General features: G+C 34.5%; 2 protein-coding genes, 1 long non-coding RNA gene and 1 pseudogene across 4 annotated transcripts; 3 read left to right on the top strand and 1 right to left on the bottom strand.

The window, feature by feature from the left end:
- Positions 1 to 6,139: 6,139 nt before the first annotated feature.
- Positions 6,140 to 15,575, bottom strand: LOC109819237 (putative receptor protein kinase ZmPK1). Its single transcript, XM_083072654.1, has 4 exons — positions 14,179 to 15,575; positions 13,366 to 13,389; positions 12,639 to 12,644; positions 6,140 to 9,095 (listed from the first exon to the last, which is right to left on the bottom strand). The coding sequence occupies exons 1-4, from the start codon at positions 15,468 to 15,470 to the stop codon at positions 8,030 to 8,032; spliced, it is 2,388 nt and encodes a 795-aa protein (XP_082928780.1). The 5' UTR covers positions 15,471 to 15,575; the 3' UTR covers positions 6,140 to 8,029.
- Positions 15,576 to 42,949: 27,374 nt separating this feature from the next.
- LOC145956866 (uncharacterized) lies at positions 42,950 to 45,574 on the top strand. The gene is made up of 3 exons (XR_014433172.1): positions 42,950 to 42,996; positions 43,098 to 43,238; positions 44,585 to 45,574. It is a non-coding gene; the product is annotated as an uncharacterized LOC145956866 (long non-coding RNA).
- A 145-nt stretch (positions 45,575 to 45,719) lies between these two features.
- LOC114917123 (uncharacterized) lies at positions 45,720 to 52,011 on the top strand (annotated as a pseudogene). The gene is made up of 3 exons (XR_014433557.1): positions 45,720 to 48,874; positions 48,966 to 50,411; positions 50,494 to 52,011. The product of XR_014433557.1 is annotated as an uncharacterized LOC114917123 (transcript).
- A 16,511-nt stretch (positions 52,012 to 68,522) lies between these two features.
- LOC109812874 (putative receptor protein kinase ZmPK1) lies at positions 68,523 to 71,786 on the top strand. Its single transcript, XM_029274289.2, has one exon. It carries the CDS (start codon positions 69,176 to 69,178, stop codon positions 71,555 to 71,557), a length of 2,382 nt encoding a protein of 793 aa, XP_029130122.1. The 5' UTR covers positions 68,523 to 69,175; the 3' UTR covers positions 71,558 to 71,786.
- Positions 71,787 to 72,089: the final 303 nt, after the last annotated feature.

Raw genomic sequence — 72,089 nt, 5'->3', positions numbered from 1 at the left:
TTGTTCAAAGTGTTTAAAGAATATGATAATATCCACATTCAGATTGATGCAAGACTTGAAAGTAGAATTCAAACTTTTACTAAGTTGAGTATTTCGCATCCCAAGTGTACGAATATTTCTTTCATGTAACATGATGCCCATTTTTCTTTTATGGCATAAACTGATTTAATACAGTTATTATCATGAAAATTATAGTTTGTAATCAATCGATCCCAAGCCATCTCAAACTCTTCTTTAGTGTCAAGGTCATACATGCAATTTTTGAAATTTCTTAAAAAATAACTTCCTCCTTTCATCAAACTACCAAGGTGCTTAATTCCATTTTGCAACAAGTTTCAAGTACATAAACCATGATGAGTCTCAAGCATCACTTCAAAAGGTTCCTTGGCCATTGCTTGATCCTAGTTAGTAAAGATGGTATGAGTTTTTTTTATTGTGTTCTTCTAAGAATGTCTCAAACAACCATTTGAATGATTTACTTGTTTCATCATACAATGATGTTGCACCAAAAATAACAGTAACTCTATAATGGTTGAAACCGAAAAAATAAAGCAAGTGGGCTATTTGCATGATTGGTAGAATATGTAGTATCCAATGACACAACATCACCAAAATACCCATAATCCAATATCATATTTGCATCAATCCAAAATACATTTGTGATTTTTTGATCTATATCCATTTGGTATGCATGGAAAAAAGATGGGTTCTCTAATAATTGTCATCGAAAATATTGTAAAAGGCATCTTATTTCACCATACACCATACTCCTTTGTTTTTTTGCTTTGAGATAATTTTTTAACATCTATGCGTGTGTATCTAATATTAGCTATATGGCCTGCAAGTGTACTCATTACTTGAAATGTTGACTTTTGCCTTAATCCACAGTCATTAGCCAAATCAATCTCATAAGCTTGAACTTTAGTTATCTTTCTCTGTGATGCAAGCATGTGCATTGTTTCTACACTACACGGAAAATGATGAGTTGCGACGGTTATCCTAAAACTGTTGTCGCTTTGATATTGCGACCCTTCATACGACGGTTTCTCCCAACTGTCATAAAATTTTTCAACATTGCGATAATTTATAGTAAATCGTCACAAAATTTTTCAACATCACGACAGTTTGTAGTAAACCGTCGTAATCTATATTTAGAAATTTATCTATATTGAGACAGTTTGTAGTAAACCGTCGCAATTTACAAGACAAAAATTGTAATAAAAATTCACACAAAGTCATGCACACTCCAAAATTCTATAATTTTACTTTCAATAAAAATAGAAAAAAAAATTATAATGACATGTAATTACATTTATAAATGTTAAAAAGGAAAAAATACTTTAATATACTATATTAATTTTATTTTCCTATCTTTTAAATTATTTTAGAATAAAAAAGTTTTATGTTAATCCTAGGAAGCTAAAAATTATATATATATATATATATATATATATATATATATATGTTACATTTTTTTTATGTGTTAGTAAAATTAATAATACATCTTAATTGTGAATTAAATCGATAATATTGAACAACTAATAAATGATTTATGAAATTTATTATTTTAATGGTTAATAAAATATGAGATATTTGATAAATTAAATTATCTTTCCACACATATTAACTTAAAAATCACTTCTATAGGTTTGAATATAATACACACACACATATATATAACCCCTATTTAATTAGAATTTAAAAGTTATTTTTAGTACAAACTAAATATTATTTTGTTCAAAAGTTACGGTAAAATTTGATAAAGTTTAGGATTAAAAACACATTTAATAGTAGACTAGACCAAAAGTAATATTTTTCTTTTGGAATATTATATTATCTTAATAAACTTATATTTTATTAATAATTTTATATATATATTGTTTAATATGAGATACACAATTATCATCAATTTTTTTAAAATATATATATATATATATATATATATATATATATATAGAGAGAGAGAGAGAGAGAGAGAGAGAGAGGAGAAATCAAATGACTCGCAAAGTAACTCTTTAGAAAATAAACCAAGGATAAATACATTTTTTGAATTTTATATCTTATATTTAAGATGAATAAATAAATTAAGTTAATTAATAATTTATTTAAAATGTTAAAATTTAATTTATAAAAATAATATTTTAAAAGAGAAAGGTTATAATAACACCAGTGTAATATTTTAAAATTGTCTGAACAGGATGTGGTTTCTTTGGTATTGCCTTTCTCTGAGGAAGAAGTGAAAGAAGTTGTATGGTATTGCCTTTCTTTGGTTTCTTTGTGGCCTTTCAGGCCCAGACGGTTTTAATTTTAATTTTATTAAAGACTTTTGGGAGGTTGTCAAGGTAGATTTTTTGGCTTTTATCAATGAGTTTCATGCAAATGGAAAATTAGTGAAGGGTTCCAATAGCTCTTTTATCGTTCTAATCCCAAAGATTGAGAGCCCTCAAAGAGTTGAAGACTACAGACCAATTTCCCTAATTGGTTGTATGTATAAGGTGGTGGCAAAATTGTTGGCTAACAGATTGAGGGCAGTAATAGGTAACGTTATTTCAGATTGTCAGTCAGCCTTTATACAAGGAAGATCTATTTTTGATGGAGTTGTGGTTGCCAATGAGATTATTGAGGAGATTAGAAGGAAAAAAGTAAATGTTTGCTTTTTAAAGTTGATTTTGAAAAGGAATATGATTCAATTAATTGGGAGTTCCTTCAGTACATGATGGAAAGGATGGGTTTTCTGTTAAAATGGAGGAAGTCGATTGCTGAATGTGTGAGCACTACAAGAATTTTTGTCCTATTAAATGGCAGTCCCACTGTTGAGTTTGGGGTTGGCAAGGGACTAAGACAAGGAGATCCGCTTGCTCCATTTCTATTTCTTATAGTTGCTGAGGGCCTTAATGCATTGATGAGAAAAGCTGTGGAATGTCATGTGTTTAGTGGCTATTCAGTTGGACACCAGTCAGTTAGTGTGTCTCACCTTCAATATGAAGATGACACTTTGATTATTGGTGGAGCATCTTCACATAATGTTTGGGCGATAAAATCCATCTTACATATTTTTGAGTTGGTGGCGGGTCTCAAAGTTAATTTTCATAAAAGCAAGCTCTTTGGGTTCAATATTAATATTGAAGTGTTAAACTTGATGGCTCAGTTTCTAAACTGTAAGGTTGGTTCTTTACCTTTTTGCTATTTGGGGTTACCTCTTGGGGCAAATCCACGTTGTATCAAAACTCGGGAGCCCGTGATTTCTAAAGTGAAGTAGAGGTTATCAAAATGCAAGTCTTCAACTTTGTCCTTTGGTGGGCGTAGTGTCCTCTTGAAATCAGTCCTTAATTCCATTCCGATCTACTATCTTTCTTTCTTCAAGGCTCCTCAAGGTATAATTTCTAAACTTGAATCTCTTTTTAAACTCTTTCTTTGGGGATGGGATGAAAATCATAGGAAAATTACTTTGGTGGCTTGGCAGGAGGTGTGTAAGGGAAAGGAACATGGTGGGTTGGGAATTCTAGACCTTAGAGCATTTAACCTTGCTCTCCTTGGAAAGTGGAGATGGCGGCTGTTAGTTGAAAATGGTAGGTTTTGGCATAGGGTTGTCACTTCTATTTATGGGGAGGGTTGTTTTTAGGGAGATGGTGATAAAGTAAAAAGTTCAAAGTGGTGGGTTGATCTGTGGACCATTGATTCTGCTCCATACACATCATTTGATTAGTTCTCTTCTAGGTGTACCAAGGTGGTGGGGGATGGTCGAAATACCTTTTTTTGGAAGGATGGTTGGAGTGGTCAGGGACCTCTTTGTAATCGATATAGTAGATTGTTCTCTATAGCTTCTGACAAGGATGTATCGGTCACAAACATGGTGCTTTAGAGGGATGGAGGTTTTGAGTGGATTTCGTCTTGGCGTAGGAGTCTATTTCAATGGGAATTAGATTTATTATCACAATTAGCTGCTAATTTAGGATCAACTGTCTTAAAGAATGATTTTTGTGATAGGTGGTGTTGGAAGGATTCTAATGATGGGATATATAATGTGAAATCAGCATACAAGGCGGTGATTATGATGGTATCTACGCATATTTTCTGCTTCATAAATTTCTCTGGTCTAGTTGTGTACCTTCTAAAGTATCAAGTTTTGCTTGGAAAGCCTTGCTGAATAGGATACCAAGTAAATGTAACTTAATTAAGCGGAAGGTTCTTAATATTTCTGCTAGTGGATGCGCTTGGTGTGGTGAAGTTTTGGAGAATACCTCTCACCTATTATTCGGATGTTATTATGCCTATTCTGTATGGTTATCTATTTTTGCTTGGTTTGGTGTTTCAACAATTTAACACAACTCCTGTCATGAAAATTTTGCTCATTTTATTGGATTTCCTAGATGCAGTGGTAGAGATAGGATGAGGTGGTCTGTGGTTTGGTTAGCCACAATTTGGTCTCTGTGGCTTGCTAGAAATGATGTCATTTTTAAAGACAAGGTGGTGGCAATTACAGGTTTAGTGGAATTAATCAAACTAAGTAGTTGGAACTGGATTAAGACCAACGATAAGTCATTTTTTTACCCATTCTCAGCGTGGTTTTCTTCCCCTGGTATTTGCCTTAACTTCTAGAATAATGATTCTTTTTGATTCTGTACACACAATGGTGTTAGTTTTGTATCTGGTTTTCTAATTACTGAACTTGTTTGATTATTAGACATTTTATGGTCCTAGTTTTGAAATAGTGGTAGACATTACAATCTGGTGATTACCTTTTGTATGGATTACGTTGAATTTTGTTTAGGTGACTTTGTATTTTGTAATGGGTTGGGGTACCCCTTGTACTCCCATTAATTTATTTTTCTTATAAAAAAAAACCAGTGTAACTTTTACTAAGTATTACACTGCTCAATAACTTTATATTAAATGTGAATTTTATAAATTCAACTGTTAGATTGAAAATTTTTACTCTTAGATCATATATACAAAATTTTATATTAATTCAAGATGATTTGATACTTCATTCTTGTAAAACAAAATTGACGTAATATACATTTCAAAATATACTAAAATATGAACGTTTTGATTACCTTCAAGTTGTTCAATTTTAACAAAATTTGATATAAACATATAAAGTGATATAAACTTTTAATCCAACGGTTGGATTTACAAAATTCACATTTAATATAAAATTATTCAGCAGTGTAATACTTAGTAAAAGTTATACCGGTGTTATTATAATATTTCTCATTTTAAAATATATAAATTATTATTTAAACTTTTAAATTTATAATAAATAATTTAAATTGTATCATAATATTAATTTTAAATAGAAATAAGTAAATTGTTAATTATAAAAGTAAGTATATATATAAATCAAGATTAATTAAATATAATATAATTATTATTAGTAATATAATTATTATATATTTATAACGGTTCAGACACACCGGAATGAGAAAGATCCAAAGATAGTATAAGTATGAGATTGTATAGTTGAGAATGACTTAAATGAATTAATTTGTACTACTTATACCGACAACATGTATCTGCTTTTCTGTAACTTATCTCATCAGATCTCCATAGTTAATTCTGCTTCACTTGAAGTAATATAGGGATGAGTGACCTTCTAGGAAGTTTCCTAGAAACTGTGTAAGTAAGGACAAAATATGCTAAAAAGTGAAGTATTATGAAATAGAATCCTTGAGAAGAATAGCAATCGAATTTGAGACGAATATAAAATTTAATAAAATAAAAAATAAACATTTAGTGAATGATTTAGAGGTAGTCAGTGCGTCGCTGAATTTGAGACATCTATAAAATTTAATAAAATAAAAAATAAACATTTAGCGACTGATTTAGAGGCAGTTAGTGCGTCGGGTGCTATAAAGGTTGCAATTCTAATTTGGGATGGTTTGTGCTACGGTTCCACTAACCGTCGCAAAATTCACTCGTGACTGACATTTCTGTGACAGTTGGTGAACCGTCGTAATGGTGTCTTTGCGGAAGTTCTAACCATCGCAATGTAGGCCATATAACTGTCGCAAAATCGTCATTTTCTTGTAGTGCTGGAAGTTACAAAAGGTTTTTATGTTTCTCTATAAATTCATGGATGATAAACTTCCCATCTTTCACCACAAGAGAAATTCTTACTTTACAATTAGTTCTAGTCTCAACTCTATACTTTCTAACCAAAACATCCTTTTGTCTATTAGTCGTAGCCCTTCCTTACAACAAACAAATATGCATGAAGTAACAATACTATCTTCTTTTTTAAAATTCACATATCATTTCCTAACTCCAAAACTAACATGTGCACCATAAGCAAGCCAAAATTGCCAAGCTGCCTCTAAATTATCAAATTCCATATCTACTCTTGGTTTCCAATCAACATTTAAAGATTCCATAATATACTTCCCTTTAGAAGAATGAAAAATAAGAATAAGAAGTAAAAAGAATGATAACTTTAATTAATTTTATATTTGTACATTTTGAAGTATCTCAATTTCATTATCATATAACCATAAATTAAAGAAACGTAAACAAAACACATTTAGTTTAAGGGTTTCAAATATAAGTTATCGAGATGCTACACATGGTCTTTTGAAAAATGAAATATTTTTTCAGAGAATGTCCTTACCAGGATACTACGTAGTGTCTTTTGGTGCTCTACACCAACTACCTATGCAAGGTTTTTTACGGAAGGTGCTTTGCAGTAGCTACGGAAGGTGTTTCATAGCAACTATACTCAATTATGGAGGATGTGCTGCAACAATGATGAGCAATTAATCTCTTTGGATTCACGAAAGTAGTTGAAGGCAAAGATGAAAGGTCAAAGAAGATGGAGCTTTGCAACTATATATTTTGTTTTTGAGAAGCTTTCTCTTTATGTAAAGTTAATATATGTTAAAAACAATTATTGTTCATATGTATCAAAATCTTATTTAATTTTATGATCTAACGGTTAAAATCGTCAAAAGTTATAATAAATTTCACGCTCCTACGTTAGAGAATCCAGATTCAGCTTCTAATACTACAATTGATAAGATTGATGGTTAAAATTTAATATAAAATATAAATTATTGAGTGAAAGTAAATTTGGATAGACTTGTTTTTGGAGTAAGTTTATTTTTTTGAAGGTAACTTGATATCTCCTATATATATATATATAGATAAAAAGAGAAGAAAAATTTACTTATTCCAAGAGTAAATCTACTAGACTCCACTTAATAACTCATTCTTATCAAATTTCAAAGATTCAATTGTTAGATTAAAAATCTTTAATGCATAGATCTAGTCTGCAATTTTAAAAAAAGTGAAAACTATTTAATCCTCCATTTTATATATTCAAATCAACGTATAAAATATTTTAATGATTATTCAACAATTTGAATTAATGAAACATAGTCTCAAATAATTTTTAAATTTTTTTAAAAATTTGCAAATTTGATCTATCTATTAACAACTTTTAACTTAACGATTGAATCGTTAAAATTTGTTATAGAACATAAATTATTAAGTGAAGTAAATGCAAGTAAACTTATACTTGAAGTAAGTGAATCTCTCCTCATATATATATATATATGTGTGTGTAGGGAGCGTATCTAATGAAAATCTTATTATAAGAGATGAGAGAAGTAAATCACGAACTTTTAAATTATAGATAAAAATAATTAATAATTAATATTAAAATTCAATTATAAAGACTCATTTAAAAGATTATTACTATTATCACTTATCCAACTATAAATATTGGTTTTAATATGTAACGAATAGCTAGCTCAGGTTAATTAACTATAAAATTTGAGACAAACGAAATTTATTTATTAAACTAAACAACCTTATAAACATGAGTTTACAGACAGTCAAACACTAAAACAGGAATGAGAAAAATATAAAACTATTACAAAGATTAAAAATAAAAAGAGTATAAGCAACAAAAATCTAAAATCTACTTGGTTTGTGAGAAGACTATTCTCTTATTGTGCCGTGAGTACTTGGTATGTGTAAAGCAACCATCAATAATTGATTATTTTACGTGGTGCACGGTGGACCATTAGTATTACTGAGGATCACTTTCATGGCTTTGAAGCATTTCCAGCACTTGGCTCATGGTGGGTCTTATATCTTTGTCTTCCTCAACGCAATGCAAAGCCACTTTAACCAAAATCTCCATCTTACATTCATCATAATTTGTTTTAATTGCAGGATCAATTATGTGCTCTAGCCAAGACGTGCCACTTCTTTTCTCTCTCACCCAAGTTACCAACCTTCCATTATACGAGTCTTCTCCATCAATGTTTTGGATTGGACTCTTCCCAGTTATCATCTCCAAAAGAACAATTCCATAGCTGTAAACATCAACCTTTGAGGTGATTGCTAAGTTCAGAACCCATTCAGGTGCCATATACCCTCTTGTTCCTCTGATCATTGAAAAACTTGAATTGTTGAGGTTGTTTCTGTTTAGTAGCTTGGACAGCCCAAAATCTGCTACCTTGGGTTCATAACTAGAATCAAGAAGTATGTTTTGGGGTTTTATATCACAATGCAAAATCCACTCCAAACATTCTTCATGCAAATATGCTAGAACTCTTGCCACTCCAAGAGCAATGTTATATCTCTTATCCCAATCAAGTGTGTTGGATGAGAGTTTTTGTGCCAAAGAACCATTCTCCATGTACTCATACACCAACAACCTATGCTTTCCCTCAGCACAATAACCCCACATTTCAATCAAGTTCATGTGGTTAAGCCTTCCAATGATGCTGACTTCAGCAAGGAATTCCCCTTCTCCTTGTTTAGCTTCATAGAGTCTCTTGATTGCAGCATGTCTTTGATCTGATAAAATGCCTTTGTACACAACCCCTCCTCCACCCTTTCCAATCTCTTCACTGAACCCCTTTGTGGCCTTCTTCAATTCAGAATAACTATATTTTCTGAACCTATTAGTCACAACATGGTACCCATTCTGATCTGTAGAAGACTTTTGGCGTGTCCTAACTACGAAAACCCACACAACAAAAATGCAAACGGTTTCAAAACCACCAACCGCAACAGCAACCCAAAGAAAAAATCTCAAAATCCGGCTTACATGATCTCCAGCATACACTCTTGGAATCTGCACAAAACTGTAAAGTTATGGCACAAATTTCTTCCATATTTCCTGTTTTAAGGAAAACACGTTTCCTTGATTTTAGGCCATGATTCTATGCATGGTTTCCTCTTTTTTGCTCCTTGTTTTGTTCCAGGTTTCCTTATTCTGGGTGCATACGCTTCTTCTCAATGCCTATATAAGGCATCAAGCATTTGGAGCAAATTGCAATTGATTCAGCAATCTACACACTTGAGAAAAATCATACATAGAGAGGAAAGATTCAAGAGAGTATTTTTAGTCTATATTTGAGAGATTATCTTTGTTCTCATGATATTAGAGAACTTCTTGTACTCTCCTATTTCTACATAGTGGAATTATCTTGCTCTTGATCGCCCGTGGTTTTTTCTCCGTCTTTGGAGTTTCCACGTAAACTTGGTGTGTATTTATTTTTCTTGTCTCTCTACTTACTTCTCTCTATCTCTAATTAACTTGATCCGGTGCTTCCGCATTTCGCTCATTCTTTCTGATACCCAACAAGTGGTATCAGAGCTACTTGTTTAATTAGAGATTCAATATGTCTACCGTCACTAAATTTGACATTGAGAAGTTTGATGGCAAGATTTGTTTTTCTATTTGGAAAGTCCAAATGAAAGCCGTTCTTACACAGAATGGATTGAAGAAAGCTTTAGATGGAAAAGCCAAAAAGCCGGTCAACATGACTGATGAGCAATGGGACGAGTTGGATGAAAAGGCGCTTTCAGCAATCCAACTATGCTTGTCCAAGGAGGTTCTTCGTGAAGTAGCAAATGAAACAACCGCTGCTGCTTTGTGGCTGAAATTGGAATCTCTTTATATGACCAAAAGTCTCGCAAACAAGCTTCGTCTCAAAGAAAGACTATATACGATTCGTATGGTCGAAGGTACTCCTATTCAATCTCATCTTAATGAGTTTAATTCTATTATCATGGATTTGGAAAATATTGAAATTAAAATTGATGATGAAGATAAAGCTGTTTTGTTGATTGTCTCATTACCTTCTACCTATAAACACTTTAAAGAAATTATGTTGTATAGCAACAATGATACCTTATCCTTTGAAGATGTTAAATCTAATTTGTTGTCCAAAGAAAAGTTTGATCTTGATATCCACTCTGAGGACAAGGGTGAGGGTTTAAGTGTCAGGGGTAGAACTCAAGAAAAAGGGAGTACCAGTAACAAGAAAAGTAGATCCAAATCCAGAGGGCGTAAATCCAACAAAACCTGTCGTTATTGCAAGAAATTTGAGCATGATATCTCCGACTGCTTTATCTTGAAAAAGAAACAATAAAGGCAAGAAAAAGGTAAAAATCCTGCTGAAGCTGCTAATGTTGAAACTGATTCTGATGGTGATGTTATGATATCTGTCTCTTCTGATAAGAGGAGCAAAACTGAATGGATTCTTGATTCTGGATGTACATTTCATATGTGTCCTTATAAGGACTTATTCACCACTCTTGAACCTGTTGATAGTGGTGTTGTCTTGATGGGTAATGACACCCAATGCAAGATTGCAGGAATAGGTACTATTCAGATCAAGACTCATGATGGCACTATCAAGACTCTTTCCAATGTTCGCTTTATTCCTGACTTGAAGCGAAATCTAATTTCTCTTGGCACCCTAGAGTCTCTTGGGTGCAAGTATTCAGCTGAAGGTGGAGTTCTAAAGGTATCAAAAGGTGCTATTGTTTTATTAAAAGCTAACTGTATTGGTAGTTTGTATATCTTGCAAGGATCTATAGTGACAGGATCAGCAGCTGTCTCATCTTCTATGTCTGATAAAGATGCCACCAAATTATGGCACATGCGCCTGGGCCATATGAGTGAAAAAGGCATGCACCTTCTGAGCAAGCAAGGTCTCCTTGGTAATCAAGGCATCGGTAAGTTGGAGTTTTGTGAACATTGTGTCTTTGGGAAGCAGAAAAGAGTTAGCTTCTCCACTGCAACTCACCGCACAAAAGGTACCCTTGATTACATTCATTCTGATCTTTGGGGTCCTTCTAAAGTTCCATCTTATGGAGGATGCCGTTATATGATGACTATTATTGATGATTTTTCTCGTAAAGTCTGGGTCTATTTTCTAAGGCACAAAAATGAAACATTCCCCACTTTTAAGAAGTGGAAAACTTTTGTTGAAACTCAGACAGGAAAGAAAGTCAAGAAGCTCAGAACGGATAATGGATTGGAGTTCTGTGAAGGTGACTTTAATGAGTTCTGCGCAAATCATGGTATTGCTAGACACAAAACCATTCCAGGTAAACCCCAGCAGAATGGTGTTGCAGAACGTTTAAACAGAACTATCCTTGAGAGAGCTCGTTGTATGCTCTCAAATGCTGGGTTATGGCATCAACGTGAGTTGTGGGTCGAGGCAGCATCTACAGCTTGCTACTTGATCAACCGATCTCCACACTCTTCACTTAATTTCAAGATTCCAGAAGAAATTTGGTCAGGTAATCCTATTGATTATTCTAATTTAAGAATTTTTGGATGTCCTGCATATGCACATGTTAATGATGGAAAATTAGCTCCTAGAGCTATTAAGTGCATATTTCTTGGTTATGCATCTGAATCTAAAGGTTATCGTTTATGGTGTTCTGAGTTTAAGTCACGAAAATTAATTCTTAGTAGAGATGTGACTTTTAATGAGGATGCATTATTATCTTCTGGAAAACAATCATCTGTGTCTTCTTCCAGTACTAATAATCTGCAAGGTACTAGCGAGAAGGTGGAGTTAGAGTTAAAATCTGTAGCTCCTAATGTTGATGTTCCATCTTCCTCTACCACTGAGTCTAGCATTGATGATCATGGTGATGATCATCCTATTCAGCAACAGGAAGAATATAATATTGCACGAGATAGGACAAGAAGACAGATAAAATTGCCAGCTAGATACACTGATGACAATTTGACTGCTTATGCATTGTCAATTGCACAAGAGGTAAATGATGATGTTGAACCTGCCAGCTATAGTGAAGCTGTTTCTTGTGTTGATTCTGCTAAGTGGCTAGTGGCTATGAATGAAGAAATTGAAAGTCTTCACAAGAACAACACTTGGAATTTGACAAAGCTCCCCAAAGGCAAACGACCTCTAAGGTGTAAATGGATCTATAAGAAGAAAGATGGCATTCCAGGGGTTGAAGATCCTAGATGCAAGGCGCGATTAGTCGTTAAAGGCTTTTATCAAAAGGAAGGTATTGACTTTAATGAGATTTTCTCACCTGTTGTTCGTCATACTTCCATTCGTATTTTGCTTGCTTTTGTTGCTCTGTTTGATTTAGAATTAGAGCAACTTGATGTAAAGACAGCTTTTCTACATGGAGAGCTGGAAGAAGAAATTTATATGGATCAGCCTGAGGGATTTGTTGTTCCTAGTAAGGAGCATCTTGTTTGTCAATTAAAGAAATCTTTATATGGCCTCAAGCAAGCACCCAGACAATGGTATAAAAAATTTGATTCCTTTATGATTGGGCAAGGTTATTCCAGGAGTAAATATGATGATTGTATTTATTTTCAACAATTTCCTGATGGAACTTTCATATACTTGTTACTTTATGTTGATGATATGTTGATTGCATCACGTGACAAGTCTTTGATCAACAAATTGAAAGCTCAACTCAATGATGAGTTTGAGATGAAGGAATTAGGTGCAGCTAAGAAAATTCTTGGCATGGAGATTCATAGAGATCGACAAGTTGGTAAATTATTCTTATCTCAACAAAAATATATTGAGAGATTACTTGACAGATTTAATATGAATAATTGTAAACCTGTTTCTACTCCACTTGCTGCACATTTCAAGTTATCTTCAGACCTTTGCCCACAAACAAAAGAAGAGATGGAGCGTATGTCACACGTTCCATATGCTAGTGCAGTTGGCAGTTTAATGTATGCTATGGTGTGCACTAGACCTGATTTAGCATATGCTGTTAGCATGGTGAGCCGATACATGCATAATCCTGGAAAGGATCACTGGAGTGCTGTAAAATGGATTTTTCGGTATCTTAAAGGTACTAGTAATATTGGCTTGGTGTTTGACAGAAACAAAGCTACAACTAATAATGTTGCAGGTTTTGTTGATTCGGATTATGGTGGTGATCTTGATAGAAGAAGATCTCTTTCTGGCTACATTTTTACTCTCTGTAATTCTGCTATCAGTTGGAAAGCTTCACTTCAATCTATTGCAGCATTATCTACAACAGAAGCAGAATATGTTTCAGCAACAGAGGGTGTGAAAGAGGCTCTCTGGATCCGAGGTTTGGTCAAAGAACTTGGTCTCACACAAGATGTTCTTACTGTATTTTGTGATAGTCAGAGTGCCATTCATTTGACTAAGAATAGTCGTTACCACGACAAGACCAAACACATAGATGTTAAACATCACTTTATCCGAGATATTGTTACTATTGGTGAAGTTCTACTACAAAAGGTACATACATCTGAGAATCCAGCAGATATGCTTACTAAGCCACTTCCGAATGCCAAGTTTCAGCATTGTTTGGGCTTGGTTGGTCTCTACAACAAATGATTGCCCCTCTGGGGCTTTATCTGGCGATGAGCAACTTATTAAATTTGAGCCAAGGTGGAGATTGTAAAGTTATGGCACAAATTTCTTCCATATTTCCTGTTTTAAGGAAAACACGTTTCCTTGATTTTAGGCCATGATTCTATGCATGGTTTCCTCTTTTTTGCTCCTTGTTTTGTTCCAGGTTTCCTTATTCTGGGTGCATACGCTTCTTCTCAATGCCTATATAAGGCATCAAGCATTTGGAGCAAATTGCAATTGATTCAGCAATCTACACACTTGAGAAAAATCATACATAGAGAGGAAAGATTCAAGAGAGTATTTTTAGTCTATATTTGAGAGATTATCTTTGTTCTCATGATATTAGAGAACTTCTTGTACTCTCCTATTTCTACATAGTGGAATTATCTTGCTCTTGATCGCCCGTGGTTTTTTCTCCGTCTTTGGAGTTTCCACGTAAACTTGGTGTGTATTTATTTTTCTTGTCTCTCTACTTACTTCTCTCTATCTCTAATTAACTTGATCCGGTGCTTCCGCATTTCGCTCCTTCTCAACAAACGATTCCTGATGAAAACGGCTATGATTTTTCGGAACTCTCAAGTACATAGTTCCTTGGAAATTCGGTGTACTTCTCCCATTGAGAAGTTGTGACTTGGTGTAGCACTTGAAATGGTTCTCACCATCATTGTACGAGTACTGAAACCCCTTACAATTGCAATCTTCCAAGCACAAATTCTCACAATAGGCTAAAGTATTCGGCTCAGAATAATTAGAATCATAGCCATAAATCTCAACCCCCGGCATCTCCAAGAAGCTAGACTCACTTCCATTGCAAGTGAAAACAAACAAGGGCTCACATCCATAAGACCAATCGCTATGATTCTTCACTCTATGCCCAGGAAGACACGAACACTTCCTTCCAACTTTAGCATCATAACTACACACACTGTTAGCCCCACAAATCCCATGGATGTTACACGTGTCAGCCCTAGCTTGCCACGAAACAAACCACCTATTTGACTCATCATCACGCATGGTATACACTCTTAGGTTGCCATCACAATCAATCTTCAACCTTCTCTTGTTCACAACACCATAATCAGAAGTTTTGAAAGTGAAATCATCGGATGAAAGGAATCTTCCGAGTGAATCCAACGCCGCAAATCTACTGCTATTGTAAGTGGACCTTCCAGCGTCCCAACTTACCAGCCACGGGTTTGGCCAGTAAACGCTGGAAACATCAGGGCCATCGTAGATAAGACGAAGAACGTTGTCATCGTCGAAGAAGAGTTTGTAGAAACCGGAAGAGTGGTTACTCTCGCTTCGTGAAGACACGAGTTGCGTGTGTCGCGTAAGAGGTTGACCCGGAAGGAGAGTGTGAGTGGGGAAGTCAAAGCTTTGCCACAGAAGAAGAGAATTTCCTCCTTGAAACTCATGCAACACGAGGTTTCCATCGTCTTTCAGACGCAACTCCGTTAGGGCTAATGAAACGGTGTTTGAGGACCACACGTTTTGTTGACCTGCGTCGAATAATACGAGGTTACCCGTTTGTAAGAGGGAGAGCTTGGAGCGTTTTCCGTTAACGGGGTTTTCACGGTTCGCCATCCACACCATTGTGGGGTGGGAATGAGTTTGAGTTTGAGTTTGTGTGAACCATATGGCGAAGGTGTAGGCGTTTTCACCGATGGCCACGAAGCCAGCGGAGAAAACGGCGTTTGGGGAGACGATAACGTCGTTCGGTTTTTCTACGGAGAGGGATGAGCCCTTGGTGAGTGATGAAGAAGAAGAGTGTGAAGCGTGGAAAGAGAAAGCGAGTAGAAATAGTAAGATTGTGGAAGCCACGTTCATCATGCAAATTAATACACAATATGGGTGTCTTGGCCTTATGTACTGTCATGGTGTACATGTTATATATAGATCTCAAATATCTTTTTATTCTTTTAAATTTTTAAATTTTTAAATTTATTTTTATTTTTTTTTAAATTTAACATTGGTCTTCATTTCTGTAATTTAAAAAAAAATATTTTAATTTTTATATCCAAATTTTATTAGAAAATCTTTCAAATATTTTTTTATAAAATTTATTTATTAGTGTTTGTATTAGTAAAAATATCACATTAAATTTATTTAATATTACGTAATTGTCTCGATGTATCATTTTCATATATGTTCTTAGTGATTTAAAAAATTATAATAATTTTTAAAAATTACGTAATTAAAAATAATAATTTTAAATTTAAGTGATTAAAAATAAATTTATTTTAAATTTAATGAATTAAAAATGTATTTAAATTTATAGATAAATAATTATTGACTTAGGTTGACGGACTTCGTGTTTAATTTGTAAGGTCTGCGTCAAAACTCGCGAAATTGGAAACTGGTAATTGGAGAATTGTAGTCCTAGCCATGTAGCACACGGTATGGAATTAAAACGATGGTAGAAATTCTAAAAGTTTGGTATGAAACGATGAAAGTGTTCATAAATTACTCAAAAAAAATTATATGTAGTTATGTTCCTTGCATCTTCTCTTTTAAAAATTACTTTCTAGAAAATAGTATGAGTTTATTTTGAAAAGTATTATACAAAATGATATATTTATTTCATAATATATTTTCTAAAATCGTTTATCTGTTCTAAAAAGTATTTTTTGTAAAATGATATATTGTTCATAAACTACTTTCTTGAATATTATAGATATTTGTTTTGGAAAGTGTTTCAAAATAGTATTTTATGTAAAAAAAATTATATTAAATAAATCATAATTAAGGAAGCAAATAGATGTAGAGTTTTAAGAATGATGAAAAAGAAAAGATTGCAAAACAAGTTATCTTGAGATGCTTTAGTTATAATACTATTTCAATTTTTGTTGAATCCACTGCAATTCTTTCAACTGAAATTACATGACCTAGAAACTTCATTTCATTTAGTTAGAACTCATACTTTGACAACTTGATAAACAATTACTTTTCTCTCAACACTCTAAAACTAACATAAGATGTTTTCATATGCTACTCCAGAGAGCCTAAATATATAAGAATATCATTAATGAATACAATCACAATCTTATCTAGGGCTGAAAATTCAATTCATTAACCCATGAAAATAGTTGGAGCATTGGCCACACCAAAGGACATCACCACATACTCATAATTAATGATCATACCGAGTCTTGAACATCGTCTTCAATTTGTCATCATCCTTCATTCTTATCTGATGATAACCAAATCTCAAATCAAACTCAAAGAACACTAAAACTCCTTTAAGTTGGTCCATCAAGTCATCTATCTAAGATAGTGAATATTTTTTCTTGATGGTCAACTTGTTCAATTGGTGGAAGTCCAAAGACAACCTTAAACCACTGTCCTTCTTCATTAGCAACACTAATGCTCCCTACAAAGACACACTTGGTCTGATCATCTATTTCTCCAAGAGATCTTCAACTTAATTAATTCTTCAGCTTAGACAAACTTAGTTGAAACCATCCTATAATAAGTTATTAACACTAGTATTGCACTTGAAACCAAGTCAATAGAGAACTTTGCCTCTCCCTTAGGAGGCAATCGTGGAACTTCACCTAGAAACACATAAGGGAAGCCATTGACCACATTAACTAGATGCAATATCTACTCATTCCCATCAATTAAAGAAGAGAAAAACATAGCACTGAGCTCTCTTTTACAAGAGATTATCCACTTTCTTGGCTAAAATTATCGTATCCTTCACAACATCAGGAAACATCAACTGCTTAGCATGATCTATCAAAATATTAGCATATAATCACATCCAACCCAAATAATGGAAAGCATATCAAGTTGACCTTGAGTCAAAAAAATATGAAAGAGGGTTCAACACTTGAGTCAAAAAGTACAAATAAGGAATTACCAGCAACCTCACACTTCTTTTTCACAAGATCATCAAACATGGAAACTTTAACTCCCATCAAGCCAAACACACAACCCATAACAATTGACCGCTCAATTCTTGGTTCACCTCTAGCCTAAGTAGTCTTGGCACAAGCTAGTCGTTAGTCAATTGACTAAACTTGTTGCATTAAAAGCACTCGAATTCCTTGGCTATACAATTTTTGATAAAGTGGACTCCACCACACCTATAACACGTCACACTACTTGACCAGAAGGTAACACTTACAAACAGTAGAACACAACTGAAATGGCTTAACAATAGAAACACAATGGGACCAACCCTATAGAGTAGTTCTCAAAAAGACTCAACCAACTATGGTGCTATAAAGTGTAACAACTCAACAGGCCATCGAATGAGTATAACAAACAAAACAATAAAAAAACATAAAAGAATACACTACCTTACCATGCAATATATATATATATATATATATATATATATATATAGAGAGAGAGAGAGAGAGAGAGAGAGAGACATAAAACAGTTCTTGGATATATGACTAAAAATATAAATCCCCTAATGGTGATACAATCTCCCTGTCTACATATACAAATATGTACAAATCAAAAAACAAAAGCAAAATCCTAACACCATTCAAGGAATCTATACAAGTTACACTAGAGTAGCATCGAAACATAATCATTCACAAACATGACCACATTTTCCTCCAAGCAAAACCCTTAACCTAATATTGATCTCCTCTCATATCAAATATGATCATTGTAATCCAACACATGAAAACATAAGAGTAAGCTTGTGTACAAGGCATCAACATATACATGAAAAGATTATAAGCATCAACTTCCAATTTAAACAACACAACGATCAATATTCTATATGAACTATACAACTTATACACAACTTTCAACATACATAACTATGTAACTTAAAAAAAAACTTCACAAATCAAATTAAAATATGCAACTTAAAAACTTTAACAACTTATATGCATTATCAACTTTGAAGATCTCATACAACTTGTGAGCAGTTTAAATGGATTAACCCTACTAAACTTACAACATCTATCCCTTCTTTGGACCAAGTCAGAAACAATGTCAAACACTTTTTAGGACCAAGTTAGAATAAAGTTTGGCAATCAAGCTAGGTCAACAACTTTTGATGTCTCATATCACACCACTTAAATTAGGAAGATCGATCTAGTACTACCATCGAGATTTAGAACAACTTATTAGGAGCAAACCTAGCACGACATTGGTACGTATCAACCAGCCCTAATGGAATTAGCTTTTCGCCTATCGTTTAAATATCACACACCCTTCCAACACTCAATTAGGAATTTTAACCCCAACTTTGTGCCTGAATTTTTTGGTTATTTGTAGTAAGTATGACTTGACATGACCCTCATACAATTTTCAACTTAAAAACCTAGAGGTGTCAAATTTTTAAAAAACAACTTCCCTACAAGGGTATATTTATAACTTAAAACAACTTAATTTTCCTCTAGTTCTTCAACTTTCAACTTTAGAAAACATGCACAACATGTACAATCCACAACTGAAACAACTTCAAGAATTTTCTACCATTCAACTTAATCAACATACAACTTAATTTATATAACAATTTTCTCATAATTGGTTACTTTCCAACTCAACATCATATAACTATATAAAATGATGGAATAGACTAGTTGAAGTGATTAAGAACATGGAACCAAACTCCTTGGAGTTTGAATGAAGCAACTAAGGTAGCGTGGCAATCTTCTTGAAGAAGAAGAAGAAGAAGAATCCGAAACCTAGGCACAAAGGAAGGATTCCTTTGTGAAGGTTCTTAAGGAGAAGGTGTTCTTCTAAGTTTGGACCTTTGAAAATATAGAGAATTTTATGAAAATTTTGATCTCATTGTAGACCCCTAAAATTGTCCGGGTCGGAAATAAAGCTTGAAGACTCTCGAAGACTGAAGGATAATCAACCAGAAGGACTCCTCGAAGGCCCTAGGAGGGTTCTCTGTAGGTCCAGAGGTCTTAGAATAGTTCAAAATAAAGAAGTGGAGGGAAAAAGCCCAATACGGCCGTACTGAACTCAATACGGCCGTATTGAAGCTTCAATACGGCCATACTGAAGTCAGTACGACCGTATTGACACTTCAATACGACCGCTGCGAACTCAATACGGGCGTATTGAAATTTCTGACTTTCAATACGACCGTATTGAACTCCAATACGACCGTATTGAAGTTCAAAAATTTCAATACGGCCGTATTGGCCCTGTAGGCCGTACTGCGTCTATTCCCTATAAATATGACGTCAATTGGACGTCATTCCACACTTTTTCACTCAGTTTTGACTCCCTCCTTGAGTATTCTGGGGTTTTTGAGCAGTGTTCTGCCCTAGAAATCTCTCTGGGAGTCGATCCGACGAAGTTCTGGAATTCCGAGCACTTAGCTTGGAGATCCGAACCTAGTCGAGGGGAAATCTCTTTGATTCCCTTAGTTAAAATTTTGTTCTAGGAGAGCGAGGAGCGGGCTTGTAGAGCGAGGGAACGCCAAAACGCTTCCCAGTTCATTTTTATAAAAGCACGCTTCAAGAGGTTTCCCTTCAATCCTTCCTTTTACTGCTTTCTGTGTGAATATTTAAACTGTCATCATGTAGATAGTCAATTTATAATTGCTTAGAATAAATAGGGGTAATTTAGTAATTTTATACTGTTCTGTTAAAAATAATCTGTCATAGGGAACCCGAAAGGGGCGCTGTGGGGTGCTAACACCTTCCCCACGCGTAACCGACTCCCTTACCCAACTCTGGTTGTAGTGGCCAAAGTTGATTTTTAAATCAATTGCCTTATCCCTTTTTCCAATGTTTTGAGTAAAACATTGGTGGCGACTCCACGAACCCTCCTTTATGAAAACCACTAATCCATGGAGGGTCCCGCTTGGGATTAATATGGATTAGTGAGCCTTTTAATAAAATTGCTCGTTTGACGAGGTTTCAGTTTGAGAATAAGTCATTCTAGCAATCCACTATTTTTAAACAAAATAAACGAGTCCAACCATCCTTCGCGAATGCCGAAAGCCCCGTTTCGGGCCGGTGGCGACAGATGGCGACTTCACTGGGGAAGCTTCGAGAGTCAGTCCCATTTAGTGACAGATTATCTTAACAAATAATAGTTAAAATTACTTCATTACCCTTTGCTTGTATGATAACATGATTTATTATATGGCTTTTAATAACTGTTGTTTGTTTAATTTCCGCAATTGTTTTGAAATACAAATTGCACACAAACCTTTGCACACAACAGTTCCCTCTATACCCGGGGGCATGAGTGGTAATCCATAGGGAGTGGATGTTAGTACGGCCGGTTGATGGGTTTATAGGAGCCTATGAGACCGTTGTCGAAAAGCATCACTCAAGGTGATAACCATGAACTTGAGTCCGACGGTGCGTTGGAGCTTTCCATCGACCTACGACGAGAGGAATTGGGTCCCTATAATGGGGGCACCTTGGGGGCCTTTGACCAAGTGAGAACAGTTAGATCCTCCTTGAATATGCACTTTTCTGCAGGAGACCCCTACCTCGTAATTCACTCGTGACTGTTCGTGGATGAGTGAATTGTTTGTGCATTCGTTATGTGACATTGTTTGTGCATTAATAAATAACCTCGTGATAAGGTCTAAAAATAATCCCCATGCATAAAAAACCATGACATGAGAGGAAAGACCATGTGTGAGAATATAATAAAAGTGAGGAGCATGTACATCATTACCAATAAGACATCATGCATCCTCATGAAAACATACATTTTAGGATCACCAATACCTCTTGACATGAGTGAAAGAGACCCATGACTATAGAGATTCTCCGTTGGGGAGAAATCATAGATAAAGAAGGGTGGTAAACTTCCGTCTTAAAAAGGCAGCGCCTTAAAGATGGAGGTTTATCAAGCTCGTGTTAAAGAGTGTATTCATTCCATAAAATAAACTAACTAAACATTCATTTTAGAAAGTGGCTGGTCATCTCTCTATCCTTACGCGCGCACGGAAAATCAAGAAAATGGAAGCATTGGAGGAGCAAAACAAGAAGCTCACAACCGAGCTTTCACAGCTTAAAGAGCAGATGGCGCAAATGATGGAACTCATGCGTCATCACAACATCCATGATTCTCATCATAGTGATCATGGGTCCCATCATGAGGGAGAGGAGGAAGAGCATGAAAAAGATCCTCCAAACGCCGTACCCCTTGGGGCAGGAATTATAATAAAAGAGCCCGAGGTCTCAAAGGAACAATTCCATGCCCTCGAGGATCGGCTAAGGGCTATGGAGGGGCATGACTTTGACATTAAGGATGCCGCCGACATGTGTTTGGTGAGGGACATTCAATTCCCTCCTAAATTTAAAGTGCCAGATTTCCCAAAGTACGTGGGATCGACTTGCCCTAAAAGTCATCTCACCATGTACTGTCGCAAGATGGCTGCATATGCCACAAATGAAAAGCTCTTGATCCACTGCTTTCAAGAGAGCTTAGCTGAAACTGCACTCAACTGGTATATGCAGCTAGATGGAAATCTAGTACACACATGGAGGCAGTTGGCCGACGCCTTCCTCAAGCGCTACAAATACAACATCGACCTAACACCCGATAGGTCTGATCTTCAAGCCTTGAGTAAAAAGAACGATGAATCCTTCAAGGCGTACGCCCAACGTTGGAGGGAGTTGGCGGCACAGATAGAGCCCCCGCTGTCGGATAAGGAGACGGTGTCCTTATTCATCAACTCGTTGACTGGTCCCTATTACGATAAAATGATAGGGAACACAACGACACTCTTCTCGGACATCATCACCATAGGAGAAAGGGTGGAACAAGGACTTAAAAGTGGGAAGCTGGCTAAGCCTTCCCAATCATATGAAGCTAAGAAGGCCTTTGGGAAGAAGAAAGAAGGAGGAGTCAACGCTGTAACCATTGCTCCGTCTTCTTCCGCTTCGAAGTCAGGCAAATCGCAAAACAACTCTGTGAAGAAGTTTGATAGACTTCCGACCACTTACAGCGATCTCCTGCCGAAGCTAGTAGAGGCGCGCCTTATAGCTTACATTCCACCAAAGAAGGTGAATCCACCCTACCCCGATTGGTACAATCCACAAGACAAATGTCTATACCATTCGGGGGCACAGGGGCACTCAACGGAGAACTGCCGAGCTCTCAAGTACAAGGTCCAAGACCTTATCGACGCTGGGTGGGTCACTTTCGATTCGACGGCGCCCGACGTGAGCAAGAATCCTCTACCGCAGCAGGAGTAGAGAGAAGGGCAAGCCATGATAGGGCCCCTCCACATTTTTCTTTTAGGGACTCATGATCAGTACCCGAGATCATGAGGACCTTTTCATGTAAATAAAGGGTTTTGTACAGTTTTACACTCATATATCAATAAAAAGGCATTTTTCACACATTATTCTCTCATTTTGTTCTATTCTCTCTCTCTCATTAATATTAATAAATTCTAAACCTAAACAGAACCAATAAATAATTATGTCTGTGATTGTTCGCTCTGACCGGGATCCGAAAGCCGAGGGTGAATGGGTTGAGTTGGACAGTGATGAGGAGACCATCTCTCCGGATCTGCAAAGACTGCTAGATCAAGAAGCTCGTCTACTCCAACCGAATCAAGAAGAATTGGAGACCGTGAATTTGGGGCAGGATCAAGAATTGAAAGAGGTCAACATTGGGACCCGTATCAGCGATGGAATAAAAACGCAATTAATTCAATTATTGAGGGAATACAAGGACGTATTTGCATGGTCGTACCATGATATGCCCGGGTTGGACTCCAACATCGTCGAACACAAGTTACCCTTAAAAGAGGGGTTTCGACCTATTAAGCAAAAGCTTCGACGAATCAAGCCCGAATGGTCCTTAAAGATTAAGGAGGAGGTGGAAAAACAATTGGACGCGGGATTCTTGGTTGTATCCCAGTATCCCGAATGGCTGGCTAACATTGTGCCAGTCGTCAAAAAGAATGGGAAGGTTAGAGTGTGTGTTGATTATAGGGATTTGAATCGTGCCAGTCCAAAGGACGATTTTCCCTTGCCCCACATCGATACACTTGTGGATCACACCGCCACAAACACACTCTATTCCTTTATGGATGGATACTCGGGGTATAATCAAATCAAGATGAATATAGAAGACCGCGAGAAAACTTCTTTCATTACACCCTGGGGAACTTTCTGCTACAGGGTGATGCCTTTCGGACTTAAAAATGCGGGTGCCACCTACCAACGAGCGATGGTGACTCTATTCCACGATATGATCCACAAAGAAATTGAAGTATACGTGGATGACATGATCGCAAAGTCGAAAGACGAAATGGACCACATCCAATATTTGAGAAAATTATTCAATCGGCTTCGTAAGTATCAGCTTAAGCTAAACCCAGCTAAGTGTACTTTCGGAGTTCGGTCGGGTAAGCTTCTTGGGTTCATCGTCAGTGAAAAAGGCATAGAGGTGGACCCCGATAAAGTAAAGGCAATAATGGAAATGCCTCCTCCTAAAACTGAGAAAGAAATTAGAGGATTCCTCGGCAGGGTGAACTACGTCGCAAGGTTCATCGCACAGTTGACTGACACGTGCGAACCGATATTCAAGCTGTTGCGCAAGAATCATTCCGAAACTTGGGATGAGAATTGTCAACGAGCTTTTGACAAGGTCAAACAGTGCTTGGCCAATCCACCAGTATTGGTGCCACCTGTCGAGGGAAGGCCATTAATCCTCTATCTGACAGTGCTTGATGAGTCCATGGGAGCCGTGCTAGGGCAACAGGACGAAACTGGAAAGAAAGAACAAGCCATCTACTACCTGAGCAAAAAGTTCCTTGATTATGAGACACGCTACACGCCATTAGAAAAGACATGCTGTGCGTTAGCGTGGGCAACACAAAGGCTCAGGCAGTACATGATAAGGCATACTACTTGGTTGGTCTCCAAAATGGACCCAATTAAGTACGTGTTCGACAAGCCAATAATCACTGGGAAGATCGCCCGATGGCAAGTACAATTATCAGAATTCGACATCATACATGTCACACAAAAGGCCATCAAAGGCAGTACCCTAGCTGATTACCTAGCACATGGGCCGACCAATGATTATCAATCCCTTCAGGATGATTTCCCCGATGAACATATAATGAGTATACAACATGAAGATCCTAAGGACGATGCGTGGACCATGTATTTTGATGGAGCCTCCAACATGCTTGGACAGGGGATTGGGACAGTGTTAATCTCCCCACAAGGAAAGCATATCCCTCTAACAGCAAGACTCAATTTCGACTGTACAAATAATATGGCCGAATACGAGGCTTGCGCGTTAGGAATCCAAGCGGCTATCAATAATGGTATTCTCAAACTCAAAGTATTTGGAGATTCGGCTTTAGTCATCCATCAGCTACGAGGAGACTGGGAAGTCCGAAATCCTAAACTGATACCATATGTTGAGCATATCAAAGATTTGACACAATTCTTCCAAAGTGTCATCTTTGAATACACTCCGAGGGAGGAGAATCAGTTCGCTGACGCCCTTGCTACACTATCATCGATGTTCGCCTTGGATAAGGAGCATGAAATGCCCATCATCAATATCCGGCGGCACGATAAGCAAGCGTTTTGCCTACTGATAGATGAAACTGTTGACGATCATCCATGGTTCCATGACATCAAACAATATCTGTCAAAAGGGGAATATCCTGATATGGCCAGCGATAATGATAAAAAGCATATCCGAAGAAGGGCCATGGGATTTCTGTTGATTGGAGAAACCCTCTACAAAAAGAATTATGACTCGGTCTTGTTGAGATGTATAGACCAAGTCGAAGCTCAAAATGTAATCAAAGAAATACATGAGGGGGTTTTTGGTACCCATATTCCCGGGCCTGCAATGGCTAAGAAAATCCTCAGAGCAGGATATTATTGGTCGACCATTGAAAAGGATTGTTACCAATACGTCCGGAAATGCCACAAGTGTCAAGCATATGCCGACAATATTCATGTCCCACCAACGCCACTCAATGTTCTGGCTTCACCATGGCCATTTGCAATGTGGGGCATGGATGTTATTGGACCCATCGAGCCAAAGGCATCCAATGGACATAGGTTCATCCTTGTGGCCATTGACTATTTCACTAAATGGGTAGAAGCGGCATCGTATGCTCATGTGACCCGAAAGGTGGTAACATCCTTCATAAGGAAGAACATCATATGCAGATACGGTATTCCCGATAAGATCATCACTGATAATGGATCCAATTTGAACAATAAGATGGTGGAAGAACTGTGCAAAGAGTTCAAAATTCAGCATCACAACTCTTCCCCATACCGACCAAAGATGAATGGGGCAGTCGAGGCAGCCAACAAAAACATCAAGAAGATAGTACAAAAGATGGTTGTCTCATTCAAAGACTGGCATGAGATGCTACCCTTCGCTCTCCATGGATACAGGACTTCAGTGCGCACGTCCACAGGAGCTACTCCGTTCTCCCTTGTTTATGGGATGGAGGCAGTTCTACCCGTCGAGGTCGAAATACCTTCTCTAAGGGTAATCATGGAAGCGAAACTTTCCGAGGCAGAATGGGTTCAAAGCTGGTATGACCAATTGAACCTTATTGAAGAAAAGCGGCTGAACGCCATATACCATGGTCAAGCCTATCAAAGGAAGATCAAAAAGGCTTTTGACAAGAAAGTCCACCCTCGAGTCTACCATGAGGGAGAGCTGGTGATGAAGAAATTACTACCAGCCCAAAAGGACAAAATCGGAAAGTGGGCCCCAAATTACGAAGGACCATACGTGGTGAAACGAGCCTTCTCCGGAGGAGCATTGATCCTCACAAACATGGATGGAGAAGAACTTCGATACCCAGTCAACGCTGACGTGGTAAAGAAGTACTACGCTTGAAGACGTTGCTTGCACAGGCCCGCTAGGATGAAAACCCGAAAAGGGCGTCCTAAGCAAAAGTTAGGGCAAAATAAAAGCCCGCCAATACAAGGGTATTAGGCAAAACAAAGGCAAAATTATCCCCGCTAGGATACGTCCTAGGCAAAAATTAGGGGCAAAAGAATAAGATGCAAAAAGTAAAGCAAGCAACGATCACTTGAACCGAAAACCGAAAGGCGGTTCAAGTGATAATCTTCTAGAAGCAAGCGTCTTGCAGTATCTACACTCCTGGCTCAGGCATCTCACCCGAAACAACTAGGGAAACGGGAAGAGCAGCGATTACAGATATAATTGTTTAAGCCAAAAAATATATAGCCAACCTTGGCCAGCCATTCTTCAGAAATTCCCTTTGTAAATCTTTCTGTATAAACATTTGTGAATATCAATAAAATATCCATTTGTTTCTCTTCTTTCTTGACCTTGTGATTATGCCTTTAAATTGATGTTTCTAAAAATTGTACGAAACTCTTAATAATCGGTCAATAAAAGAAAATTGGAGGGGTTCCTGTAAAATCCATAATCTCCTACATAAAGGCTCACAAAAATACTCCCTCGCGTCAATGACAGAAAGTCCTCCAAGAAGAAGAGGACAGGGAGAGCCACTCACTTTTTTAACTAAATGAACATAAAAATTGTATTGCATTTGTGCATCACACACATATTAGTTGCACATTCGAAGACCTTATCATGAGGCAACTGCATAAAATAGAAAAATAGAAAATTGCTTGTGTATGACAGCAGCAAGCAAAATACAAAGATTCAGAAAATCAGCAGCATCATACAGAGTAATTGAGCCTGGAGAGGCTTGCCGAAAGAATACTCTCAAAATAACTGAGCCTGGAGAGGCTCGCCGAAACAATACTCCTCATCCCCCACATCTCAAAATAACTGAGCCTGGAGAGGCTCGCAGAAATAATACTCCCCAGAGAAACCTCAACTCACGTTCTTGGACTCAAAATCCCCAGCAAGAGCTATCAAAGCAAGATCGACGACATCCTCAATGGAAGTGCGATCACCCAAGCAGAGTATCCAAGTCAAAGGACTTAAACTTCCTCAGTGAAGATAGCTCTCCAACTCGAGTGTCGAGTGAGGCTAAGCCTGTAGAGGCTTCCTAAATAATACTCTGGGATACATAAGATCCCCAAATCCCCAGTCGCCTACTCAAGAGGCATCCCTGCAGAAGGAGAAAGAGAATAAAAATCAATAATCATTCCCCAAGTGGAATCTGGCTCTCAGCCAATCATTGAACGTCAAGCTGATATGCCTAACAGAAGAGGCTAATCAAAATCAACGACAATATCCCCCAGTGGATAACAGCCTACACAGAGGCAGCAAAATCAGAAAACCAAAAGAGACACCCGAACAAGGATAACCGGGATACTCCACCAACGTCGAAAGGACGTCAGCCAATCATAAGGCACCGCTCACATCAGAAAGAGCATCTTTGTGTCTGCACCCCAAAGGAATCAGAAATTCCCCAGTGGGCACCAACTACGCAATGGAAAGTTGGGACACAAGAACCTATGAGTAACTGCACATCCCCTAGACGGATCCCTGCGTTATCCAGCCCCTAGTGGCACAAAATCAAAAAAAACAACCGTCGAAGCAGCATCGTGGACTGTGGAGACAAAATCATCACCAAATCCCTGGAAAGGAGATATTCACGCTACCCCGTCGTCACAAACACGGAGGTATGCAGCTTCCGGCTCGGGCAATGAGCGAAGCTATCTCTGGAAAAGGGGTACTCAGCGCTTACCGTTGTCACAAAGGTACTTAGCTTCCGGCTCAAACAAAGAGTGAAGCTAAGCCTGGAGAGACGGTACTTACGGCTTCCAGCTTGGACAACAAGCAAAGCAAGGCCTGGAGAGGCAAAACTCATACTGCTCACCGTCGTCACAAGGGTACTTAGCTTCCGGCTCGAACAAAGAGTGAAGTTAAGCCTGGAGAGACGGTACTCACAGCTTCCAGCTTGGGCAACAAGCAAAGCAAGGCCTGGAGAGGCAAAACTCACGCTGCTCACCGTCGTCACAAGGATACTTAGCTTCCGGCTCGAACAAAGAGTGAAGCTAAGCCTGGAGAGGCGGTACTCAACCATCAGCGTCATCAGAGGCGCGTTGATGTCCAACTTCCGGCTCGGGCGTCGAGTGAAGTTGGCCTTGGAGAAGGTAAACTCAGCTACCGAGGATGTCAGAAGCGCCGAGGTATGCACCCACCTGGAGAGGCTACTCAACATTTTCCCACCGGAAGACGCTACAAGTCAGAAGGTCGGCACAATACCCGGACAATTGGGTCAACTCCTTTACTTGTCAGCCGATACACCAAGAGGCCGTCCGACTAAGTAAAGGGGGGGCAGCTGTAGACCCCTAAAATTGTCCGGGTCGGAAATAAAGCTTGAAGACTCTCGAAGACTGAAGGATAATCAACCAGAAGGACTCCTCGAAGGCCCTAGGAGGGTTCTCTGTAGGTCCAGAGGTCTTAGAATAGTTCAAAATAAAGAAGTGGAGGGAAAAAGCCCAATACGGCCGTACTGAACTCAATACGGCCGTATTGAAGCTTCAATACGGCCATACTGAAGTCAGTACGACCGTATTGACACTTCAATACGACCGCTGCGAACTCAATACGGGCGTATTGAAATTTCTGACTTTCAATACGACCGTATTGAACTCCAATACGACCGTATTGAAGTTCAAAAATTTCAATACGGCCGTATTGGCCCTGTAGGCCGTACTGCGTCTATTCCCTATAAATATGACGTCAATTGGACGTCATTCCACACTTTTTCACTCAGTTTTGACTCCCTCCTTGAGTATTCTGGGGTTTTTGAGCAGTGTTCTGCCCTAGAAATCTCTCTGGGAGTCGATCCGACGAAGTTCTGGAATTCCGAGCACTTAGCTTGGAGATCCGAACCTAGTCGAGGGGAAATCTCTTTGATTCCCTTAGTTAAAATTTTGTTCTAGGAGAGCGAGGAGCGGGCTTGTAGAGCGAGGGAACGCCAAAACGCTTCCCAGTTCATTTTTATAAAAGCACGCTTCAAGAGGTTTCCCTTCAATCCTTCCTTTTACTGCTTTCTGTGTGAATATTTAAACTGTCATCATGTAGATAGTCAATTTATAATTGCTTAGAATAAATAGGGGTAATTTAGTAATTTTATACTGTTCTGTTAAAAATAATCTGTCATAGGGAACCCGAAAGGGGCGCTGTGGGGTGCTAACACCTTCCCCACGCGTAACCGACTCCCTTACCCAACTCTGGTTGTAGTGGCCAAAGTTGATTTTTAAATCAATTGCCTTATCCCTTTTTCCAATGTTTTGAGTAAAACATTGGTGGCGACTCCACGAACCCTCCTTTATGAAAACCACTAATCCATGGAGGGTCCCGCTTGGGATTAATATGGATTAGTGAGCCTTTTAATAAAATTGCTCGTTTGACGAGGTTTCAGTTTGAGAATAAGTCATTCTAGCAATCCACTATTTTTAAACAAAATAAACGAGTCCAACCATCCTTCGCGAATGCCGAAAGCCCCGTTTCGGGCCGGTGGCGACACTCATAAATGTTAAGCCTCATTTATACATATGTTTAGATAAGAATTATTGAACAATTCCACTCACCTCATGCACTCTTGTAACATAATTTTTCTTTTGATTCATTTTTTGTGCAGATATAGCTAACCCAAAATTTATCTAACAATACCTTGATACACCTCATTTTTTGTGCAGGTATTGAGTTAGAGAATTGAGGATAGAAGACCCATAGGATTGGAAATTTAAGGAGCTAAGGAGCAGGAAAGAGTACCTACGCCGGGTGCAGACTACCCGTGTCGGGCGCAATTCAAAACAGAGAGCACTCAAAACTCTCTGGAAGACATTACGCCGGGCGTAATCATATCCTCGTCGGGCATGATTCAAAACAAAGAGTAATTCCCTCCCTGGAAGACCCTATGTCGGGCGCGAAGTATAACATGCTGGGTGCGTAAACCCTATCCTTCCTCCTCCAGCTCGTATTTGATCAAGTCTTCGAGGATTTTTCCCTCATTCACACATTGGGCGACTTCTAGGAGCTGAGGAAGGGATTCCCGGTGCTTGGGACCGTTCGTGTGTGGGTCTTTCCTTCGGTTCTTCCATATCTCTTCCATCTCTATTTTTGTTTCACCCTCATTGTTTTGAGCGGTTCTACCCATTATTTTATGGGGTTAGATGTAACCAACGATACTCTTATGTAATCCTTACATTTTTAATGATATATATACATGTTGTTTCATTCATTGTTGTGTATGTTTCTATTCTTAATGCTTGCTTTGAATTGATTCTCCTTTGCTTGATATAGAGTCTATTGGGTATTGGAAAATAGCCTTTTGAACTAGCTTTGAAACAAATACCTAGTGGGAAATGTATCTAGGAATGGAGCTTGGCCCATTAGTAGTCTTAAACCCTAACCCGTAATGCAGGTGTATGTATTGGATACTCAAGGAATTGATATTCATTACTTGCACCTAGGCTCTTGCTCTAAGGGATTAGGTTTGAGGAAACTTATGGGTTGACTAAGCAATAAATGTAACAAGAGATTAAATATTTATCAGTGTGTAGTTCGGTGATATCTGACCCCACAACCTTACAAAATAACAATACCATTTCTATCCCTTCCACACACACACACAATTAGTTTTATAGCTTTAACATTCCATAAGTCACAACCTTTATTTGAATTGCATGACAATCTATGAACATGGAATTATTCTTTAATCACGAATAATCAATAAATGCTTATTTTACCTACTAGTCCCTATGGATACGATATAAATTTACTACTTGAATGACTGATATACTTGTCGTGTTTGAGTCCATTGATAGAATTAAAATGATTTACAATAATAATAAAAGTAGTTTCAACGGAAATCTCAACAATAAACATCAAAAGTGATTACAAAGCCAAGGAAAAGACTTATATAGTGGGGGGAAGCTTGTGGTGCAAGCTAGACTAACTATGGTTCAAGGAGAACCATGGTAGTCTCCTTCCACTCAAGCTAACCAATCAAGTTAGTTTAGGAGACTTGTGGAGCAAGCTTCTAACTTAGAAGCTTAGGAAGCAAGATAAGTTAGAAGCTTATCGCACAAGCTTCTCAAGTGTGTAGGAGAAGCTAGGGTAATTCGGCCATGAAGAGAGGTAGGCGGCCAAGGTTGTTTTCTAACATTTATTCCAATCCAAAAATCTTGGAGTTGGTTTAGTTAGGTTCACCAAATGATGGTGAGACCTAGCTAAATCAATTCCTTAGAAAAAAAAATGGAGGAAAACAAGCCTAATATGTAAAATTTAGCCTGGGCCTAATTTTGGCCCAATTACTAGTTACACCTACACACCTTACTAATTAACACCCCGTTTTTACTACTGAAAATATAAAAATGAATGACCCTTCATAAAAGGTCAAATGAAGCAAAAGTCTCTAAGTAACATACTCTAAAATCTCAAAGGAATATTCTATATAAAAGAAAGAAAGTGCCTTACAAATACAAAGGAAAAAAATAAACCTATATAAGAAACTACTATGTACAGATGAGTTAGGCCAATCTCTCAAGATGTGATGGCCCACATGAAGAGTATCTTGGGCCTAGAAAGCCCACTAACCTCCAAGCTAGCCAATCCTTCCTGTATGCTCTTAGGCATAGCTCGAGTAATTGGGCCCTTGACCCATGGTCTTCCATCATAAAATATCAGCATAATAACTTAGAAACATATTAATATAACATGATAAAAGTTCTCTAATTTATAGTTTTAGGGTATAGATAAAGGTTTCATTGAGCAAGCCTTGCTCTATTAGCAAATCAAGTTCCACACTATAAGCAAATCAAGTTCAAACAGAATAATCTTACTCAATGAGTTTTCCTTGTTGAGCGACCTCCTAAAATGGTCTCTTAGCAAAGACTAGAGCTTGCCTAGCTACATCTCAAGACTTAAAGAGCTACTCAACATGGAATTAGCAAAGATCATTAATCCTCACTCATTGAAATTACCTCACTCAGCAAGTGATAATGGTCATCATGCTAGAAGTGAAAGCTCACCCGATGAATCCACTTCACTAAGCAACCTGCCCTGGGCCAACTTGAGGGCCAAGCTCGCTTAGCAACTAAGTGTCGCTTAGAGAAGCTTCAACATGCCCATCAAATTTTTCTGAGCAAAAACTCAAAAGTTTGAGTTTGGGACTTCAACCTGTGAAGGTCTGCTCAACAAGAATCCCCTCGCTAAGCTTAAGTTCTCTACAACTCAACATGCAAGCACTCTCAAGCTTCATCCAATCACCAAAACCCACATGCAAACCTATATACATATTATATTTATCAAATATGCACTCATGAACTTACATTATATAGTGGAATAACATGTTGCCCTCAACCTAGATGATTATGGGCCCTGTTGGTTGCCACTTTTTTGACATTTTCCTAAAAATTCAATTAAAATCATTCGATCATGTGGTTACTTGGTAGCTGTATTTAAATGTAAACCAACACAAGTATCAAGCACAAAAGTAACGAAACCCAAATTTGAAATAACAAATCTCATCTTGCCTAGGTTTTTTGACTCAACCTAGTAATGTGTTTGAGGTCAAAACAATCCAACCAAATTTTTTGAGACAAGTTTTAAAACTACGCATGTGTGCTTGAAATGTCTAGTGATTGAGCATGACCATTGGATTGACAAAATATGTAAGGGGGATAAAATTGGATATGTTTAAAAAAATGGAGGACCACAATTCAACGTTTTAAAAATATGAAACTAAAAATGAACTTTTTCATATTTATGGAGATGAAAAAAAAAGTTAACCCAAAAAATATATCTTTATATTGATTGGGTGGAAATTCGTATCAAGAAATTAAAATAGATTTTGAATTCTTCAAAAGTTAACTTCTCATGAAAATCCAAACAAATATAAGACATTATTCATTTTTGGGAGAACTAGCAACAAGGTTGTTAAGTCAAAAGACAATCTAAGATCCCTCAAGCTTTCATATTTTAATGATTACAAACGGAAATTTTTTCCATGAGAAATTGTTCTTAATTATAAGAAACACTACCGAACAAAGTGTAAGATGTTACTTGTATAAAGATATTATTCAAACAAATAAAACATAATATTTGTTAGAAAAACATTTATTCTTTATCATTTATATTGTTTAACAATGAAGTTGTGTATCTGAAAGATTTCTTAACAAATCGAACCTTAAAAGCTTCCTTGGAACTTGTTAAGTCTGAATTATACTTCTTTTTAGATAGGACTTATTGAACAATTCCACTCATCCCATGCACTCTTTCAATATAATTGTTCTCCTTTTGATTCAATTTTTGTGTAGATATAGCTAACCTAAAACTCGTCTAACAATACTCTGATACACCTCATTTTTTGTGAAAGTATTGAGTGAAGAGTTGAAGTTGAAGACCCATTGGATTGGAAATTGAAGGATCTAAGGAGCAGGAGAAGCATCATTGCACCAGGCAAAGACTACCCGCGCCAGGCTTGAGAAACACAGAGAGTATTACCTTTGCATTTTAGCATTGCGCCGGGCGCAATAGCATTTGTGCCGGGCGCAATAGCATTTGTGCCGGGCGTGCTTCAAGACAAAGAGCATTCAAAACTCTATGGAAGACATTGCACCGGGCGTAGAAGTGCCCGCACTGGGCGTGATTCGAGACAAAGACCAATTATCTCTCTGGAAGACCCTGCGCCGGGCGCGAAGTATAATGCGTCGGGAGTGGTAACCCTATCCTGTCTCACTCAGCTCATATTTGATCAAATCTTCGAGCGTTCTCCCTTCATTCACACATTGGGCGACTTCTAGGAGCTGAGGAAGGGATTCTCGGTGCTTGGGACTGTTCGTGTGTGGGTCTTTCCTTCGATTCTTCCATCTCTATTTTTGTTTTACCCTCATTTTTTTTAGCTTTTTTACCCATTATTTTGTGGGGTTAGATGTAACCAACTTAACTTTTATGTAATCTTCACGTTATCAATGATATATATATGTTGTTTCATTCATTTTTGTGTATGTTTCTATTCTTAGTGCTTGCTTTGGATTGATTCTCCTTTGCTTGATATAGAGTCCATTGGGTATTGGAAAATAGCCTTTTGAACTAGCTCTGAAACAAATACCTAGTGGGAGATGTATCTAGGAATGGAGTTTGACCCATTAGTAGTCTTAAACCCTAACTCATAATGCAGGTGTATGTATTGGATACTCAAGGAATTGATATTCGTTATCTGCACCTAGGCTCTTGCTCTAAGGGATTAGGTTTGAGTAAACTTATGGGTTGACTAGGAAATGAATGTAACAAGAGAATAAAGATTCATTAGTGTGAAGTTCGGTGATATCTGACCCGACAATCTTACAAAATCACAATACCATTTCTATCCCTTCCACACACACAAAAATAGTTTTATAGGTTTTAACATTCCGATATTCATAACCTTTATTTGAATTGCATGACAACCTATGAAAAATTAGAATTATTATTTAGTCACAAATAGTCATTAAATGTTTATTTTACCTACTAGTCCCTGTGGATACGATTTAAATTTACTACTTGAGCGGCCGGTATACTTGTCGTGTTTGAGTCCGTTGATAGAATAAAAATGATTTATAACAAAGACAGAAACTAATATCAATGGAAATCTCAACAGAACTCACAATCTATTTAAAAGGAACAAAGATATGCCTCACATTAGAAATAAGACAAACGGATCCCTATAATCATATAAAGGGTTAGTCAAAGTTGTTTCAAAACTCCACAATGTTGACACAAGTTTTATTTTATCCGTTTGATACCTAAAAGATGATAAGTAGCCTCTTTGGTCAAATAAGAAGTGACTTTTTGGTGAAATGTATTTAATGCAAGCATTTAATGCATTAATAGATACTTCTCTCCCATAATTATGTTCAAAGTGTTGCAATGATCATCTTCATTAAGGCTACTATATAGGAAGCGTGACGCTCAAAAAGAAGAAGAAAAAAAGTTTTTTACAAACTATTATTCATTCATTATTTCTGTAAAGCTTTTTATGCTTAATTGGTTGTATCACATCTTGTTTTTAAAAGAAAGAAACATTTGTAAAACCTTACCCAAATATAACTGTTTATTATTTGGTTGAACCTAGAGAGTCTTGTCTGTAAAAAAAAACTTAGTTGTTCGAGCCTGAAAGGCTCATCTGTAAAAGAATACTTGGTGGTTTAAGCTTGGTGTACAAAGAATACATGGCTAGTTGCATGAAGAGACAAATCAACAAACTCTTAGGGAGTGTTTGATACGTAGAATGTTTTTACTTTCCTAGGAATCTTAAATCAGGAATCTTAATTTCCCATGTTTGGTAGCCATTTAAAAAAAACTCCTAAAAATATAGTTTTTCGAAAACCATTTTTATCCCACTTTCCCACAAAAACATTTTAATGGGGGGTGGGGATCCAACTTTTTCGAGTTATGAGAAAATTTATATATATATATATATATATATATATATATATATATATAAATACCATAGTATCCCTTTTTAAAATAGAAAAATCTCTCTATTTTTTTCTCTCTCTCTCTCTCTTATATCTCTTATTCTCTCTCTGTCTCTTTCAGTCTCACTTCCCCTCTTTTCTCTCTCTCTCCCTCTCCTTCTCTCTCTTTTTCTCTCTCTATCTCTTTCTTTCTCTATATCTCTCTATATCTTTCCTTCTATTTCTTTTTCTCCCCCTCTCTCCCTCTCTCCCTCTCCCCCCTCTCTCTCTTTCTTTCTCTATATCTCTCTATATCTTTCCTTCTATTTCTCTGACTCTTGCTCTCTTTGTCTCTCTCCCTCTCCCTCTCTCTCTTGCTCTCTTTGTCTCTCTCACTCCCTCTCCCCCTATCTCTCTCTCTCCCTCTCTTTCTCTCTCTCCCTCTCTCTCTCCCTCTCCTTCTCTCTCTCTCTCTTACTCTCTCTCTCTCTTTCTTTCTCTATCTCTCTCTATATCTTTCCTTTTATTTTTATTTCTCCCTCTCTATCTGTCTCTCTCACTCTGACTCCCATCTCTCTCCCTCTCCCACTCCTTTTATTTCTCTTTCTCCCTCTCTATCATTCTCGCTTTTACTCCACTTCTCTCCCTCTCTCCCCCTTCCTCTCTCTCTCTCCCTCTCATATCTCTACTCTCTCTTTATTGTATCTGATTATTTCTTAACCTTGTCAATTTTAATAATATAATTAAATTATGTTTTATTTCTATAGTTTAATGGTAGTTGTTAACACTTTGTTATTTTTTTATTTCAATGAAATGAAATAATATATTTTTATCCTTGTTATTTATTATGTAACATTTTTTTTTGTTTATTTCCTTTGTTAAATTCTATATTTAAATAATTTAACTATAAGTTTTCAACTTTTTAAAATAGTTAAATGTCATATTTGTAATAAAATTTGAGTAAATAAATAAATCTAATGAGTTAATTTTAATAAAGGATATTTTTGTAAAAATTATTTTTATACTCGAGAAAATAATATTGTAACCAAACATGAAAATCTTTAATTCTTTATAAATAATCTCATAAATATTTATAAGTAATCAAAGAGATTTTAACTATTGCCAAGAATCATGATTCCCATGATTTGTAATTCTCAGGAAGCATAATTTCTAGGTATGTACCAAATGTCCCATTAGAGTTGAAGCAGAAGTGACTTGCGAAAAGAATACTAGTATCTTTGTTAAAGATAGTAAAACTCAATCTTGTTAGATTAAAAATTGAATGTAGTCTTGATACTTGAGACAAACCAATATAAAATTCTATGTGTTCAATCTTTTGACTCTTTGTAAAGCATTCTTTGTGTTTTGTCATACTACTTCACTATTTTTAAAAGTGAGTTTTTTGATAAACATTATTCAACCTCCCTTCTAGCCAGTATTTGTCTTTTTTCTCCACAGTGATTTTCAACTTGGCTAGATTTTGTGATTAGAGATAATATATTTTTGACAAAATTAAAATATAAGACAAACAACACATGAAATTCAATATAAATGATAACAAACCACTTAATAATTACAATTTACTATAACAACTATTTTAATTTTTAATTTATTTTCGATAAAACAACATTCAACATGGACAAACACATTGATTTTAACATTGACAAACTTATAATATTAAGAAAACACGTTATATGAAATAAATATGATTTTTTTGGGCTTTTTGCTTAAGACATATTAATTGAACACAAACACATACAACATATAATATTTGTGTGTATGTGTGTATTAGATAGGAAATATAATAAAACATGTATATAAACACATAGATAAACATTTAAGAAGAAAGAATTATTAAAAGAAAAGGAGTTATAGAAAGACGAATGAGTCATTGAAACTTCAAGAAAATGGAAAAATAACCTCTAATTAATTTTAGTGACTGAAAATTTTTAGTTGAAATCAGTGACCACACTAGCAACCAAAACCTGTTTGGTCACTAAATAAACTCCATGAAAACTTTAGTGACTAAATAATTTGGTGGCAAAGGTTTCATACCCTCAACCATAAACCCTAGTGGGTGAAAGCTTCCAATTTTTGTTCAATGAGGTTGATCATCTCCTTCAAGAGAGGGCTAAAAATTACTCCTCAGTGATCTTCCACACCAACATTCTAGGAGAGCCAATAGTGGTTCTTTGTGCCCATGGTGCCAACAAATTGTCTCCTAAGACAAAGCTTTTCAAAGTTTGGTACATGAAGACTCAATGCAAGTTCTTCAATATCCTTGATCACACTCATGCAGCTAAGCCAAAACAACAAGGTGTTTTTGTTGCTCTAGTGATGATTATAGGAAAAGAAGAAGTCATAGACAGTAGAAGAATGAGTTATTGAAAAATAAAAAGTTATAGAAAAAAGAATTACACTAAGTGGTGAGTTACATACATTGTTTTTCTATAACATGAAGTCATGTATGTGCGATGTGAACAATGTTTGGAGTGAAGTGTGGGAAGTAATTACATAAGAAAATGATGACCTTGGTTCCTATTTATAGTTATTATTATATAATGATAAAATTTATGATTTTGACATGTGAATGGTAACTACATAATTATAACAAGATGTTGACATGTTAAGTTGGTTACATGTTTGAAATATAGGTAATAATTCTTGATAACTACTCGCAATCAATCACCTTTTCTTTAAAAGTTTTGTCAAGATTTCAAAATAATTGTCAAATTGCTCAAAAAAGCATAATTGCACTACTACAAAAATACAAATCTACATCACCACATCTACATCGGTTAACAAAAAAACGATGTAAAAATAAGGCACGGTGGCATTATCGTAATTAGCTGTATAATATCAAGCATATTTACATCGGTTTTAAGTGAGACCGATATAAATATACAATAATCTACATCGGGTTTAAAAAGAACTGATGTAGTATTAGAAAGACGGTGGCATTTTTGTAAATAAGCCAAAAACACAAAGATATCTACATCGGTTAAGTTAGTGACCGATGTAATATTGAGAACCCTTAATTTGCTTCCCGCGCGCGCAGTCCCTGAATCCCTTGCTCCTGAATATTGAGAACCCTTTGCTTTCCCAGCGCGCACATGAGCCTGTTACGAAAAGGTTAACCCGTTCATACAAGGCCCTAGAAATTCCTATATCAAACGCCCCTTCTTCAGAAGCTGACACCTGGCAGCTTGGTGAAGTCGGAACTCCCCCAATATCAGGAGTAACGTCCCTCTCTGGGTTCGAACTCGAGACACTGGGTTCGTAAACAAGGCTCTGATACCATTGTTACCAAAAGGTTAACCCGTTCATACAAGGCCCCAGAAATTCCTATATCAAACGCCCCTTCTTCAGAAGCTGACACCTGGCAGCTTGGTGAAGTCGGAACTCCCCCAATATCAGGAGTAACGTCCCTCTCTGGGTTCGAACTCGAGACACCGGGTTCGTAAACAAGGCTCTGATACCATTGTTACGAAAAGGTTAACCCGTTCATACAAGGCCCCAGAAATTCCTATATCAGAGCCCTTGCCTCGCCCTTGCCCCGCCATTGCCCCGCCGTTGCCCCACGCTTGCCCCGCCATTGCCCCGCTGTTGCCCCACCCTTGCCCCGCCCTTTCCCCTAAATCCGTTGCTCTTGAATAACCCTCTGTAAGCATCAACAGAAACCTTTTTCTTTGATTTGCTTACCTTGCGCACCCATGAGCCCTTGCCCCTGAATCCCCTGCCCCTGAATAAACTTCTCTAAGCATCATCTATAACTTTATTATTTTATTTTCAGGTATAAGGTTTGTTTTGTGCAACCCCTTTCCCTCGAAGAAGCCTCTCTGGAAGCATTGGAAGCCTCATTGTGTTTCTTTCGAATAGCAAGTTTGTCTCACCTGGTCGTAAGTTTCTGATGAATGTTTAGGGTTTCATCGAGTTTAGGGTGTTTTGTGAAATCTGTGTTGTAGGGTTCTTTATGAGGAATAGTTGAGTTTTCCAATTTTGATGTGGTTCTGTGTTCACATGCACTTTGTTTTCACTTTGGATATCTTTTTGTAATGGGTGGTGCTATGTTGGGAGGTACTAAAAAGTCAGGTGTTTGACTTCTATTTGGCATAAAGCACATGGTGTTTTCATGGGAGGGTACACAGTAAACAATCAGTTGTATTTAGTGACTCTAGATTCAGTTGTTCTTCAGTACTGAATTTGACTTTACACAATATGAATACATTTGCAGGGGATCAAAGATATTTGGGTCTTTTGTGTCTTTTCTGAAGAGCAAGGATTCAAATGATGGAATAGAGCAAGCTTTGGTTTCTGAATTGAGTGCTTTGGATGACCATCTTAAGGCCCACGTACATATGTGAATTTATAATAAACTAATTTTATTTTTGTTAATTTTTTTTTTTTGTAATGGCTAATTATCGATGCTAATATGCTGGTGGCATGGCCAGGGTCCATATGTTGCTGGGGAGAAAGTCACTGCTGTTGATCTGAGTTTGGCACCAAAACTGTACCTTCTAGTGATAACACTTGGCCACTTCAAGAGTTGGAGTGTTCCTGAAAGTTTGGCACATGTCCACAACTACACCAAGGTATGCGGTTGTTTTCTGCGATGCATGTACTCTTTTGGAATTTACTTAGGTGTGTCTTTTTGCTTTGCTATTGAACAGTGACATTGATTGGTATTTGGTCATGAAAATTTTCTATGGTCAAACTTGTCATCCCAATATGCTTAAAATTTCTTTAAAACGACTCAAGTATCCCTTTAAATCGTCTGAAAAGAAAAAAGACTAAAGTAAAGAAGTAAACGCAATTGGAAAAGACTGGTCTTTTGGTTTAAGAAAAAACTTGTTTACCAATAAAGAAGTCTAATCCTGATTGTGTATGACAAAAATACTGTGCTACGGCCTACATTGCAGAAAAGGCAATCTATTTTTCTCTTGTGAATTGATCCTGCATTGAGTAACGTAAATCTCTAATTTTCTCCTCAAATAATATTTGAAACATCAATTTGATCCTTAAAAGATTAGTACAAGAATTTAATTATTGAATGATTTTTGTCATCAAGATGTACTATTTATTCAAACTGAATTGATGTCACTCAATGAAAAAAATATAATTATAGGCAATCTCTCAAGAAACAAAAATAACAAGCAAAAAATCATAGCAGATCAAATTGAGGGTTGCTTGAGAACTATCATGAAAGAAGTTGGTGTCCTAGAATTATTACTAATGCCTCTTTCGTGACATTCATCTGTATCTAAAATTTGTAGTGCATATTTGACTGATTTCATATATTGCTACTACACAACCCTTAAATGGGCTAATTGGAGCATATTATAAACTGAAACTAAACCTTATATGCTTGAAGTTTGAAAACTTTAACTCAAAAGTTACTGAAGTCTCATGAGTTCACCTGATTTCCTTGGTCAGTCAGAGTTAAAAACCTTTCTTACAATTTAGACTTGAGTAATGATGTATTCTAAGTCCATATCATCAACTTGAATCTTTTCACTACTACAAAAATATTAATCTACATCACCATAATCTGTTCACACTTCACAGGCCACTATAAGGTGCAGAATTTAATATGTAAAAACTTGTCATTTTGAGGCTATCTACTTCAAGTGGATTGTGTAACTATGGATGTTTCTTGTCCCAAAATATTAATGCTTCCTTGCTATTCCTTACAATTTCAGAATGAATTCTAAGAGATGTTTCACCAGCCCATAAAACATTCAAGTTCTAATCAATCCTGCTCTCTTCCTTCTATTTAAACTATACAGTAAATATATATCAAAAAAGTCAACAATGCAAGTCATTTTGAATTGCTGAACTTAGGCAATGGCTCTACAAGCATTAACAAAATCTTGTGCACATATGAATCCAAGGGAAAATAATGGCATTCAAAGCAAAATCAAACAATACAACTGACTCAAAAGAACTTGACCCATCAAATAATACTCTCCCTCAATTCTGACTACAAATCCTGTGTCTCTGGAACTTGGCAACAACACTGCAAACTTAAAATAACCCTCTGACTCAATAGAAATCACAAACTTTTTTGTTTCTGTACTAAAAAACATGCAGGAAAGATTTGCCAAAACAGTAGAGTTTATAATTGCCAAACGCTGTTTCATTTCACGCAATAACAGAATTTGAATTTATTTCTAATTTAATTAATAGCCACTAATCTAATTTGTCAGTTCAGAAAATAACTTTATGGGGTAATGTAACTAAACATTTAATTACTTAAGCACCGATCTATGCATCTTAGAAAATAACTCTGTAGGATAATTTAACCAAACATTGAATTAGTCAAGCACCAATCTATACATCTCATAAAATAACTCTGCCACAATGTTTTTACTTAATACTTATCCAACCCTTCTGTATAATGTTTTTTTCTTTGACACGCAAAGAAATCATGATACACACAAGGAGAACTTCAAGCCAAAGTTGACTACAATTTTTTTCTTCTGCTAGAAGTATCTTTGTTAATGGTCCTGCCTCCGTTGTATATGTTGTACAACTTTACTATGTTCAAACTTAAAAGGGGCTTCCAATGGTTATAACTCGCCACAGTTGCCTCGTTGCAGCTTTTATTTTGAATTGGATTCCTTTTCTTTTCAGATGGAAATGTAGACTATCGTAAAATAGTAATGACACATTCACAACGACTAAATCGAGATAAGGAATCATAGGCTAAATTTTTTTTGCAAACATAAGCGTAGGTACTACCGAGTTTGTCTAATCTTTATACGAGCAAGTCTTGCTTCAATAATTGACATGTATTAATAGAGTAAATGCTTTTATAAAGTTATTTAATTATAAATTATCACGTGTATAAATTTATAACTTCCTCTGTCTCAATATTTGTCATTTTAACTTTTGAAGTTAGCATTAATAATATTTTTCTATTTATGCCTTTAATATTAAGGTTTTCTCTCATATATTTATTACTTTTTATAAATTCAAATAAGATTAGTTTTATAAAATTATTATTTTCTTTGGTTTCTGAATTGAGTGCTTTGGATGACCATCTTAAGGCCCATGTACATATGTGAATTTATAATAAACTAATTTTATTTTTGTTTAATTATTTTTTTTTTGTAATGGCTAATTATCGATGCTAATATGCTGGTGGCATGGCCAGGGTCCATATGTTGCTGGGGAGAAAGTCACTGCTGTTGATCTGAGTTTGGCACCAAAACTGTACCATCTAGTGATAACACTTGACCACTTCAAGAGTTGGAGTGTTCCTGAAAGTTTGGCACATGTCCACAACTACACCAAGGTATGCGGTTGTTTTCTGCGATGCATGTACTCTTTTGGAATTTACTTAGGTGTGTCTTTTTCTTTGCTATTGAACAGTGACATTGATTGGTATTTGGTCATGAAAATTTTCTGTGGTCAAACTTGTCATCCCAATATGCTTAAAATTTCTTTAAAACGACTCAAGTATCCCTTTAAACCATCTGAAAAGAAAAAAGGCTAAAGTAAAGAAGTAAACGCAATTGGAAAAGACTGGTCTTTTGGTTTAAGAAAAAACTTGTTTACCAAAAAAGAAGTCTAATCCTGATTGTACATGACAAAAATACTGTGCTACGGCCTACAGTGCACAAAAGGCAATCTATTTTTCTCTTGTGAATTGATCCTGCATTAAGTAACGTAAATCTCTAATTTTCTCCTCAAATAATATTTGAAACATCAATTTGATCCTTAAAAGATTAGTACAAGAATTTAATTATTGAATGATTTTTGTCATCAAGATGTACTATTTATTCAAACTGAATTGATGTCACTCAATGAAAAAAATTTAATTATAGGCAATCTCTCAAGAAACAAAAATAACAAGCAAAAAATCATAGCAGTCAGAGTTAAAATCCTTTCTTACAATTTAGACTTGGGTAATGATGTATTCTAAGTCCATATCATCAACTTGAATCTTTTCACTACTACAAAAATATTAATCTACATCACCATAATCTGTTCACACTTCACAGGCCACTATAAGGTGCAGAATTTAATATGTAAAAGCTTGTCATTTTGAGGCTATCTACTTCAAGTGGAATGTGTAACTATGGATGTTTCTTGTCCCAAAATATTAATGCTTCCTTACTATTCCTTACAATTTCAGAATGAATTCTAAGAGATGTTTCACCAGCCCATAAAACATTCAAGTTCTAATCAATCCTGCCATTTATGTTATGCATAAATTGATGAGTAATTTACTGGACTCTGTTGCAGTTTTAGAACTTAACAAATACCAACAGTAAGATCTAAAGGGCATTGATCTCTATTCTTTGTTCTTTTATCATCTCTACCAATAATTAATGCACTATAATGATTGATACAGCTGGCCTATGTGAATTACAGCATGGTGTTATTTTGCCTATTCACAAGTCACAGTGGTTGTAGCCAAAGATCCTACCCTGGCAAAATATGAAAAATTGTGTTTTTATATTTAATTTCTGTTAAAATTTTTTAGATATTTCTCAATGACCAGGATATGGATGCAATTCATTGTCCTGACTAGAATATTAAGAACAATCTTTAACAACAAGTTGTATTTTGAATATCTTGTGATATAAATGGAATCCCTAACTAGCATAAATCTTAAACTTGATTTTGATTTGGCAGGAAGTGTGCAGAGGGTGATACTTCTCTTCTTGACATCCATTAGTCAACACTTCTAGTTTGTGATATCTTCTTAGTAAGGTACCTTAAACTTAATTATATTTATGTTATTTATTTATCTAGTTGAAGAAATGAGATGATTTTTATTTATGTAGTTGATGAAATAAGATGACTTATATTTGGATCTTCTACCCACTTAGATAATTGAAATAATAGGTTCAAATAACATTGAATTAATGTATGGTTTGCTCTTGTACTATATAGAGAGACCATAAATACTCAATTGTGTAAATAAATTTGATTCACAGAAGAAGAAAAATGGATCGTAGTTGGATAAATGCAAGAAGAATCACTGATGAGTATCAAAATGGGGTTGAACAGTTTTTGGAATTTGCTCAACAAAATCGAGCAGATTTGAATGGAAAATTTTATTGTCCTTGCATTAATTGTTTAAATGGGAGACGACGTGTAATTGATGAAATACGGGACCATCTTATTTGTGATGGGTTTTTAACGAGCTATACAACATGGATATGGCATGGTGAAGATAAAGAAACTCAAACTGTGGCCCAAACTGAGCAAGGTGATGTAAAAATGGAAGATCAAATAGAAGACATGATTCGTGATGTGGGACAAGAGTTTTTCCAGCAAGCACAATCACATGTGTATGATACTTTAAAAAGTGACTCAGAGACACCTTTGTTTCCTGATTGTACAACCTTCACACGATTATCAGCAGTGTTGAGATTAATGAACTTGAAGGCAAAATATGGGTGGAGTGATAAAAGTTTCACAGAGTTGCTTGAGTTGTTGAAGTTAATGCTTCCAAAAGACAACACGTTGCCAGATCGTTATTATGAGGCGAAAAAGGTTTTGTGTCTGATGGGTCTACAGTATAAGAAAATACATGAATGCCCTAATGATTGCATATTGTATAGAAAAGAGTTTGAATCATTGCACAAATGTCCTCGTTGTGGGTTGTCACGGTACAAAGTGAAGGATGATAGTCGTAGTACTAGTAGTGATGAAGATGTAGGTGACAAGGGGCCTCCAACGAAGGTGTTATGGTATCTTCCAATTATTCCAAGGTTCACGCGATTGTTTGCTAATGCAACTGATGCAATGAACCTTACATGGCATGCAGACAATAGAAAATGTGAGGGCATGCTTCGCCATCCAGCTGATTCCCCACAATGGAAAAAAAATTGATGGTTTGTTTCCACATTTTGGTAGTGAGGCAAGAAACCTTAGGATCGGCCTTGCTTCAGATGGAATGAATCCTTTGGAAACTTAAGCACCAACCATAGTTCATGGCATGTTCTCCTTTCAATTTTCAATTTGCCTCCTTGGTTGTGCATGAAGAGAAAATATGTAATATTGTGTATGATGATTGAAGGCCCAAAACAACCAGGAAATGACATAGATGTTTACCTAAGTCCTTTGATCGAGGACTTGAGAATTTTGTGGGAAGAAGGGGTTGATGTATTTGATGGGTATCGTCAACAGAGTTTCAAGCTACAAGCAATGATATTTTGTACTATTAATGATTTTCCGGCATATGGGAACTTGAGTGGATATAGTGTTAAAGGACATCACGCATGCCCTATCTGTGAAAAACAAACAAGCTACCTACAATTGAAGTATGGAAAGAAAACTGTCTACACTAGGCATCAAAAATTTCTCAAACCTAATCACCCATATCGAAGATTGAAAAAAGCTTTTAATGGATGTCAAAAACATGAAATTGCACCCACACCCTTAACTGGTGAGCAAGTTTATGATCAGGTTAAGGACATACATATTATATATGGAAAGACCCAAAAGAAGTCAATTGAGAAGTTGTGGAAGAAGAGGTCTATATTTTTTGATCTTCCATATTGGCGCCATCTAGATGTTAGACACTGCATAGATGTTATGCATGTGGAGAAAAATGTATGTGATAGTGTAATAGGCACACTTTTAAAAATTAAAGGCAAGACAAAGGATGAACTCAATGCTCGTCAAGATTTGTTAGAGATAGGTATACATGAACAGTTACATCCAAAGTTAGAAGGTAAGCGTACATATTTGCCTCCAGCATGTCATACTTTGTCAAGAAAAGAGAAAATAAGTTTTTGTCAATGCCTACGAGGTGTGAAAGTTCCACAGGGATACTCTTCAAATGTTAAGAGCCTTGTATCATGGAATGATCTTAAACTGGTTGGCTTAAAATCTCACGATTGTCACGTTTTAATGCAACAACTTTTACCTGTGGCTATACGTGGCATTTTGCCTAATAATGTTAGAAGTGTGTTAACTCGTTTGTGCTTCTTTTTCAATGCTATATGTGCTAAAGTCATTGACCCTAACAAGTTGGATGAGTTGGAAAATGAGTCTATTATTATCCTGTCAATTGGAGATGTATTTTCCTCTGAGTTTTTTTGACATCATGATTCACTTGATTGTTCATCTAGTTAGGGAGATCAGATTGTGTGGCCCTATTTATTTACGATGGATGTACCCAGTTGAGCGTTACATGAAGATTTTAAAAGGGTATAGCAAGAATCCATACCGTCAAGAAGCATCTATTGTTGAAAGGTACATTGCAGAAGAAGCTATTGAATTTTGTTTAGATTACATGTCTGAAGCAAAACCAGTAGGGATTCCTAAGTCTCGTTATGAGGATAGAATTGAAGGCAAGGGTACAAAAGGCCTAAAAGTTAAATTTATTCTTCGAAAGGAATTACTTCAGGCACATTTGTATATATTGAACAACACTGAGGAGGTTCTCCCTTACATATCTGAGCACCAAGCCTTTTTGAAGAAAAATAACCCTAGAATGAATGAAAAATCGTTGGTCAATGAGCATAACAAGACATTCTTAAAATGGTTTAAAGAAAAAGTCTTTAGTGATGACAGTGCTTCTGACACATTAAAATGTCTTGCAAATGAGCCTAAATATAATGTCTTTACTTATACTGGATATGATATCAATAATTTTTCATTTTACACAAAGTCACAAGATGATAATAGTACCATGCAGAATAGTGGGGTTACTCTTCCGGCTCAATCTATGCATTTTTCTAGTAGAAATGATAAAAATCCTGTTGTGGCATCCACAAGTTACTATGGAGTCATTGAAGACATTTGGGAGATCAGTTATGGTAAATTTAATGTTCTTGTTTTTAAGTGCAAGTGGGTTGATATTAACATTGGTGTACGAACCGATGAAATGGGATTTACAATGGTAGACCTTAGCAAGGTGGGTCATAAGGATGAACCTTTCATCATGGCAAACCAAGCAACACAAGTATTTTATGTCAAAGATCTTATTGATGAAAGGTGGTCTGTGGTTCTACAAGGTAAAAGTGTACACAATCTTGACGATTCAACAGTTGAGTTTGGGGAGAGTCTTTCTTTCTCAACACGTATGCCAACTAACAACGAAGAAATTGAACAAGATGACGTTCATGCCACTCGTAATGACCATAATGAAGGCATATGGGAAAACATTATTATCTAATTACCACATTAAGTTATGTATATCTTGATATATACTTTAATATTCTATTTATCATTTTTTTCATGCTTTTAATTAATTTTATTACTTATTTTGCAATTGACCTTGGTTTTTATTTTTGTCAAAACAGGTACATGGATACTCAATTTGATCCACAAGACTCCTCTGCTCCTCAAGGCTCCGCTGCTCCTCAAGGCTCCGCTGCTCCTCAAGGCTCCACTGCTCCTCAAGGCTCCACTGCTCCTACACCCCCTGCTTCACAGACTATATCTAAGAAAAAGAGGAAGCCGACACGAATGAAAACCTTAGCCTGTAGGCGCATGAAAGGGGCAAAAATATCACTTGACGTGAATCCCACTACTGGGATAGTTTCATGTCCAAACAAAGTCCAATTTGCAAGTTATCTGGGAACCCTTGCTCGAGACAAGATTAGTATTTTAGTTCCTTCTTGGAAAGAAGTTCAACAGACTACTAAAAACATGATTTGGCAGGATGTATTGGTATTTCCATTATCTTTACATAATTTGACAAAATTATGATTATTTTTAATGTTATTATTATTAATTGTTTAATCTAAAATTGTTTTGTAGGAATTGTATGACATTAGTGATACTACAATATTAAAGAGTAAAATGCTTTCAGCTGTTGCTACAAAATTTAGGCAACACAAGTCTTATCTTACCAGGGAATGGGTACATGGGAAACATAAGGGTAAAAGCCCGTGTGATGAGTATAATATTGACCCTGAAGAATGGGAGAAATTCAAAGAAATTCGGAATGACCCTTCTTGGAAGGTAAATTGTGTTTATTTTTTTTTTTGTAAAATATATATTAAATTTGTAATTTTATTTCACTTTTAATTATCGTTTTATTAAATTATTGCAGCTTGTAAGAAAAAAAGCGCAGGATATCCAGAAACTCAATAATGCACCCCACCTATTGTCTCGTGGGGGTTATGAGCTACTTGTGAGAAATTATATGAAAAGAGAACTTAAACGACTTAAGGAGGTAGCAATACAATCTGGTGCTAGTGAGGATGTAGCCATTGATCCTCCACCTCCTCCTCCACGCCATAGGTTGTGGAACATGGCTCGCACAAAAAGCTCTGGAGAGATGACTTCTGAGTCTGCTAATCAAATTGCACAAAAAATTGTAAGTATTTTCTTATAAAATTAATCTGTTTATGTATTTGAAGATTTATTGTAGATTTTTTATTATTTACGGATATATTATAAACAAAATTTGTTTATTGTAGAATGTGTTGGAGGAGAAAGAATCACAAGGTTCATTTATTCCTGAAGGCCGCCAGGATATATTAAATACTGCCCTTGGACGACCAGAGCATCCTGGTCGTGTTCGTACAGCTGGGGTTGGTGTTACTATTGGTAATTACTTTGGACCGTTATCACAGGGGTCATCCTTATCTAGATTGAGCCCACTGGATCTTGAAGCCCTCACACAACAAATATATGCACGGGTCACAAAAACTTTAATGGAAAAGTACCCAAATATGAGTACTGCACAGTCACAGGATGTTCCTCCAGTTGAGGTAGATCATGCTATCGTGGCCCGTGTTAGCACTAAAGGCAGTTGTCAAACTCCTTCAAGTGCTAATGTTCCTGGTAATCCCTTTGGAGATGAGGTTCATGCAAATACCTCCAATAAGTGTGAGTTATGCATTGAGGGGATTCCTCCGCTTGTAATGGCCATTGGTAGAGTTTGTGAGGGGAGTTCAACTATACACAACGTGCCTTTGACAAATGATTTGGTCAAGGTGGTCATTGAGGAAGTTCGAGATTCTAATGCTCGAGTTCCCATACCTACTTCAAAGGTTCAACTGGTTGGGCAGGCCTTAAAAACTTTCATTGCATGGCCGAGACATCTTGTCAGACCTATTTCAACCACGGTATATATTTTTTCCTATTTTTTCATTATTACTAACTTTAATTACAAATACAAGTTGTTTATTCATATTAATGTTTGATGTTTGATTTATTGTATAGGATATTCATCGAGCAAATAAACGAGTTCCATCTATTGATAGGTCAAAACCTAATGGTGATCCTATCACTGGGTTACGTGAGGCAACAAAGTCCTTACTTTTTGGAAAACCATTTCAGGTGACTTGACTAACTAATATAAAGACTATTTAACATATTTATATTTTAAGTTTGCTACTTACCCAAGTTTCCAATTTCAGGTGATATGTCCTGCAAGTCTATTTGGGATCAGCGATGATGATTTTACGTTGTATATTTCATTTCAAGATATATATGAATTATTACAACGTCAAGCAATGCTTAACATCTCAATTATACAATTATGGATGTTGTAAGTACACAATTGTTAGTGTCATTATCTATTTAATTATGATTTCCTTCACTATTAATTTTTTCTTTTGTATGTATTTTAGATATTTGAATCGTAAAATTGAAGAACTCAATCATGGTGACTTGTATGGATTTCTTGAGCCCCAATCAATTCAAAAATCTGGGAATAAAAAAGCGGAGTCTCAAAATTATATCATTGAAAGGTTACAAAATTCACCCAAGCAAATTTACTTTACTATCATTAATTAATTTATTTACATGATTTTTATGTAACTAATATATTATACTGTATGTTACAGCTTTTTGATGATGTTGCACCATTGCCGGAAACCAAATTGGAAGACATTCGGAGTCAATGGGCAACCTTCTTTTTAGAAAAATTTAGAAATAGAGCATGATTTTTAGTTTAATTAGGATTGTTTATAATATAACTCCAAAACAATTTTCTGCCTTTATTTTTTAATTTGGTTATCATGTTTTGGTCAAGAGGATCTATTTCTAATTTGATTGTGATTAAGCAAATGATGATTTAACTCCAGAGCATTACTAGTTTTTTCTCTATCAGCTTCTTCGAGGCTTGAAGTATATACACTCAGGTTATGATCTTTATATTTAGCTAGTTTTTTTATTCATTTTATTGTTATTTTTTTTCTTTTGTTGGCAGGTTCTTCACAATAGCTCATGCTTATTACTTTTTTTTCATTTGCTTGGCAGGTTGAGGGCTTTATGTTTATATCCTCATTCATTTTGATAATTATATTTAAATGCTGAGTGCTAAAGTTGAATTTTATTTTAGGAACTGCATTTAGTCTAGTTGTGTACGTGGCAGTTATTGTTTAGTTTCAGTGGAGTGTAGTTATTGTTTGGTGTATAATGAAATCAAATATGGTAAAGCAGATTTACGTAGTTTTATATAGTGTACCATAAGCCAAACTTTAATTGAAAGATAAGAAATATAGTTAAATACACATTGGCTGAATATAACTATTGCTTAGACTACTAAACATCCCCTAAACCCATAGAGCACAATAAAACTCGGTGCCTATTGAATCAGCATCAGAGCCTATCTGAATATGCAAGGAGCTGCTACCAATCCATGACTAGTGTAACTATAAATGCTACCAACACATTTACTCGGATATGGTTGAGAACACCAACTAGTGAACAAAATCTGCCTTCATCCTTCTCTCTTGTTGATCCTTCTCATCACCCATATCACGTGCATCTGTACCAGTCCTGCAAAAACAAAATCATTAGCAATATTTCAACATTGGATTTAAGGGTAGACTTCTCATAAGCCATAAAGATTGCCACAAACTACAAAGCTTAAAAGTCACAATATGGTAAAATGGGTAAATTTCATTTATGATTTTCAATAACTTTGCTTTGTAGTTTTGGTAAGGATTACCCCAATGCATGAAAGAAGCTGAAAATTTTAAACGCAAGTTAGAAAGTTTTAATCACGAGCTTATATCACAAATGAAGTTGACTCAATTGTTTTCTCATGGGTTGTTCTGACTTCTGACAGATAAACTACTTATGATCTTCAACCTACACTAGAAACATTTTATGTGCGGAATATTGAATTGTATTAAAGTAAATGTTATTCATAATTCAAGATATATTGAATTTTATGTCACAAATATTTAACTAATCATACTGTAATTGCTGAAGAGAATTTGTTCTTGAAATGGAAAAAATAGACATATATTTTTTGTTGATGGAAACAGAAATTTTTTCTAAAACTACTAAGTAAACCTCTCGGTTTTTAATCCTTCAAACCGTGAATGATAATTATCGTCACAATAGCATGCTAATGCAAAGTTATAGGCAAACCTTGAGAGAAACTATCTGAATCATCCTTCATAACAAATATAATTAAGCTATTTAAGTGGGTATAATCTACATGTTTTTTTTTTGTATTGATTTGTTTTTCTATTTCTTCCGGTTTTTGATTCATGGAATTTGGTTATGTTGGTTAGTATAGGAGATTTCTGTTTCTGGAGGAAGGTTCCAAAATTGTTTAAGGGATAGAATTCATTGCATTAGTGGCTACTGGCTAGGATTTGAACATAAACATCAAAATTCAATACACAATGGCTGCAGCAATAGAATTGTCCTATCCAATTGATTGCATTTCTGGGTTTTGGTTTGGTGTTATAAATAAAATATGTTTATACAGGTAAACCACAAAGAATGTAAAAAAATAACAGGAATTTTTTTTTAATAAAGTCTACATCGGTTTTAATTAGAACCGATGTAGCTTTGAGTCCACATCTACATCGGTTGTGAGGAAAACCGATGTAGATTTGAATGCAAATCTACATCGGTTCTATTTAAAACTGATGTAGATTTTCGTTCCACTCTACATTGGTTTTCCTCACAACCGATGTAGATTTTGCGAAAATCTACATCAGTTTCAAAAATCGATGTAGAAATTTTTTATTACTACGTCGCTTTATTCTACATCGGTTATAAAACCGATGTAGATCACCTTCCAGAATCGATGTAGATTTGCGTTCCTGTAGTAGTGTTGGCCTTTCAATGTAAAAGCCAATTTCTTGAACAAAATTTCTTGAGAATTTGTTACAACATGCCCAAAATTATTCCAAATATTTTGTATTTTTATCGAACCATTTCTTTTTCCATATAACATAAATCTTGACAAGTAGTGACCATATACTTAGCCTAAATTTACTTTTATTCTGTTTCAAGGTTGATTCAATGAAGGGACACAAGGCAACAAACTTAGTTTGTATTACTCCTAATTTATAAAGGCAACATCACTTTGATCATATTGAAATACATAGTGGAAAGTACATCAAATTTTGCCACTTAATAAATGTGATGAGGTCACACCTTGTATAAAAAAGTGACAATTTACAAGAATTACATAAAAAAAAGGTAGTGATGGGTTAGAGATGGATTAATTATAGATGCATAAGTGATGAACATGAGAACAAAGTAGAAAAGTTTTTTAAATTTACTAAAAGAATGTTATTGATAGTAATGGAAGGTTTTATTATCCTTGTGAAACTATTTGAATGAGGAAAGACTACCAATTTAGGATATATGAAAGCATTTTATTATGATGGACCGGGTTCCTAAAAGTTACACAAAATTATGGACATGAGTTGGTAAATTGATAGACATGCCAAGTTTTTCTCAAACACAAACAACTAAAGTTGTTTTAAACATGGACGATTAACTAGAGGACATGATATGTGATTCTATACATGATTCTTTCCAATGCACACATGTGTATGATATTTTTTGCAGTATATGGAGAAAACCTTTATACTCACAGGCTATAACAATTTCACACGATTGTCAGTAGTATTAAGATGTTTAATGTTAAGGGAAAAAATGAATTGAGTGATAAAAACTTTCATAAAATTGCTTCAGTTATTGAATGACATGTTTCCTAATTAAAGGTAACATATTGTTGGCACATAATAATGAGATGAAAAATATATTATGTCTAATGGGGGTATGAAGTATAACAAAAACTCACATCTAATCAATTTCATATTGTATTGGAAAGAGTTTGACAACTTCTACAATGAGAAGTATCACAATACAAACAAAACACATGTGATTTTAATTGTGATATGAGCAAGGTCCTTCTACGAAGGTGTTGTGGTTTCTTATGTTGCATATAAAAGAAGTGGTTTCTTATGTTGCATATAAAAGAAGAAGATGTCAAGTGTTGAAGCAAGAAGCAGAACCTACTGGTCTTAAAGATTGTTTTGCCCTTTCTAAATACCAAATTTGAAGATTAAGTTGAGGTAGCATAGGACTTAGTGTTATAAGTGATAAAGGTCATCAGAAACATATTTTAAGCAATCAAGACTCTTTCAAGATCAAGAAGAAAATTAAAAAAAAAACTTAAACTGAAAGAGTTTATATATAATAAAATTAGTGTTTTTTTATAATAAAATCAACTTAGTTGTTTTCTAAAAGTGAATACTTTATTTTAGCTAAAGATAATTTTAAGTAATGTAATCAATTTCATAAAAGTTATTTTTAAGAATAAAATTACTCTTTGTAGTAATCGATTACACATTAGGATAATCAATTACATAGTATATTCTAGACTTCCTAAAAAACAAATGTCTTTGTTGTAATAAATTACAACATCATTTTAATTGATTAAGCAATATAATCTTGTTTTTCATGAAAATATAGTTCTATTGTAATTGATTATGATTTGATAATAATCAATTACATAAAATAAAATTGAAATTTTCATCAATAAGGTACTCTTTGTCGTAATGAATTACAACTCATAATAATTAATCAATTACATAAGTTGTGATATGTTTATGAAAAACCCAAAAGCTAAATAAGAACGATTTAATAAGTTCCAATAACAAAATAATCAATTACATATATTACGAACTATTTTGTTATAAATAGAAATTGGTTTCATTTCATTTAAAAATAATCAAATATATGTGAGAAAAAAGAAGGAGATAGAATGAGTTAGAAAGATTAAAACCCAAGGAAACTTTTTCAACAAAGTCTAAATTTTATGATTAAGAACTTGTCTTAGGTTGTGTGTAGAGCTGTCAAAATAGGCCAGTCCAGCCTGTTTGACCTAACCCGACCCACCAAATTTGTTGCCTAAAATTTCCTAAATTAGCCTAACCCACCACGGGTTTGTGGGCTAAATGGGTTATCTGGCCCACCACAAACTCAACCCGAGTGATTTAGGTTGAAAGTGGGTCAGATTACATTTTTTTGACCTATTATGAATTTTTTCATTTTTTTTTTTGCTTGGCCCAACCCTTTTTCAAGGTGGGTCGGGTTGGCCCATGAGTCAGAATCCACTTTGACGGCTCTAGTTGTGTGTATGAATAATGATGATGACCATGATAATATAAATAAACACATTTAATAAAATAAACACGAGTGTGTTATAATAGTTAGGGGTGAGCATAAAACCGAGACCCGAACCGAACCCGAAAAACCTGATAAAAAATATTACTTTTGGGTGGGTTCAGGCGGGTTTTATAGGTAAATCGGGTTAAAATTTTGATTTTATACGAGTTATATTGGGCGGGTTCGGTTTTGAATTTTTAAACCCGCTAAAAACCGAATCCAACCGAAAATAAGATAAGTTTAGATTTTTATTATTTTTGTATAACTAAACAACAATGGTCCAAACTCAAAAGTCTTTATTTCAAGTATAATATAGCTATCAATTTGTAATTTATTTTTTTTCCTTTTTCTCATAACCTAGATGTTTCTTTTGTCTTCTCCTTCCTCATTTAACTTCTCAACACACTAGTCCATTTTTAGAATTTTCTTTTTCTTTTTTTGTCTTTCTTTTCCATCTTCCTATCTCCATTTTGAGTACAACTTGTGCGGCTGTGATTTCTTATGGGCTTTGTAATCTAACTTTAGATTTCTTTTGTATGTAACAATTATGGATTTTGTTATCTTTTGTTTTTGCTTCTTTAGTTTGTGAATGTTTCATCTACGAATCTACTTACATCATCTATTGTCACCTTCATTCTAACTTTATACACTATTTTAAAAATATTTTTTTACCATTTTAAGCTTCACCTTTGTTAAAATAATTTGATCTACAAAAAACCTTAAACCTGATTGTACCCACCCGTCCAAATCTGAATCTATTTCAACCCGAACTGCCTCAAACTGAAAGCTCAGTTAGTCGGATATGGGTCACATTTTTCCAAAATTGGTTTACAACGGATTGAACATTTTTCACCCGAACCCGCCTGTTGTCCACCCTTAATAATAGTGGTTCTACCCAACTTGAGCATGTTTATCTTTCATAAAAAAATATTACATACAAAAAAATGGTATTAAAATATAAATGATTATGATCTTGCCTATGAATGATGATAATGACAATAATACACAATATTTTTTATTTATTTTTCACATACTTTTTATTTTTATTTTTTATTTATTACTTTAAAAATATAATTAAAAAAATTATAATGTAAATAATATATATATATATATATATATATGTTAATATCTAATTATAAATAATATTGATATATAATAACTTTATCGACATTTATAAAACTTAAGTTAAAATATTTTTTAATTAAATTAAAAATAAACTCTTATATATTATTTAGTATACATTTTATTTTTCTATCCTTTTATTGGATATATATATATATATATATATATATAGAGAGAGAGAGAGAGAGAGAGAGGAGATTTACTTATTTTAAGAGTAAGTCTACCTAAATTTATTTCACTCAATAACTCATGATTTTACATCAAGTTTCAATAATCCAACTATTGAATTAAAAGTTATTAATGTATAAATTAAGTCTACAAATTTTTTTTAAAATTTAAAAATTATTTGATACTCCATTTTATTAATTCAAATCAACGTATAAAATACTTTTTAAATTTTTTTAAAAAATTATAGACTTGATTTAGGTATTAATAACTTTTAATTTAATAGTTAGATCATTAAAATTTGTTGTAGAACATGAGTTATTGTGTGGTGTAAGTCTAGATAAACTTAATTTTGGAGTAAGTAGATATATGTATATATATATATATATATATATATATATATATATATATATAGAGAGAGAGAGAGAGAGAGGGGGGAGAGAGAGAGAGAGAGAGAGAATAAACATATTCAATGAGAGCATGTCTTAAAATGAGAGATGAGAGGTATAAATCATAGTCTTTAGATTATAGATAAAAATAATTAATGATTAAGATTAAAATTCAATTTTAGACACTCCCTCAAAATATTATTACTATTATCCCCTTCATAACTATCAATGTTACCACCACCTACCGTTAAAACCCCCAACACCACCACCATCACCACCAATATTGTCGTTGTTGCTACATCACCATTATTATCGTCACCACCACCATCATTGTTAACAGTGACGATGGTAGTAGTGAAACGATAACAACAATGATAATGATAGTGACAATGTCATCACCATTATCACCTAGCAACAACAACAGTGGTGGCAGCAACAACTATCATGAAGTTGGTATAGATATTGTCTACTTTGGACTTTCACCTTCATGGTTTTGATTTTGGTCATCACCTAAAATGCCTATAACCAATAATGTGTCTACTTTATACACCTTTATTTCTTCTCTTGTTTTCACAATGTAGGACCTTGTTTGTATTCAAACATTGTTGCCATCGTCATAATCGTTATTGTCATTATTGCCATTACCTGTATAGGAGAGGGATCAAATAACACTTATATAACTTTTGTCAACTATTATACCGTTTAATTTTTTAAATTAAAAGTAAATTTTGTCGATCTAACTGTTGGATTATAATTTCATACCATGTATGTTTATGTTAAATTTTGTTAAAATTACACTATTAAAATATATTTAAATTATTCATATTTTATTATATTTTGAAATATATATTACGTTAATGAATGAAGTATTATTATGATTAATATAATTTTTTTGTATATGATATAAGTGAAATAAAGTTTCAATCTAACTGAATGATCAAACTAAAAATTATTAAAATAGTATAATAGTTGTTGTATTGTAGTCTAGAGGCCGGTTTAAAATATATTGTAACCTTAGCTTTAGTCTTCAACTATTTACTTTTGTTGAGGTTTTTAGTTTGGGCTTTTTGCCCCGTTTATTCTCAACATCAAAAAAATCACTAATTAGTTTAGGTCAAGGGTTGGATTGTAATTTATAAGGTCTCATGTTCAAACGACAAATGTAATTATGTGGATAAAAAGAATTTTATATATATATATATATATATATATATATATATATATATTTATTTATTGTTATCTAATTATTAATTATTACATATATAAACTTTATTCACATTTAAAGTAACTAGTTGTTTTACTTAATTGATGCGCGATATTTTTTATAATCATTTACAAATTTAAATATAAAAAAAATAGATTATCCTTTACCTCCATCTTAGACTTATACAATTTTTCGTTATTGAAGCTTTTAAATGATAAAGTTAGATAGTGAAATCAAAATAATATTGACTTAAATAATAAAATATATAATTTAATTTTTTTAGAAAAAAATTTAAATTGACTTGATTCAAAATAATGGAAAATCGATATTAAATCAATTGAAGTAAAAATTATCCATAAATTTAATATATTAACAATAAACATTAAAATAATCGATGTAAAGTTATATTAATCACATTTAGAGAGTTTTACTTAAGAAACTATAATATACCCAAATCAAAAGAAACCATATAACTGAAGAGGTATAAAAATAAATTACTTCAGAAGGATACAAATCAATATGAAATTGTCACTATCTAAAAATAAAAATAGGTTCTTGTATCGGGCATCAGCACATGGATCTTATCGGCCACGTGGACCTACACGTAATGTCCTATCAGACATTTACTACAAGAAAAATGCTGATTTCTAACAGAAATTTCTGACAGAAACAGGTAAATTTCTGACGGATTTTTCTTTTTCTGACGGATTTCAATCCATCGGAAAAAGTGGTGCCGGAAAAAAAAATCTGTCGAAAATAATTTTTTCCGACGAAAATATACGTCGAAAAATTCTGACATAAATTATTATTTTTTTTTAATTTTAATAAATTTATTAATGTAACAACCCTCATATTTAGCCTCTCAAGGGTTCTATTTTACAATATTTCACTGTTTAGCGTGTTTTATCCTTACTTGTGCAATTTCTGGGAAACTTCCCAGAAGGTCACCCATCCCTGTACTACTATAGCTCAAGCACGCTTAACTGTGAAGTTCTGATGAGTAAGCTACCGAAATGTATATATATGTTGTCAGTATAACTTGTACAAATTAATTCATTTAAGTCATCCTCAAATATACAATCTCATATTTGTACTATAATAATAATATATAATAATTTTATATTACGAATAATAATAATAATAATAATAATAATAATATATTTAATTATTCTTTATTTATATGTACTTACTTTTATAATTAACATCTACTTATTTCTATTTAAAATTATAATTTAAATTATTTAATTTTATAATTTATAATGATAATATAATTTATAAAATTATAAATATTTATTTATTACAAACTTATAAATTAAATTTTAATATTTTAAATAAATTATTAATTAATTTAATATTTATTTACCTTAAATCAAACATATAAAATTCAAAAAATGTATTTATCCTTGTTTTTTTAATTATCAACTATTAATAAAATACTAACTTAAAATCTTATCTAATTATATATAATATTCTCATATCAAATTTAAAACCAGATATTAGTTATACAAAATATTAAGATCATATAGGAAATTGTCAATAAGATTTTAGTTAAATAATTTAAAATAATTAATGTTTCAATTATATTGTTAATTAGCAAATAATTTATTCCAAAACTAATTAATTTTTTTATATTGATTATTAGTAAAATTTAATAACTTTTAATTTAACAATTAATTGGATCGATGAAATTCAACACATACCATGAGTTATTGAGCGGAATAACTTTACCAAGAGTTATTTTGTAAGTTATCTTAAATCAAACATATAAAATTCAAAAAATGTATTTATCCTTGTTTTAGTTTTTAATTATCAACCATTAATAAAATACTAACTTAAAATCTTATCTAATTATATCATAATATTTTCATATCAAATTTAAAACCAGTTCTTACATTTTAGATAAATATAAATTTGTCTGAAATATTCTATTAATAATATAGCTTTTCCTACAAAAAATTTCTCATCGAAAATATAAATTTTTCGACAGATTTAATTTTTTTTTATAAGAAATCATCTTCGATTAATATAACATTTTGTATATATGATTTAAGAGTAAAAGATTTTCAATTTAACGGTTAAATTTATACAAAATTCACATTTAAGTGTAACACTTAGTAAAATTTACACCATTGTAATTATAACCCCCCTCATATATATATATATATATATATATATATATATATATATATATATATATATATATATATATATGTGTGTGTGTGTGTGTGTGTGTGTGTGTGTGTGTGTGTGTATATATATATATTAAATGTGACTTTTACTAAGTATTACACCGCTCAATAACTTTATATTAAATGTGAATTTGGTAAATCCAACTGTTAGATTGAAAGTTCATATCTCTTATAGATTATATATACAAAACTTTATATTAATCCAAGATGATTTGATACTTCATTTTTATAAAACAAAATTGATGTAATATATTCATTTCAAAATACACTAAAATATGAACACATTGATTACCTTCTAATAAAATAAATATATAGATTCAGAAAAAATGTTTATTTATTTTATATCTGTCAAATTTTTGAAGGAAATTAATTCTCGTCTGATAAAAAAATTCTTAATAATGAATTAATTTTTAAAAAAAGTTTAATTATAATATATATATATATATATATGTATATATATATATGTCTTAATATTCACATATATAATGTAATATATTAAAATAAATAATTTTTTGATAAAATAAAATTTGTAGCATGCATGTTTATCTTTTGTATTTTTTTATTTATTGTATACGTTGATTGAAAAAATCAAAATAGTAAAATTGTATACATTGATTAAAAAAATAAAAATCAGAAAAATCAGAAGATTTATGTTCCATTTAGAATTGTTATTATAAGATATATTTTAAAATAAATTATCATCTAAAAATATATATTAGATATTAAAAACATATTTATATCATAAATAAATTAAACTTTATTTTTATAAAATTTAACATATTTATTTTTATATTTTTAATAGTGTTAAATTATTATAAAATAAGTCTTTATGATTGTAGTTCTTCCCAAACATTTAAAAATTGTCTATGATAGATAAATAAGTCATACTTAAAATATATATTTTTAAAGAAAGTTAGATTCAAACCAACTAAATTATAATAAAATATAGTGTGACCTAATTTATTTTCATCTTTAATACTAATCGTAGATATAAAAAACTTGTAATAAATAATTATAATATATATTTATACCTTTAAAAGATATATAAAATTTTTAATACTACAAATATATATAAGAAATTAAAAATAAGAAATTAAAAATAATAATTAAAAATAAGAAATTTTCGACGAATTTATATTTATGTCGGAAATTTTCGATGGAAATATAAATCCGTCAGAAATTTCTGACGAATATATCCATCAGAAAATTCTGTCGAAAATTTTTTACGGATCCATATCCGTCAGAAATTTACATTTTTCTTGTAGTGATTGACGCAGCTCTGACACGCCCTCGGCTCGGCAGATGGCCGAAAACTAGGGGCAACTCAACCCTTTCCCTATCAGCTCAACCAAAAGCCAAGAGTAAAGAGGTTGTCTCGACCTTTTCCTATCGGCTCGGCTAGGGCCAACAGGACAAGAATAATTAGGACAATGATCATGATTAACAAGGAAAAATGTACGATTAAGGCATAATCAACCGATTAGCACCGTATTACCTAATTTGGTAAGTGTCAGAAGAGGCCCACCATATTCAGGGCCCATGACAGGTAGTATAAATAGGTCACACGAAACGAGGTATGTCACTGTTCATTTATTACTCTCAAGAATTGTGCTTGTCCTGACTTGAGTGTCGGAGTGACTTTTATAAGTACCTCCTCCCCTGAAGCATCAACCCGGAACTCTCGTTCGGCCCTCCAGTTACTAGAAGATTACGAGTGTGCCCTTAGACAGGTACATTTTGGTGCCCACCGTGGGACCGAACCGATAGCTTCGAAGAGACGGACTAAGTACTATTTTGAAGAGACAAGTATTATGGCGAAGACAAGGAGAAAAAACACCGAAGACCACCGATCCATGAGGAGCACCGATCCGACGAGGACCACGTCGAGGTGGTTGACGAGACGAACCTGACGGAGATGGTACGACAGTTGAAGGAGGAGACGGCCGCCATGAAACAACAGCGAGAAAAAGACGCGCGGGAAATGTCCGCCCTAAGGGAGGAGAATGCTGCTCTGAAAAACCAAGACCCAACCTGGAAACCCTCTGAGCTGACCTGCACGTATACTCAGGGGTCGTTCCACTCGCTCGGACATCACACCTCCACCCCTCACACCTCTGCCGCCGCCCCAAGAAATCACGCCTCAGCTGCTCAAGTACCCGGCCGACCGTCCCACAATACACCGGCCGGAGCACATCGACACCCCTTCACCCCAAATATCATGCAATCCTCACTCCTCGACCACTAGAAGTCCCTCCCGCTAGACAAATATGACAGAACAACCGATCCCGACGAGCATGTCGACATCTTTCTAACCCAAGTCACCCTCAGCACCACCGATGACGCCGCCTTATGCCAAATTTTTCCAACATCCTTGAAGGGAAGAGCATTGAGCTGGTTCACACGGCTCCCAGCCAACTCGATCGACTCTTTCAACACTTTGGCATCCCAATTCACCATCTAGTTTGCCACCAGCCGGCCTCACCAGCTAACCTCCCTCGCGTTGGTGAGCATAAGACAAGAGAAGAAAGAATCTCTTCATACCTTCATGAGCCGATTCAACAAGGCGGCATTGGAGATCCGAGACCTAAACCCAGCCGTCGCCCTTCACCATCTAACCACTGCCCTGAAGTCGGGACCATTCATTAATAGTATATGCAAAAAACCGCCGACTGACATGGACGACCTGCGACGACGTGCCGGCAAGTACATGCAGATGGAAGAACTGGCGAAGTTTCGCAACTAGGCTCGATCAAAGATGACTGCCAAGCTCGAAAAACTGGTTGAAAACCCTTATCGGAGTCGCCCAAAGGAGTTGGCCCCTCGTGAAAGACCAACACGAGGACCCAAACATTCCCATTACACGCCCTTAAACACCAGTCGAGCGGCTATACTCGACCAAGCACTTGCGTCGGAAGTTCTGGTAGTTCCCAAGAGAGCCTCGACCTCTCCTCGAGCTGATACGAGCAAGTCATGCAGATACCACCGAAACCAAGGGCATTCGACCATAGAGTTTTCGACATTGAAGGACAAAATTGAGGATCTAATCAAGAAGGGGCAACTTCAAAATTTTTTGGATTGACCCAAATCATCTCGGAACGCCGAGCATACTCACCATCACGATCGGACCGACCGGGAACGAACCAAGAGGCGGCCTTATCGGGAGCGTAGTCGGTCAAGGGGACGGAGAGAAGAGGAACCAGTAACCCAAACACGCCGAGCCATTAACACCATAGCCGACGGGTTTGCAGGAGGCAGCACAACCTCCTCGGCTCAAAAAAGACATTTAAGAGTTGTCCGAGCCATTCACACTGTCGACAAGGTCCATCACCCCAGATTGTCGGCTATTACTTTCACAGAGTTCGACTTTAAGGGCATCGATCCCGACCAAGATGACCCGATGGTTATTAGCATCGAGATTCACAATTGTATTGTGTACCGGGAGAGTCTTATCGGCCACGTGTACCGACACATGATGTCCTATCGGACATCAGCACATGGATCTTATCGGCCACATGGATCGACACGTAATGTCCTATCAGAAATGACGCAGCTCTGACACGCCCTCGGCTCGGCAGATGGCCAAAAACTAGGGGCAACTCAACCCTTTCCTTGTCGGCTCGGCCAAAGGCCGAGAGCGAAAAGGTTGTCTTGACCTTTTCCTGTCGGCTCGGCTAGGGCCGACAGAACCAAAATAATTAGGACAATGATCATGATTAACAAGGGAAAATGTACGATTAAGGCATAATCAACTGATTAGCACTGTATTACCTAATTTGGTAAGTGTCAAAAGAGGTCCACCACATTCAGGGTCCATGACAGGTAGTATAAATAGGTCACACGAAACGAGGTATGTCACTGTTTATTTATTACTCTCGAGAATTGCACTTGTCCTGACTTGAACGTCGGAATGCCTTTTGCAGGTACTTCCCCCCTGAAGCATCAACCCGGAACTCTCGTTCGACCCTCCAGTTATCAGAAGATTACGATGTATCCTTAAACAGGTACAGTGTTCATTTTGTTATCCAAGATAAAACTAATTAACCGAATCTCAATTCAATAAGTCTGTTCATTCGATGAGAATTTAAAGGGAGTGTTTTGAAAATTATAAACTTTATATATTAGTGTAAACTAACATAACTACATGAAATGAAGATAAGTATACAATCATGATTGTCTTTCATCATTCCAAGTAAGATGTTAGTTCCTTCCTTAATATTGTTGGATTTATAAAAATACTATCATCCTTCATTCAAATAGCTATAAAAAGGAATTTCAGTCTGTCAAATAAGATTGCATTAAAATATAACGTCTATACGATCCACAAAATTTATATTTTTAAAAAATGTGTTTGAGATTAGGTGGAAAATCAAGATAGAAGATTATCCTAGACTTCATAATATTTTCAGTTAAAATAATTTTTAATTCCTTTTTATTTTATTCTTTTGGTTGGATATGTGTGTACTCTTAGTCACTGATTACATCAATACAGCCGATAAAAAAGAAAATCTAAGAACGTTATAATTTTGAAAGAAATTGAAAAATAAAAAATAAAATGTTAACCAAAATTATAGATACAATAAAAAAAAAGACAAATATTAAAAATATTTTTATGACCAAGATCGAGTCAATAAAGTTACAAATCTCTACGGAAGAGAAGCCGGCACTTTACACATAATTTATATATAGAGAGAAAAGAGAAAGAGACGTACGGCATACGGCATCTTTTTCAAATACATGTTAATTTAATTTAATTTTTTTAGGAAAAAGAGGTGTTACTTGGTACAAGTACAAAATTTGACTGATCAATTTTTTAGGAAACAGTAAGAACAAAAAAATTTAATAGTCATTTTGCTTCTGATCAATTTAGAAGACGATATCATAGTATCTGGATCTTTAAAATATTAAATAAGTTCTTAAAAATGTAAATTAATAATTATATTAATTTAAAATTCAAAAAAATTACTAAAATAATATTATTAAAACATATTTAAGGTTTAAAGTCATATTAAATAGATAAATCTAGCTAATTATTGGATATTATAAGAATTAATCTACAACTCTCATTACTAACATGATAAAAATGATTGCGGTGAAAAAAATTAGAAGATGAAATTGTTATGTGTAAGGGTGGTAAAATGATATATGGCTCGCAAGCTTGTCTATTGATCCCTCTTGATAAGTTAGGTAAGGTATTTTGGCCCATGAGTTTATCTGGCCTATCTCATTGAGTTTGCCAACTTGTCGAGTCAAAAGATGGGTTAGGACGGGTTAGCCCACTAACCTTTTTTTATTATTTATGGTTTTTTGTTTATTTATTATTTTAATGTAAATTTAATTAAGTTATTTCAAATTTATTTTGTATATAATTTACGATTCATAGTATAACAAATTTGTTTTTTTATATTTGATTTATTTTATTATATGTAATTTAAGATTTATTGTGCAATAAATATGATATTTATTATGCAGCAAATTTGTTGTAATTTGAGATTTTTTTTATTATTTAGGTACTTTAGATATTTAGAAAAAAATTATGCTAGAAGACTAACTCAAAATAAACATACCATTTTTTCCTTTTCTTTTAGCGAGTTGACGAGACGAGTCAAGGTTTATGGCCCGTTTTCTTCTAGCTGGCCAACTGGGCCGCCTTGTTTTAGGTAGGCCAATAGCAAGACAGGCCTAAACAGGCCAAGTTGGCCCGTTTTGCCACCCCTGGTCATTTACTTTGAATTTAGTCTATCATTTTACTAAAAATAAAAAAAAACATCCCCAAATTGACGATCGTTATTCATGTTTGTCCTTCTTTCATATATACTCTATTAAATATATCATACATAACTAGTTATCTGATGATATTTAAGAGAGATTAATTTGTTAGTATCTTGTGCATCTTCATTTAAAATTAAAATCAATACCTTAACATAAAAATCAACATAAAAAAACCATTTACCAAATCAAAATTAAAAAAAAATGTAGCAATGAAGGAACAATGATGATTTGTAAGAGCATAATGGTAAACAACAATGACAAAAAACCTAAAACTATGAAAATACCCAAAACCACAACAATAACATAAATCCAAGAATATAAACCAACATAAAGAAAAGGCAAAAGTGATAGTAATGGATACCTAGTATTGTTTTCATTCTTCATGAATGTTCGAAACATAATGGAGATGACTTCTTGAGCATTCTTTAGTATACAATTCTCTTATTTTCTTCCTCTCTTCATTACACAGGAAAGAAAAAATGAAAACAAATACAATACTAACACACTTTTTAATCTCATGGAGTAAATATATTCACTTTTATAAAAATAATTTTTCACACATTCAAAAATATCTCTTCCGCAATAAGACATGAAAAAATTATTTAATGAAAACAAATACGATACTAACACACTTTTTAATCTCATGGAGTAAAAATATTCACTTTTATAAAAAGAATTTTTCACACATTCAAAAATATCTCTTCCACAATAAGACATCACTACAAGAAAAATGCAAATTTCTGACGAAAAATTTTCGACGGATATTTCCGCCAAAAAATTCCAACGAATTTATATTTCTGTCGAACATTTCTGACAGATTTATATTTTCTGTCGAAAATTTCTGACGTAATTTTCCGTCGAAAATTTTTCATCAAAAATTTCTGACGGAAATATAAATCCATCATAAATTTCCGACAGAAACTTTTCGACGAAAAATTCCATCAGAAATTTTCGACAGAAAAATAAATCCGTCAGAAATTTCTGACGGAATATTCTATCAAAAATTTCTTATTTTTAATTCTTATTTTCATTTTCTAAAATTGGAATTTTTATTTTTATTTTTTATTTTTTATGTAATCATTTTTAACTACTTTTTATTTATAAAAAAAAAGATAAATAATTATCTTAAGTGTCACCTACAACAATTACGTACTATTATCGTATTGATATTTAACACTTCTAATTTTTTTTGTTTTTTAAAATAAATATTATTTATCAACCTTAAAATAATCAAACTAGTGAATTTATATTTTAGAGGGACGAAAATCAAAGAAAAATATTTTACTCATTTTATAAGTAGGAAACAATCTTTATAAATCTTACAAGGATGAAAAATAAAGAAAAAAATTTACAAAGACCAAAATCAAAATCACCCATCTTATAGGGACTAAAATATATTTAAACCTTCTAAAATTAATATTTTCGATCTTAACAATTATTTTAAATAAATAATATTTATTTTTAAATATTTATAAACTACTTAGAGATGTTAGTATATTGTCTTTAAAATTATAGTAAGCAAGTTCAAGTGTGAATATTTTCATATTTGTGTGTTTCATGAGTTTTCTATTAAATAATTAGTGCATATATTAGTTTATTTAACATAAATAGTAATTTTATATTTTAGAAGAAAAAAAAAATTTATTTTCTAGAAGTAATAAGCTTAAAATTACATATATATATATATAATATAGGAGGTTATAATTATACTGGTATAACTTTTACTAAGTATTACGCCGCTCAATAACTTTATATTGAATGTGAATTTTGTAAATCCAACCATTAAATTAAAGTTCATATCCATTTATACGTGTATATCAAATTTTGTTAAAATTGAACAAAAACTAGAAGGTAATCAAAGTGTTCATATTTTAGTGTATTTTGAAATGAATACATTACATCAATTATGTTTAATAAAAATGAAGTATCAAATCATCTTGGATTAATATAAAATTTTGTATATATAATTTAAGAGATATGAACTTTCAATCTAACGGTTGGATTTACAAAATTCACATTTAATATAAAGTTATTGAGCGGTGTAATACTTAGTAAAAGTCACATTTAATATATATATATTTACTAAGTATTACACCGCTCAATAACTTTATATTAAATGTGAATTTTGTAAATCCAACCGTTAGATTGAAAGTTCATATCTCTTAAATTATATATACAAAATTTTATATTAATCGAAGATAATTTCTTATAAAACAAAATTAAATATATTATTATTATTATTATTATTATTATTATTATTATTCGTAATATAAAATTATTATATATTAATATTATAGTACAAGTATGAGATTGTATATTTAAGAATGACTTAAATGAGTTAATTTGTACAAGTTATACTGATAACATACATATACATTTCAGTAGCTTACTCATCAGAACTTTACAGTTAAAGGTGTTTGACCTGGAGTAGTACAAGATGGATAACCTTCTGGAAAATTTCTCAAAAATTATGCAAGTAAAAATAAAACACGTTCACTAACGATTAGGAAAATGCACGGTCAAAATATGGAAGTAACAGATGATGCGATACGAAATAATAAAAAGAAAATACGAAAAGTATAATAATAAACAGAATGTATGTACAAATATAATAAGCCAAGTAAGAATAAATGGTTTGACTACAAAATTACAATATAATATAAGAGAAAATATAGGCATCATACGACTTTTTTTAATGTTATTTTTTTATATTGTACGAGTCTTGCCATGAAGAACTTGGAATGATTTGTGTCAACTTTTTAATAGTGCTGTTTATGTCTTAAGTTACAAGCTAAACCAATAAAAAAAAAAAAAATGAGCAGGTAGAATCCGAGATATTTCTCTAACGAATGATCTCAGCCTTCGTATATTATTGGCACAGCAAAGTTGTTTTCTAATTTGTATGCTTATCCAATGAAATATGAACAAGTAGGATTCGTATGATTTCTTACTAATGAATTATGAATTTATGATCTTTAATGCTATTCACATTCGCACATAAATCATCAAGAGCTTGAACTGCAAGTGCATACGGTCGTGATTCATGGCATTCTCAATCTCCCTCTTTGTTCTACTCATGCTTCTTTCTCTCCAATGTTCATCATCCCTTTTGTCACTGAACAAGGGTTCCTCTCTCTCAGTGGAGAAACATTCAGAAGACGTTATTCTCTCAAAAAACCAAATGTTCTGTGCTGGCTTTGTTCAACTTGCTCAAAACGCTTTCTCCTTTGGCGTATGGTTCAACGAGCCTCACACTAACAACACCAACACTCTGGTTTGGATGGCAAACCGACAACAACCCGTTAACGGAAAACTCTCAAAGCTTTGCCTTTTAAACAGTGGCAACCTCGTATTGCTCGATGCAGCTCAAATCACAACTTGGTCATCAAACACAGCTTCACACACCCAAGTCACGTTGCTTCTCCATGATGATGGCAATCTCGTGTTACGTGACTCCCAAGGAACCATTTTGTGGCAAAGCTTTGATTCGCCAACAGATACTCTCCTTCCGGGTCAACCTCTCACTAGATTCACACAACTTGTGTCTTCAAGAAGTGAGACTAACCATTCTTCTGGCTTCTATAAGCTTCTCTTCGACGATGACAACGTTCTTCGTCTTATTTACGATGGTCCTTATGTTTCAAGCCAGTATTGGCCAGTCCCTTGGATTCTAATTTGGCAAGCTGGGAGATTTAATTACAATAGCACTAGAATCGCAGTGTTAGATTCTCTCGGGAATTTCACTTCTTCGGATAATTATTTCTTTTCCACGAATGATTATGGCTCGGTGGTGCCAAGAAGATTGAAACTGGATTGTGATGGTAACGTTCGTGTGTACAGTAGAAATGACAAATCAAAGCAATGGTACGTTTCAAGGCAAGTGATATTTGATGCTTGTTCCATTCATGGGATTTGTGGTGCTAACAGTACTTGCGATTATGATCATGAAAGAGGAAGGAGGTGTTCGTGTTTACCAGGGTACAGAGTGAAGAATCATAGTGATTGGTCTTATGGGTGTGAACCAATGTTTGATCTTACTTGCGATGGAAATGAGTCAAACTCTACCTTTCTAAAGATACAGGGTGTTGAGTTTTACGGTTATGACCACAATTATGTCCAAAATAGTACTTACATGAATTGTGTGAATTTATGTTTGCGAGATTGTAACTGCAAAGGGTTTCAATACAGATATGATGGGGACCAAGGCTTTAGCTGCTACACAAAGTTAGAGTTGCGAAATGGGAGGCGTTCGCCGAGTTATAATGGAACAATTTACTTGAGACTTCCCAACGGGAATAGCTTCTCCAAGGTAGAATCTGTGAGGGTAGATGATCATGTTTGTTCCGTGATGCTTCACAAGGACTATGTTAGAAAGCCAGCAAATCGTTTTGTGAGATTTTCTTTGTGGCTTGCTACTGCAGTTGGAGCTTTGGAAATGATTTGTTTTTTGATGATTTGGAGTTTCTTGATTAGGACGCGCCAAAAGTCTTGTGCGGATCAACAAGGGTACCATCTTGCAACAGTGGGATTCAGAAAATATAGTTATCGTGAGTTGGAGGAGGCAACAAAGGGGTTTAGTGAAGAGATTGGAAGGGGTGGAGGAGGGGTTGTGTACAAAGGCATTTTATCAGATCAAAGACATGCTGCAATCAAGAGACTCTATGAAGCTAAACAAGGAGAAGGGGAATTCCTTGCTGAAGTTAGCATCATTGGAAGGCTTAACCACATGAACTTGATTGAAATGTGGGGTTATTGTGCTGAGGGCAAGCATAGGTTGTTGGTGTATGAATACATGGAGAATGGTTCTTTGGCACAAAAACTCTCATCCAACACACTTGATTGGAGTAAGAGATATAACATTGCTCTTGGAGTGGCAAGAGTTCTCGCATATTTGCATGAAGAATGTTTGGAGTGGATTTTGCATTGTGACATAAAACCCCAAAACATACTTCTTGATGCTAGTTATGAACCCAAGGTAGCAGATTTTGGGTTGTCCAAGCTACTAAACAGAAACACCCTCAACAAGAATTCAAGTTTTTCAATGATAAGAGGAACAAGAGGGTACATGGCACCTGAGTGGGTTTACAACTTACCAATAACCTCAAAGGTTGATGTTTACAGCTATGGAATTGTTCTCTTGGAGATGATAACAGGAAAAAGCCCAACAACCAGTGTCCAAAGCATTGATGGAGAAAACTCACATAATGAAAGGCTTGTAACATGGGTGCGAGAGAAAACGAGTGGCACGTATTCGCCAGAGTACATCATTGATCCTGCAATTAAAACAAATTACGATGAATTTAAGATGGCCCTTTTGGCTAAAGTGGCTTTGAAATGTGTGAAGGAAGACAAAGATGCAAGGCCAAGCATGAGCCAAGTGGTGGAAATGCTTCAAAGCCATGAAAGTGATCCTCTGAAGTACTAATGGTGCACCTCATAATATCATTAATTCTTGATGATGATTACTTCCTGCATATTAGGTACTCACCGAGTCACCACTCATCACTGAATTAGAGTTTTGGTGCTTCTATATATACTTTTTTAAATCTCTGTGATAGTTTTATATTTTTCTCTTTCATGTTTTGGCGTCCGCAAATTCACTCATGTTTGTAAGATTGTTTAATTTAATAAATAAATTTCGTTAATTTCATGTTTTATTGTTAACCTAACAATTAACTCCGCGATGGCAAGAGTCAGAATTTAACAAAATTATGTAACGATTTTTTTTAAGAAACTTCAAATAGTTTCAATAAGAAACATCGTGTTTAAGTCAAGTAGGACTATTGTGAGTAACAAGTTTTCTTTTTAAATATTTAATATAATTGTATATGTTATTTAGTTAAACTATATAAATAAATAAAAATCATTCATAACTAAAAAGATAATTTTGTAGTAGTTGATTCACACAATTGATGTTATTTTACATCTTAATTGTTATTTCTTTTGACTAAAGCATG

The sequence above is a fragment of the Cajanus cajan genome, chromosome 4 (genome assembly GCF_000230855.2).
Source record: "Cajanus cajan strain Asha chromosome 4, NIPB_CcT2T_4, whole genome shotgun sequence".
Lineage (NCBI taxonomy): Eukaryota > Viridiplantae > Streptophyta > Magnoliopsida > Fabales > Fabaceae > Cajanus > Cajanus cajan.
Note: the sequence above shows the minus strand (reverse complement) of the source record. Positions and strands in the feature narration are given on the sequence as shown.

What these genes read in the sequence shown, in the direction of transcription:
- LOC109819237 (XM_083072654.1), bottom strand. Translation starts at nt 15,470, where the DNA reads ATGATGAACGTGGCTTCCACAATCTTACTATTTCTACTCGCTTTCTCT. An exon ending in AGCCGTTTTCATCAGGAATC is followed by an intron (nt 13,390 to 14,178) that starts GTTTGTTGAGAA and finishes CACAAAATACAG; the next exon opens with TAAGAACATCTTGTGTGAGA.
- LOC109812874 (XM_029274289.2), top strand. Translation starts at nt 69,176, where the DNA reads ATGGCATTCTCAATCTCCCTCTTTGTTCTACTCATGCTTCTTTCTCTC.